Genomic DNA, 57785 nt, shown 5'->3' on the forward strand with positions numbered 1-57785 from the left:
CAGAAAGGAGAATTCTACTGCCTGAGGGTTATAATCCCTAAGTGCGGCCGAAGGCCGCTTACGTAGAAAGTAATTCTACGCAAAAATACATTTGTTAAAAAGAACATTTTTTTTTATAAAAACTGTTTTTTTTTCTATTTTTAATTAACTTTTTATTCTTTATTCAAAATCCCCCCATATCTAATTTGGCATAATTTCTTTTATTAAAAAATCCCACGGTTTCTGTTAGTTGGGTCATATTCCACATCAAACTGCTCAGTTTGCCTAAGAAAAATCCGTTTTTCCCCCTTTTTCAAACGGTTCCCTAGGTGCCTGTGGGAGGAGTCCAAGGGGGGGGTTCCCCTTTTTAGAAAGCGGCGACTATCTCCTTTCTACTGGGGGGGTTTTGGGGGCCCCGCCCCCCCACCCAAAAAACGGTGTGAGTGGTACTAAACATTTCCCCTTTTCTGCCATTTCGTACGTTATACTAAGGCCAACAACAACTGTGCCAAGTTTGGAAGAAATTGGTCCTGCGGTTACCAAGATATACACATGTAATTATAATATTCTTATTTTACGTTTAAAACTTATTGTAAATGTCAATTTTGAGTGAATAATCTTCAGTAGTTACTAAAATATCGAAGTTTTCGTATATCTGAAAATTACCGTTATATGGGAGGTAGGCGTGGTTATTATCCGATTTTGCCCATTTTCAATACCATCCGTTCTACGCCAGAAGAAGTGTACGTCCCTGCAAAAATTGTTGGACCATGTCCCTGCAAAAATCGTTGGACCATGTAGTCTATTTGTGGTATATTGGAGTACTTACAAAAGTGCTCCTCTGTCATGCTGTAGCGGACCAACTCGTGTCTCTGCACCAGCTTATTGTTACCCGATCACTGCTCGTGTTTTAACGAAATGTGATTGAAGTTAAGCATTTGAAAGTACATTTGCATGTCTGGCTGTAGCTAAACGTGTAGAGATGCTAGCTATTATTTCTTAGCTCCCAGCATGTTCGGGTTCGAATGTCGTCAGAGGCAACATGTAATTTTTAATTTTTGTTTTTGGTTTTTATTCGCTTCAAAAAAAGCATCTGCGAAGTGAAGAACAAAAGCGTGTACAAACGAAAAAATATAACAACAATGCCATTGTTAATATGTTGGAGTAGTTTTGTGCTACTCTGATGTAATGCAGGGATGGAGTATATGGTCCTGCCCTAGGACATCGCAATGTTAATTGGACCATATTTTTTATATGAATTGTGGTTAATTTTGGAGTACTCTTGGCGAAACCTCACATTTTCAATTCAGAGATTCTTCCAAATAATTATCATATCTATAGACAAGATAGGGGGGACAGAATCGGCGGTGGCGTACTCTTTGCTGTAGACTCTTCAATATCATCTGAAGAAGTTAGTCTTCCACACATTGATTCAGTAGAGTTCAAATGCATTCGTGTACAGGCTTTATAAGGGTATATTTACTTAGCTCAATGCTATATCCCTCCCCGATCTACCACATTGGTGTATTCACGACTCATCTCTTTACTGAAATCAGTTAATTTACTGACTAAACCTTCTGACTCAATGATTGTGTTGGGTGATTTTAATTTACCAAGCATATCATGGAACATCATTGACAATGATATCGTACCTTTCGCGTCTAGTGCGTGCAACAACGTATTTTTAGAGGAGATGGCTGAACTCTGCCTAACTCAGGTTAATGTACTTCACAATAAGTTTGGTAAAGTATTAGATCTTGTTTATGTTGATGATGCATCTAAGTCCGTTGTAAATAAGTGTGATCCACTAGTTTTGCCCGAAGATGTCTACCACCCTGCTATGGAGGTATCTTACGAAGTTATAAGTGATGGTCAAAATTGCAGTACCCAAGCATACGAACCAAATATTCGCTTTGATTTTTCGAAAGCCAACTTTAAAATGCTTAACAAAGAACTGTCTAAATTGTCGTGGCCTGCATTTAAAGAAAATATTGAACAAAGCGTTGCACTTTTTAACTTTACTTTACATAAATTATTTGAAAAGCATGTGCCTAAACGCATGTATGTTCCTGAAGAGCAAACACAGTTATGGTTCACTAAAGAACTGAGAAATTTGAAAAACAGAAAGTCGCGTTATTTTAGATTACAGAAAAAACCCGGTTTACACTCATACTATGTAAAATACTCACTTTTGCGTCATAAGTTTTTTGAATTAAACAAAAAGTGTTATAAAGCTTACTTGTGTAAAATCAAACGGCGTATAATATATAACCCCAAATCATTTTATGACTTCGTAAACCCCAAGCGAAATGTACGCGCACCCTCTCGGTACGCTTCAATGACATTGCCATGTTAATTTGGTTAGGCAAAGGAATTTAGCTTTCTCTAATGTATTTAGAACAAACCATTTCCCAATATTTTTTGCAGACTTTAATTACTTCACCATCCACTTCAAGATGATAAGCATGGTACACGCCCTTTTGACCGTTTCGCCCCTTCTACGCTTAACTGGAACAACATGAACTAGTGCATTAATCCATGATTTTCTTTGATCACATGCAGGGTTGCCGTTTTGGGCTTTTCCTACCAAAATTGGTAGGTTTTTTTCTCGCTGGTAGGATGGTAGGACGCTTAAAATTTTGGTAGGTTTCTTTGCTCATAAAACAGAAAACATCTCTGGCTTGTTGTAATGTGTCACTTTGTCATCGCTGTAAGTAGGCTTGCCAAATTTTCACAATATCAATTTTACCCTCGTTCATTATAAAGCCTCGTTGCTTTATGGTATAGGCAGAATTTTACCAATCACCTTCGGCAATTTTCTGAACTCTATATTCGTATAGAATCCTCCGGCTGAACCCTCCACGAGGGTGCTGACTGGTAATGGGCACTACAGAGGATTCTGTGCGATGTCAGAATGGTGCTCAGCTAAGATCAGGAATCAGTGCTATGTGCTAAACTCCTTAATAGCGTAGTCATATGGAAATGGTTTCTGATCGTGGCTTGGAGGTCTGAAGGGGCTGGATCAAGGCGTCACGCGCACCGTACCGAGGATCGGCCAGGCTGGGGGCCCCTAAATAGCCCAGTCGCGAACGGAGCCCTCTGGGAGGCGGCCACACCCAGGATGTAAGTAGGCCTTACCTGGGCATCGCGGATCTCTGCCCGGGTGGACGAACCCCCTTTCTCCGCAGCCCGTGGGATCAATTATGGACAAAAAACAAATAACAACAACAACAACAAAAACAGCAACAACAACATCAAAAACAATTTATAAAGGGACCGGCCCCCTTAAAGCGTCGGAAGGGTCTCGGCCCACTAAACAAGGAGCTCAAGCGATGCAGAGTACCTCCACCAGCCGTAGTGCGGTGACAAATAGCGGGAAACCAAGGCCAATGGTGAAACCGGGCCAAGCTCTCGCAAAAACGAAGGAAAGTGGCGGTGGGGTTGCTCAAAGGAGTCCACCCCGGGAAACTCCTGGCACCAGTGGACGCCAACCTGGCATGCAGATTGCAGCCGGGGATAAGGCTGAATCTGGGGCGCAGGCCCCGGGCGGTCCTCCCGCGACACCCACGGCCTTCACGAGGCCTGACCAGAGGCCAGAACCAGCTGCAGCGGGCTATCGGCAGAGGAAGCTGGCTGCTCGAATCCTGCAAAGGTTCACCGCAACGCCTGACCTGTGTAGCAAGGCGAAAGAAGAGCATGTGAAGGAGATCCTCACAGAAATCGACTGGGCAAAGGCAGTCCTGCCCGACTACCGCAAGCCGGAGGAGAAGCAGCCGCAGGCGCCCTCCAGTAAGCGCAATAGATCGGGGGAAAATACGCCCAACCAATACGCAAAGAGGGTCAGAACGCAGGGGCCTTCTTTTGCTGAAGTAGCCAAGGAGCAGATCCTGCTCGGCGTCATCGATGAGAGCAATGAAGACAGCCTCACCCTGAGGCAGCAATGGAAGTGGGTTAAGGCCGCGATGGCCGACATTGCTATCAACATTATGTTGGAGAATCCGGGACCTCCGCCAACCTGCAAGGGAGCGGGGTGGTTCCAAAATAACATCCGCGTTATAGCATGCGAGGATGCTAGATCAGCGGAGATCTACAAGAAAACAGTCGCAGGTATTGGAGAAGTCTACCCTGGTGCGAAGCTCAGGGCGGTCGACTTCAAGGACCTACCGGTGCGACCGAGAGCGAGAGCATGGTTGCCTTGCAGGCCAGCGGAGCCAGAAAGGATCCTCCAAACCATAAGGCTCTATAACCCGGAGCTACCTACCGATAATTGGAAGGTGGTCAAAATCAACGAAAGCGGTAAAGCGACGATGCAGGTTGTCCTGCTTCTAAATAAGGACTCCATAGAGTTGTTGGAGCAAAAGAGCGGGGTCATACGTTACGGCTGTGACATGGCCAAAATTAAGGTCTACAGCAACGACGTAAACGCAGCGAAGAACCTGATCGCGGAGGTAGAGCCGGAAGAGGCCAACAGCGACGTGGAGATGGAGGAAGAATCCGAGCAGGTTGATCCGATGGACGACCTGACCGGGGGTTATGCCTCATCGACGTCTTCGCTGGGGGTCGGACGCATGCTTCGGCTTTATACGGAGGAGGAGTTGATCGAGATGTCGGAAGACGCGGTCAACTCCACCCTAATAGGCGACGTGGGCGATAACGGCCAAGATGGTGAAGGTACTGCAGATTAACCTTCACCACTGTAAAGCAGCTTCAGCTGCACTGCTGCTCCATCTAACAGCTAAAGGGGCAGCCGACATCGTCCTAATCCAAGAACCTTGGGTGGTGGGACAAAACATTTGTGGGCTGAAAGCGCCGGGCTACAGACTGGTAAGTGGAGCCTCAACGGGGAAACCAAGGACGTGCATATTGATAAGTATCACACTAAAGTGTCTCTTTCTTCCACAATTTAGCGACGAGGACACAACAGCGGTCAGTCTAAGTGCAAACGGACGACCAATTAGGATGGCATCCATGTACCTAGCGCATGACAAGGAGGTGCCAACTACCTGCATTAAAGACCTAGTGGCCAGCACGAGAGAGGCGCTAATTTTGGGAGGTGACGCGAATGCCCACCATCACACCTGGGGCAGCTCCGATGATAACGAACGGGGTGAGTCACTTTTTAATTTCATACTTAGTTCTAAGCTTGTTATTGCGAATAGGGGGAATGATCCCACTTTTATTACAAAATCCCGAAGGGAAGTTCTGGACGTTACCCTTATCTCTGAGAATGCGGAATGTCTGGTCGGGAAGTGGAAGGTGCTTGAGGAGCACTCCTTTTCCGACCACCGATATATCCAATTCGAGGTATTAGGGGAAACGCCCAAGGCTCCTCTAACTAGAAACTTGCGAAATGCCAACTGGCATAGGTATCGGAAAGAGCTGGATAGGCTTTTGCCACAAGATAGAGAGCCGGCTACTCCAGCAAACCTAGAGGAGCTGGAATATCTTGTCGACCATTTTACGGGGGCCTGCAGTAAGGCAATAGACATTGCATGCCCCAAAAAGCAGCACCGGGGTAGGAAAAAGCCACCCTGGTGGAATGAAGAAATCAGGATTTCACGCAAGAACTGCAGGAAAACCTTCAATCAGGCTACTGCGTCTGGTAGTGAGGGACATTGGGAGACCTACAAGACAACGTTACGGGAGTACAAGAAGCTCCTAAGAAGGTCGAAAAGAACCTCATGGAAAGACTTCTGCAATGGGGTGGAGTCTATCTCAGAGGCAGGCAGGCTCAGAAAGATACTCTCAGGTACTGCCCAGAAAGCCCCAGGATGCTTGCAAAGACCTGACGGCTCCTGGACAGAGACCGAGGAGGAATCACTGGATCTGCTTCTTTGCACACACTTCCCGGGTGCCACGGATAGCATGCCGGTACAGCCACATCTAACTGGAGATCTTTCGGTCACTGGAGATTTCCTCACTAGGGAAAAGGTCATCTGGTCTATTGGGACATTTAAGCCCTATAAATCAGCAGGTCCGGATGGCATTGCCCCCATACAGCTGCAGCAAACACTTCAGCTAAGCTCAGCGTGGCTACACGCTATAATTAAGGGAGTATTAGCTCATAACCATATCCCTAGAAAGTGGAGGGAATCAAGAGTGGTGTTCATCCCCAAGGCAGGGAAGGTGTCTCACAATAACCCAAAGGATTTCAGGCCCATCACCTTGTCGTCATTTCAACTGAAGGTTATGGAGAGACTGGTGGAGGTCCGTATCAGAGAGTCGGTTGGTGACAGACTCTCTACCACACAACATGCTTATACGAAAGGTAGATCTACAGAAACGGCGCTACATGAAATAGTGTCGTATATAGAGAGATCACTAGACATCAAAGAATATACGCTAGCAGCCTTCCTGGATATAGAGGGCGCCTTTAACAACATCATGCCGGGCGCGATAACGGCAGCACTGGCGGGCCTGGGCATCGACTCGCGCTTAGTTGCGCTCGTAAACCAAATGCTGAGATGCAGGGTGGTCCGGGCGGAGCTGGCGGGGGTATCGTTGACCAGGTTCGTAGAGAGGGGCACCCCGCAAGGGGGAGTCCTATCCCCTCTATTATGGGTCGCAGCGGTAAACTCACTGCTGTGTGGCATGGGGGGGGGTGGCTGTAAGGTTATTGCGTATGCGGATGATCTTGCACTAACAGTAAGTGGGAAATTTCCACAGACTCTATGTGACATTATGCAGGTAAAACTGAAGGAAGTCGAGAGTTGGACAAAAAATAACGGGTTAGGGGTAAACCCAAGCAAGACAGAACTTGTACTGTTCACAAGAAGGTACAAAATCCCCCCATTGATAACACCAAGGCTGGCACAGACCACACTAAAATTAAGCGAATCCGCTAAATACCTGGGGATAGTCCTAGATAAAAAATTAAGCTGGATTCAAAACACCGAAGAGCGGGTGCGGAAGGCCACGGTTGCCCTATACAGCTGCAGGAGAGCAATCGGCCAAAAATGGGGTTTAACCCCGAAGCTAGTGCACTGGATATACACCGTCGTGGTGAGGCCCATACTTCTGTACGGGGTAGTGGTATGGTGGCCAGTGCTGGAGAAGAAAGTAAACATTATTAAATTACAAAAAGTGGAGAGAACGGCTCTGATCTGCATTAGTGGTGCTCTCCGCACAACACCTACTATGGCAATGAACACGATCCTCAACATCATACCCATAGATATTATGGGACGACAATACGCTGCGTTTGCAGCCCTAAGACTACAGGGGCTTAAAAGCTGGAAAGCGGCTCGCTGTGGTCACACTACAATTCTGAGAAACCGACAACTACCGAGTACAAAGGACTACTGTGTACCAAGGCTCACTTTCACTAAAGGTTATAGCGTAACGCTACCTAGCAGGGAATCATGGCTCGAAGGAGTTCCGGGGTCTAGAGATGCCATAAGATTCTACACGGACGGCTCCAAACTAGAAAATAGGGTAGGAGGAGGCGTCTACTCGGAGAAATTGGGAATAAAAAGATCATTCCGACTACCTGACCACTGTAGTGTCTTTCAAGCCGAATTGGCAGCCATACAAGAAGCCGTTGACAGCCTAAAACTAGCTGTTATCGCCACTACGGAAATATATATATACTCAGACAGTCAGGCGGCCCTTATGGCGCTTGACTCTGTCACTATAAATTCGGAAACAGTTGCCAACTGCCGCAAATCACTTAACGTGATGGCAGAGCAGTTCGCTTTGCACCTGGTATGGGTACCGGGGCACAGTGACATACCAGGAAATGAGAAGGCAGACGAGCTTGCAAGGGCGGGTACTTCCTCTCCACTTTCACCAGCCTGGAAGAGGGTGGGTATGCCACTCGCTTCCTGCAAGCTCTTACTAAGGGAGAACTTCCTTGAAGAAGCGGCCTCCAGATGGGAGCGCACTGAAAACTGTAATACAACGAAGCTTACATGGCCAAAATGGGATGTACGGAGATCGAGAGAAATTCTCACTCTCAACAAAGGCGATATGTCACTGGCCATTGGTCTGCTCACAGGACATATTTTGATAGGAAGGCACGCAGAACGCCTCGGGGTTAGTCACAACGACTACTGCAGGAGCTGCCATGACGAAGAAGAGCCTGAATCAATAAGGCACTTACTCTGCGATTGCCCAGCACTGGGCAGGAAAAGACAGAAATTCCTAGGTATAGGTCTTCTAGACGATCTAAGCGCGACTGCTAAGTTTGGAATACGGCAGTTGCTAAGGTTTGCAGACTCCACAAACTGGTTTAAGGAATAGGGGTTTTCTTTGGATCCATGTGGTATCACAATGGGCCCTGATCGGGCCTAAGTGTGCTGGCGCCCTCTGGGCCTAGCAGCCACTTCAACCTAACCTAACCTAACCTATTCGTATAAAAAGCTTTATTCACTGCGTATCTAAATATCGAGATATTGAATTGATGGATGTTAAGGCAGGTTTATAAATGAGATATTTTTCTTTGAAATGCGGTTGCGAAGCGATAATAGTTTCAACAATGACAAGGTTCTTAAAATATTTAAAATGATTCTAGAGCGATTCAAAAAAGAAAACTTCTTATTGTTAGTCATATTTCCAGTAAATCGGAGAATCTCAAAGTTTTTAACCGCAACTCGCAGGAATTAATGTCAAACCGGTCGCGCTCAGATGTTGTCCCAAGCCCGGAGGCTCCGAGGCCCGGACATTTGGCAAGCCTAAGCGTAAGGTTTATTTTTACCTTACTAATGTATATATCGTTGCCTTAAGCTGACAAGGTGCCAAGTTCATTTTTTGAAATTGCTCCGAAGGCTTTATTAATACTACAAACTGCGAATTTGTTGCCACTTTTTCGGTCTTTCGCAATTTACTCGAAATTTTGAGGGTTTAGAGGTGAAACGGGCCTCATATTCGGATTCAGTGGATCGAAATACATGTCGATAAGTGGGTTTGGTTAAAAGTACACACCACTTTTTTGTGTGTGCTATGTATATAATAGCTATTATTCTGATCTTTTTGTTTACTGGATATCTTATTCTAAGTATAAAAACCAGAAAAAATACATGTATTTAATGCTGTCCAACACCGCTTCCTTGATTAAAAGAAATGGGAGGAAAGAAGCCATTTTGGTAGGTTTGTGAACCAGCTCTTGGTAGGAAAGAAAGTTTTTCAGTGGGAACCCTGCTCAGATGACACTGGTTTCCAGAATGACTTAAAGAGCTCAGCTCTCTGAGAATCAGATACCGTTCCACACTTGTTGTTACCGTAAGAATTCGTACACCGACATCGCTGCTTCAAGTTTCGTTTTTTTCAAACCCACTTTCTCTCCGCTGATTCTTTCCAAACCAAAGTAACGTTTTCCTTGTTACCTTGCTTTTTTAATTTTTTCCCTTTTCCACTGTCTTCGATCGAGTACTTGAATTTTCAAGGGAATTAAGCTCAAAGAAACTTGATGAATCAGTTGAATAGTTATCGCCCGAATTAGTTTAAAAAGTCCTGTTCTTTCATCTAACTTCTTGGTACTAAAATTGTTATGGCATTCGAACTTTTCAACGAACATGAAACATGTACCCTCTCTAAGTTTAATCTATTATCTNATTGGTACTAAAATTGTTATGGCATTCGAAGTTTTCAACGAACATGAAACATGTACCCTCTCTAAGTTTAATCTATTATCTTAATTATCAAATTCGGCGGATTTTCTCAATACAATTGGTGCCTAAAATGCAAGGAAGTATGAATTTATACTATCTTCATTATACATACTATATTCGCGTTTGGCCATTAAGTCGGGTTTGTAGGCCATTTTGGAGTTTAACGCTGAACTCTGCTCCTAAATTCGAAGTTTACCATACAAAGAAATTTTCGTTAAACTCTCCATAAACACCACTTTTATTTGGAGTTTATGGGAATGCAACCCTTTTTTACCGAGTTTGGATTGTGTCTTTGATAACACTAGTTTACACGAAAAATTAACCATTGTAAAAAAGTATTTTGTAGGCCAACTATGGGTCGCTGAATATGAAAACAAAACCCTTTTTTTGTTCAAAGAAGCGTTTTCGAGATTTTTCCCAAAAACGTGTTTTTGGTACTTTTCGCACCTATTCGTAAATATCTCTTGAANTAACTATGGGTCGCTGAATATGAAAACAAAACCCTTTTTTTGTTCAAAGAAGCGTTTTCGAGATTTTTCCGAAAAACGTGTTTTTGGTACTTTTCGCACCTATTCGTAAATATCTCTTGAAAAGATCATAAAATCAACGCAATCAACCTACCGTTCGAAAGGTAGTGATGTGTTCTTTACTAAAAGATATAACTTGTGCAAATTTATATAGAAATTATTTGTGTTACTAGCGACCAAAGTCAAAAAAATTAAATTTTTAATCAATTTTTAAAAGTGCACATTTTTAGTTTCTTATTTTTCATTAAAAAAATTGTTTATTAATTTTTATTTTTTAACTTTACTAAAAGCTTAGTCATTACAGCAAATTTTGAGTCTGTCATCCAAATCGGATAAGGAATGTAGATGTTATGGAGCACTAAGTAAAAATTCTAACTTTGCACTTTTCACACAATCACGCTCTTGGTCGAAAATAAGCTTTTCCCCTTGAAATTTTTCGTTTGTGTTGGGTAGAATCTTCTTGAATTTACATCCAGCAGTAGTCACCCATCATGCCTTCGTCCCAAAAGCGTTCATATCGTTTTCCGAATGCTGCGATGTCCTAATGGAATCTTTCGCCTTGCTCATCGCTCTCTGCCCCCAAATTCAAAGGAAAAGCGTTTTCAGTGACATGCGGGCTCCTGGAAAAGAAATAATTTTTAACTTCTAAAGAAGACGTATAAAACGAATCTACGATATAGATTATGCCAATAGCCTGAAATGTTTGCAACATGCTATCCATCAATTGACGCGCTTTAGAACTTCGCTTGTTACTATTTATGTACAACGTCACGAAAAGCAATCCATGCTCCTGCTTCAGCACTGTTCAAACGTTTCAACGTTTCCGGGGTCAATTTAGGGAACTTCTTCATCAAATATTTTAGCCCTTTGTTCTCGGGATCTTTGGCCAACGCTCCGACAAATTCTTCATTAGTCCAAGTTCCTTACGCAACGGTGGTATGATGACATTTTATCAACAAGTGCTCTTTCAACCACGTTATTCTCTCCTCTGACATACGTCTCGTCCAGTCACGTTGGGTGTAGTGTTTTTTATCCCCTCTACTATCCCAAAGATACAAGAAGCAGCTGTGTTTTGTATAACCTCGTTGTAAACCAGTGCCTTTCAAGGCATAACAAATCTTCCACTTATATGAGTTATAGTATAAGAGTCCAAAAAGTTTCTTCATCGTCTGATAGGTTTTATTCACACCCGTTGAATGCTCGGCTGAAATTGATGGTTTTGTGTTAAATTTATGAAGTACTTGCTTCCATTGATAAACAGGCGCCATTCGTTCAAGGGGAAAAGCTTATTTTTGACCAAAAGTGTGATTGAGTGAAAAATACAATGTTAGAATTTTTATCCGATTTGGACGATCTTAGATTCAAAATTTACTGCAATGATTTATTTTTTACACAAATTAAAAAAAAATAAACAAAATTTTTGTAATAAAAAATAACCATCTAAAAATGTGTACTTTTCAAAAATGATAAAAAATTTCACTTTTTTCGATTTTGGTCGCTAGTGACAATAATAATTTTTATTGAAATACGCACAAGTTATATATCACATCAGTACGGTTGCCAGACGTACTGATTATATCAGTACAGTACTGATTTTTCAACTCTCGTACTGATTTTATTAATTTCTTTAATCAGTACGCTATTGTCCTGATTTTTCAAAATTTGTACTGAATTTTCAATTCTGAGCAAACAAATTTGTAACGGGTCTTCTCACCGAGCTTGGAACTCGGTAACTCGGTGTTCGGTAGCATTTACATATGCAAATACATATCGTGTAAGAGCGCTGTTACTAATGAACATATTTCACACATAAGCTACACTTTTTCAAGTAAATATTCGAAAAAGCAACACGGTGCCACCGCTAAGGGAGCGGTGCGAGAGAGGCAACTGTCTGTTTATCGAGCCCCTAATTATTGAATCATGAATGCTGCCTACATTTTGGTCGTTTAAAATTATATACTTTTGCAATTTTACACAACTAAAGCGCGATCGAAAAATTTAGTATGTCTTAAAAAATTGACTGCTTTGACGGTTTATTTTATCATCCTATTCGGCTTTGTTTGCTTTTACTTGAGAAATGTCATCGTCGACAGGACGGCGCAATCTTGTATTCCATCATTCTTGACTTTTCAATGAGTAAATATGTATAAAAAAACACTCATTTTAATGGACTAGTGGGCAAGTAAGAAAGTTAAATTAATTTGAAGTGCAATAAACTTCTGGTTTGTGAACACATTTGATCACGTTCATAATTTATTAGGCTACGAAACTGCAAACTCGAAAAAATAAAAAAAAATCTTATTAAAAAATTGGAATTTTTCATAAAAATTTATTGAATTTTCCTGAGTTTTTAACAGAGTTTAGAAATTACATCTTTATGTTTTTAGCTATAGTATAAAATAGAGAAAAATAACTTTTAATAAAAAATATTGTATACCGACATTGTGAAATATTTGGTGCGAAAAAATATTTTTTAATCCAGTTAAATTGAAAAATAATAAATTAGAAAAAAAACATTTCTCTTTTATTACTGCAAAAAATTTTTTTGGTACGCTCAAAACCGTTTTGGTACGTTTTTTGGTAGGGGGAAAAATATGTGAGTAGCAACACTGCACTCAAACGAAGCACTCTTTTAAGTAAGTACAGAGTTTACTTCCTAGCGTAAAGACCCTAACTTCTTATTAAAACTTTTGAAAGCGGACTCCAAATTAAAAGTAATTTTAAAATGAAATGCAAAGAATTCTTTGAATTGCTATCCAAATATGTCTTTAATATTAAATAATTTATTAGCTCCTGTGTACAATGATTCTATGTATAAGGTTATTCTATACTACATGTTAATGTGTACACTCATGCTAAAATGAATAATATTTTTAATGTTTATGAACTACATTTTATTTTTATACCAAAATAAAAAATAAATAAAAACAAGTACTCTGGAGTTTTACAGTATTAACTGTTAATTACATTCATTCATAATTTTGCTTTGAATAAAAGTGTACTGAAAAGTACTGATTTTTATAGCAATAAAAAAGCTAAGGTACTGATTTCGCACCAAAAAAATCTGGCAACCCTACACATCAGTACCTTTCGAACGGTAGGTCGCTTGCGTCGATTAGATGATTTTTTCAAAAGATACGTACAAATAACTGCGAAAGGTACAAAAAAACACGTTTTTCGAATCTCGAAAACGCTTCTTTCAAAAAAAGAATGGGTGTTGTTTTCGTGTTCGGCAACCCAAAATTAGCTAAGAAAACATATTTTTTCTTAGTCTTAGTTTCTTAGACTAGTGTAATCCAAACCTGCAACCAACTTGCCGGCAGTTAGCCTATTCCCGTACTGCAGGATTTAATCAAAAATAGAACGATATCGTTCCGCGCACATAAGTCAAAATCAAATCAACAATCTATCTATGCTAAAACTGAAAATGTGGCTCCATAGAACTTTTTGTGCTGATTTCAACCCTACCAAATTTATCTGTCGGAAGTAAAAAATAAAGAATATATCAATGATTAAAGTTATTTTTTTGGGTTTTTTTTAAATATTACATCTTCTGAAGAATGACGTCAAATAAAGGTAATTAGGGAGTATTTCACTTTTTTTTAAATGTCGTTTATTTAAAATTTGTTTTAAAGGCGGTCATACTATATACGTCGCGTAAAAGATATTTAAATTATCTTTAAATTAGCATCAATACTTTTGTGATCGGTCAAATGGTTTCCGATATATTATAAATATAAAAAATACAAAAATTTGAGCGAATTGCATCTGTACGTGTGATCAGAATGAGAGAATAAATATGTGTGAGTACTCACGACTGTGAGAGCCCATGGCTGCCAGCTTTCCTAAAAGCACCAAAACTTGGGAAAAATCAACACATCACTATTTTTTTCAGTAAAATTAAATATGATCTATACGACATTTGTGATCCGCCTAAAATGTAAGTATTGTTGTATTTACCAAAACCAATATAAAAAGTGACCCACTAATTACGATTTTTTTATAGAACTAATTGAATTTTCACTTTAATTCAACCAATACTTTTATATACATAGTATGTACGCATGTGTATATAAACATTTTTGTATCGAGAATAAACTGCACTAAATAGGCACTGAACATCGCGGGAAAAGTACTCGAATAGTATTATACATTTCTCGAATGTTGTTATGGATCGACGGCTCAGTTAACATGAAAAAATCAGTATGTATCAGTAGCGTAGCCAGGGGGGGAGGGGGCATTTGGGGGGATAGGCCTCCCCCCCTTCGTCAGTGAAATTTAACTTTTTATTTTGGAATTAATAACACAATACTATTTCACCCTTCCGATTTATAATTTTTTTATTTCAGACTGATGACAAATTATCTTTTAATGAATATATAAAATTATCGGTTGGTAGATTATGTATTTGAATATTTGCGAAATACACTTTGCTTAGTTTCCCACAGTGTTTGGAAATAATCTATAATCTATACAAAAACTGTACTTTTCGACTGTAAATTGTATCGACTTTTTAATTTGCTCATATGCATGCATGTATACATAGATTCCCTTCAAGACCAACGATTTGATGGTACATCCTATGCGTATGTATATTTATACAGATTCCTGTTGAAAAATAGATACTTTTCAGTAGTAGTTTTACACACACTTTTTATAGTGTACAGGTACAAATGTAACATATTAATTACTATATATGATACTTTGCAAAATACTTATGCATAAAAAATGTAATTTATAAATTGAAATTACAAATGATTACAAATTTATGAAATATAAAAATATATATACACGTATTCCAAGTAAGGACTTGGATGGGTTAAATTATGTATTTTTCTTGAAAATGTTTTCTTACAAATTATGAGATGGATACGTTAAAAAAGAAAATTGGATACATTTGGATACATTTTTGGCTTGGTCGCTGATACATTTCCTTGGGACGGCGCGGCAACACTGCCCACAAATGTATCGGAGAGAAGTACTCGATGCTTACTCATATCGAACTCATTGTAAATACTTATGTCATGTGAAGAAAAACAGAATCGCTTCGAGTACTCTCCGACCGAAACTTACCGAAAAAGTAGCCACAAGTTTGTATCTTGCAAAATTTTAAGAATTGACTAGTACGGGAAAGCAGGAATTGACACTTTCTTTATTAGCCAACTTAACGTGGTGCAAAAACCACAACAGCATGATTCATATATTGTCAGAACCGAAATTCAGAATTTTTGGAAAAGCAAGTAATACTTTAATCGCGTACTCAATGCCCACCTAAGTACTTGCGGGAAGGATTCGAGTACAAAAAGTACTCAGTACTTGAAGAAAGCATCGAGTAATTGCTTGTAGCTACTCATATCGGAACAACAATAGTTATTCGGCAAAAGATGAATCCGAGGGAGCTATCTGACTGCCAACACGCCTACTCGAGAGGCAAGTCTGTAGAAACCGCACTCCACAATCTCGTTTCCGATACATTGAAAAATCCTTGTCATGCAAGGACCTAACATTGGGTTTCCTTCTAGACTTAGAAGGAGCCTTTAATAACGTCCTCCCAGAGGCGATGACAGCCTCTATGCTGCAGATCGGACTGGATCGATCCCTGGTGGACTTTGTCCATATTCTCCTCAATCGGAGAACTGTCTATTCGGAGATGGGTGGCGCTCACATCACACGATATGCGACAAGAGGCACTCCTCAAGGAGGAGTACTCTCACCACCCCTCTGGAATCTTACGGTAATCATCCTTCTCATGCGCTTACAGGGCACTGGTTGCAACGCTATTGCATGTGCCGATGACCTTACCCTAACTGCAACCGGTAAACACCCACAAATCTTGGGAGAACTATTGCAGACCGCTCTGAGTATCGTGGAAACCTGGTCTTCTGGTTCTCTTTACACGTAAAACAAAAATCGTCCCATTTCAACTTCCTACTCTAAACGGCGTAGAGCTATCGCCCTCTAATGAAGTGAAATACTTGGGCGTCATCTTGGACTAGAAACTAACCTGGCAACGCAACGTAGAGGAGCGGGCCAAAAAGGCATTACCACCCTCTATGCTTGCAAAACGGCTATAAGCAAGAAATGGGGTCTCAAACCCCAAATAGTTCACTGGATTTACACAGCAGTGGTACGTCCTATATTATTCTACGGTGTTACAGTCTGGTGGACATCACTCGATAAATCGCTCGCAAATTCTAAGCTTACCAAGGTTCAAAGGGCGGCATGCATGCTAGTCACAGGGGCGCTGCCATCCGCACCCACCAAAGCTATGGAAACACTTCTAAACTTTCTGCCCGTAGACCTTTGTGGGAAGCTACAGCCAAGCTTCAATGCAGTAAAAATAAATGCACTGTCAAAATGGAAAGACACCAGATTCGATCACACCAACATCCTAACCAGCCCTTAACGATCTAGCTTCAAAATCTATTGCTCACATCGTGTGGGTAACAGGCCACAGAGACATTCAAGGTACCAGTGTTGCGGACGAGCTTGCGAGGAAGGGAGCCACCCTGTCTGATGTCAACTCCTCTCATGCAGCGAGCATTCCCCTATGTACCTGTAAGACATGGCTCAGGTGGTCGGAAGAACCCACGTGTGAGACGACTCGACTAATCTGGCCCAGCTTCGACAAAAAACGATCCGACGCACTCATTCGGTAAGAACGCCCTCTACTAGGGCTGGTGACCGGGATCATTACAGGCCACTGCCTTCCCATTAAAGGCATGCTAGCAGAATGGGTTTGCCGGCTAATGACTTCTGCCGTGGTTGCCGCGACGAGGACGAAATCGAGAGCGTCGAGCACTAGCTCTGTCACTGTTCCGGCCTCATGTGGGCGAAAAGCCGCTCATTTCCCCACCACTGTCTGTCTCACCGATCTAAGGGAAGTAGGAATTTACGAATTTTCTCGCTTTCTGAACCTAACCAACTGGTTCAACTTTTAGGTGAACGGACGGGTTTCGAATTCGAGCTCATAATTGGTATCACAAGGGACCCATTGGATCTAAGTTTGTATGCAGCCGCGTCAACCTAACCCGTGTTGCAGAAACACCTTTTGCTGATTCCAAATATATTTTTCGTCGACAAATTAATATTTTTTCAAAAATTTTAGTAATTTAAGTGGTGGTAAGAAATGCCTTTTAGTCTCCAAAAACAGACAAGTACAGAAATAACCTTTAAACTAAATCCTAGTAGATTTGAAAAAACAGCAGTAGAACGTTCAATCTCGCTAAAAAGAGTAGATATACTGCAATTACAGTGAAGTCCGAATGCTGGTTCCGACTTGCATGTGCGCAGATCAGATGTGGACACTACCACAAACAAGCGTGAGCTAAAAGTGAGAATGGGTTAGTGTGCCTAATTCATCTTTCTCATCGCTGCGCTCTCGCTTGTATACGTACACGCGACTCTTACGCTCTTTTAGCACCTGCTAACTCTCTGCCCATGCCTGTAGCAGATTATCTGTTTTGTAATTCACGGTTGCATTGTCAGCGTTCAGCAAATTATCACAGGTAAGGGTTGTTCTTGAGCAGATAATTTTTCGTTGGAAAAAAGTCAATCATGCACAGAAAAACCTTTTTATATGACGGTGTGTTACCGACTGAGCCTAGTAGCAGCTTTCTGCTTCAAGGTTTATATATAAGAGGTTGCGCAATGCGCAGGTCCGTTATTCTTCTCGCAAAGTTTGGGCGACAACAACAGCGAGAACAACAAGCAGCGAAAAGTTAATTTTAACTAAGTTTTTACCCATGCCTTTACGTCGAAAAGACCACAAAACTTGATTTTTCACAGCGACCAATTTTTTCGAAATTTTCACTTAAACTCACTATATCGCAGACGTTTGTGTTTCGATTGTTTTGAAATTTTTACACAATAAACTAGATTATATTCTAAAGAGGATGCGTTTAACTACACTTCCCAATACTTATTAAAAACAAAATTTTGGGAAAGCTTCATGTTTAGAGAAGAAGTGGTTCTAAAGTTATTACAATATTATGGTGATACCCACGAGCGTGTGCTCGCCTCTTGATGACAAATATTTTTACATAGCACTTGTACAAGTAATTTTGGAAGCAATATTAAGTGAAATGTTGAAATTCATAAATTTATCAGTGTAAGATAACTTGTTAAAGCTCTTTGTTATAAATTTAATATGCATACTTACATACCTACATATGTATGTATGCATATAACTACACACATAGTGAAAATAGTTATTAGTACAGTGATCGTTTTACAATATTCGCAATGTTTTCAATAATAAATTTTTCGTTAATTTTACGAAAATGCTTTTCTTATTTAAAAAAAAAACCATATGCATAAAATTTTTAAACTTTTTGCAAAACTTAAAAAAGTTATACAAACTTTCATCAAAATTTTGAATAACAGTTTTTAAAAAAAAAAATAGTATGCAGTGTTGTAGCTCATTCAATTTCAGTGAATAAAACGCAAGCTTCAAGTCGCTTCAAATTACCTTTGATTTTTTAGAATTTGCTTCTCAAGGGTGTTACATATTTTCTTCCATGAACAAAATATGGTTTTGCATGGAAGAAAACCCTCAACACAATTGAGAAAAAAATATCAAACATCAACGCAATTTTTAGCGGCTTGAAACTTGCATTTTGTAGCACTGAATTTGAATGAGCTTCAAAATCGCGTACTCAATTTTTTTCCAAAAAATGTGAATCAAAAGTTTGAAATATACATAGAAGAAAGTTTGTAGAATTTTTTAAGTTTTGCAAAAAGTTTGAAAATTTAATTCGTTTGGTTTTTGTTAAAATAAGAACTATATTTTCGTGAAAACTTAACGAAAAACAATCACTGTACGAATAACTATTTTGACTATGTATCTAGTTCTTATCAGTGATCGGACTTTTAAAAAATTCTCTGTGGTAGAATCTGGAAAAAAATGTGCAAGATTTCAAAAAAATGTGGTAGATCTCTGGGTTTGGATTAGGGTTGCCAGATTTTGAAACGGAGAAAGGAGTACATTTATATTTTCGATAGGAAAAAAGCAGTACATGACATAAGAAATGAGTACAATTTTTTTTTTTTTTTTTTGTGCAATTTATTGTTACAAATTACCATTAATTAGGTACGAACAAACAACGATATCTTAGAAATTTTTTTTTTCAAAGCAACAATAAATGTGAAAAATAAATAACTATATGGGTTGGCTTTCCAATAGGGCTGGTTGTTAAAGAGATGGAGATCGAAGGGGGAGTGGACGTGGCACCTTTTCCGACCTTTTTGGAGAGGGCATGAACCGCCATTGACAAAACTGTTACTCCCGACCACCTAGGCCCCCTATGGTTCCCTAGGGACCCCTTAGAAAAATGACCAAAAGTCACAATTTTCACTTGCGTTTTTTCGTTTGAAAAAGTTTGAATATTCATTTGCACGGGACATTTTATATACCCTTGATAACAAAAGAGGTGCCTGCCCCTCTTCCCCGGCAACATGGAAAGGAGAATTCTACTCAGTAAGGGTTATAATCCCTAAGCGCGGCCGAAGGCCGCCTACGCAGAAAGGGGTTAAGTGCAAAAATACTTTGGACACCGAAGCCGGAATTATATCCACAAGAAATGTTATACACTTTTGACGAAGAGAGGGGTTCCTCCTCTTTTCTTCGGCAACACCGAAAGGAGGATTTTACGTGGTACGGGTTATAATCCCTAACCGAATTCTGCGCAAAAATACTGTGGACGCAAGTGAAAATTGTGATTTTTGGAGATTNTTTCTTCGGCAACACGGAAAGGAGGATTTTACGTGGTACGGGTTATAATCCCTAACCGAATTCTGCGCAAAAATACTGTGGACGCAAGTGAAAATTGTGATTTTTGGAGATTTTTCTAAGGGGTACCTGGGATCCATAGGGCGCTTAGGTGGGGGTTGGAGGTGCCACGCCCACTCCCCCTTCGCTCACCGCCTCTTCAATGACCGCCCTTATTGGAAATAATTCCAGACTTTTCCTGAATGTATGGCCATTTTTTTAAATTAAGCCTTATAAATAATATAATATTTTTCTGATTTTTATATCTGAGCGCCCTGCACCTACCTTGCTACGGCCATGCTTACACTTTTTCACTATCACATACTACGTTTATACGCACGTATTATTTGCAAATAACAATTTGCAAAATGGTAAACTTTGCCGTATAAATGCTGAGTTATTTTTTTAATTGCAAGTAACTAAATCACGCAAATAAGTATTGATTAGTGGTACTATTTGCAAATAAGCGCAAGACGCCGCCATTCTTAGGTTTATTTTCTTTTTTGATGGTCATCTTAATGCCTTTTTATAATCAAGACGTTGCCATTTTTATACCCGAGCGCACTTGTGCACAAGGGTATATTAATTTTGTTCACATAACGGTTGTTTGTAACAGCCAAAACGAATCGAGATAGATATAGACAAATGTATACATAAATGATCAGGATGAAAAAAGAAATCGATTAAGCCATGTCTGTCTGTCCGTCCGTCTGTCCGTCTGNGCGTGGCACCGCCCACTTATGATCACATATAAGTATATGGGTAACCGTTCTACCAATTTGTACCAAACTCGGTGTGGTTATTGTGCTTGCCACATATAAGCAAAACGTTGAAAATTATTGAAATCGGACTAAAATAACGGCCGCTTCTCATATAACGGTAAATTTCAGAAATGCTTGAAACTTCAATATTTCGAAATTGAAGGACGCTAATTTACTCAAAATTGATACACCCCGGCTTACCATCTAGCGGTAGCTTTCGGAAAGGTGAAAAAACATATATTTAATACTTGCGCCGGGTATTTAATGTTCGGCTCCGTCCGAACTTAGACTTTCTTACTTGTTAACTTTATTTTTTTTTTTTGATGGTCATATTATTGCCTTTTTATAATCAGGCAATATTAAAAAAGAATTTTTCACCATCGAATAAACAGTGAGTTAAGTATTTGCAAATTATTTTTATTTGCAAATAGCTTACGTATAAACATAGTAACACTTAACTTTGCTTACTAAGGGCCGGTTGTTCAATGTCTGATTAGCACAAATCGGAGGTAGAAGCTCCGGTTAGATACAACGACTGCTTTATCGCTCACATGTTATATGCATGATGTCGAAATCGTCGATAATGGTGTTTAACCGGCAAGTAGTGATAACCAGATATTGAACAACCGGCCCTAAGTAGTGTTTGCCACAATTTGAATGGGAAAGTACAGGGCCTAAAATAATAACTGTCGCACAGGTTTTTTGAGAAATAAAAGGGTTCTTTATAGATTTTGTTAAACAAAGTTTTTTTTTTGTTAACTTTGTAAATATTTTACTTTAATTTTATTAATTGGTTTTAAAATTTTAATCCTTATTTGCATTTGCAAGCTTTGGGAGATGAGTACATGTGGCACACACCTCTTTTTCAGGTGTATTTTTTCTTAGATTTTGTATAAAGAAAAAAAACTGTATAGGGTTGGTCAATGAATTCCCTCCTAGTGGGAGGAAATTAGCCTATGGTTACAGAAGATATGTAATGAAGTAACCGACGAAGACTTGCGTGCCGCTTGCGCTTTTCTCCCAAACCCCCTGGTAAACCCAAATGAGGGTTAAATTTAAAAACTATACAATAACGACTTTTTTTACTTGCGCTTTTCTCTCAAAGTGTCTATCGCCGGTAAACCCAAATGAAGGTTAAAATTTAAAAACAAATTAAGAGGCAGAAACGGGACGATATCCGGGAATGCGGCGTATTATATCATTCTTGTTACCATATATTGTTAGGTGTTGGACTATTTTTGCTCTTAAGATAAGAAAATTATGTCAAGCAAAAATAAAACTACTGAGAAACGAGAATATGTGGTAGATTTCAGACCTTGAGTGGTAGATGTGGTAGATGCTCAAAAAAGTGGCAGATATACCACAATGTGGTAGAAGTCCGATCACTGCTTCTTATGTATAGATCTTGCTCATTTATAGTGGCGAACAAAAATGAGTTAACGATCTTGCTTGCGCATGTGTTCGTAAATAAGAGAGCAGAACCAAAATCTATACATAGAAGGTCGCGCAATGCACGAAATAAAAATTGCCTCTCTCTGCGCATATGGTCCCAGGGCGAGTTTTTGCTTTCACGCCTTCATGTCGTAAAAGCCACAAAAAACTTTGTTTCACAGCGGCAAATTTTTGCGAAATTTTCACGTAAACTCGCTATACATATCTGAGACGTTTATGTATCGATTGATTTGATTTGGTACACAATAAACTAGATACTATTCTAAAGAAGATGAGTCTAACCACACTTCTTAGTACTTATTAAAAACAAAATGGCGGATATTTTAACTTTTTTATAAAAACTTAGGAGGTGGTTTTTACAAATGCAAAAGTTGTGTTATGAAATTTAAAGTTTTTGTTTTGTTTTAATGCAGCAATATAGACAAATAAAAATACGGAAATTTTTGGGAAAGTTTCATGTATGATCGAGCTTAGGCTCAACCGCCCTACGGCGAAATACTTTACGGGGGTACCAGGGGGATACGGTACAACGAACATACATAGAGTTTTAGTTCGGATTAAGGTTACACCACTACTTTCACACAGGCTTTTGATGCTTTCTCCTTGTATAAAAAAAAAGTAAGTGCGCCTGGGCCACACTGGAGAAGTGAAACTTGCGTTACATATCTATTTTGTCTCATAACCAATATACATACATACATCTGATTTTGCTTAAGGTTATATTTTTTGTCTTTTTTCTATTTATGTACATCTCTACCTCTACCCCTGTTCCTTCTAATTACATTTATGTATGTTATTCTGTTATCCTTTATCTTCATTTTTATCTTTATACTCTGTCGATAACAAAATCGATAGTTACAACCAACAAAATATCGACAAACAAAATATGGACAACAAAACCAATAAAAATATCGATAACAAAATCGATGACAAATTCGATAAAAATTTCGATAGCAAAATCGATAATAATATTGGTAGAAAAACCGATTAGAAAATCGATAAAAATATCGATAAAAAAATCGATATCAAAATATCGATAACGAAATCGATAACAAAATCGATCAAAATATCGATAACAAAATCGATAACAAAAATCGTTTAGAAAAGCGATAACAAAATCGACAAAAATATCGATTAAAAATCTATAAATATATCGAAAATAAAATCGATCAATAATCGATAACAACTTCGGTAATAATATCTACAACAATATCGATAATAAAACGAATAACAATATGGATAAAAAATATCGAAAACAAAATCGTTAAAAATATCGATTATTATATCGATAGGTTCCGAAGCTATCGATAGTAAAATCGATAACAATATCGATAAAAATTTTGATAACAAAAGCGATAAAAATATCGATTCTTATATCGATAAGTCCCGAGAATTCCGAAAATCTCTAAAATCCCAAAATATTCACAGAATGAGTCTCTGTGTCTCCGTGTATATCCTTTTCTCTATAATTACCATTATTTTAATCTTTCTTCCTGTATCTTCGTCTTTACTTTTATCGGTATCCTCAGCCTTATCTTTTTCTTTATATTTATATTTGTTTTCACTTTTGTGTTTATACTTTTCTCCATCTACGTATTCCCCTTCACCTTTGCCCTTATATAAGTAAAGTGTTTAAATTTACATTGATCTTCATTTTTGCCTTTATCTTTACGCATCTTTGTTTTTGTTTTTATTTTCCTTTGCCTTTATCCTTTTCTATATCTATCTACGTACTTCCATTTACTTTCATTCTTGTATTGGTCTTTTTCTAAGTGTTATTCTTTAACCTTTTATTAGCAAGTTTTTGTTAAATGAATGCCATGTGCATATACCTAAGAAGCACTTGTTTCAGCCCCAACCATTTCCGTTGTACCATTTCTGTGTGCAATTTCCGTTGAATTTTCCAATTTACTCCCAACCAACCAACCGCCGCTAAAGAAGTTTCACTTCAAAAAAACCTACATATGTATGCATGTAACTACATACATAGTCAAAATAGTTATTCGTACGGTGATTGTTTTTCGTTAATTTTTCACGAAAATATAGTACTTATTTTAACAAAAACCATACGTATTAAATTTTCAAACTCTTTGCAAAACTTAAAAAATTCTACAAATTTTCATCTATGTATACATATTTCAAACTTTTGATTCAGATTTTTTGGAAAAAAATTTGGTACGCAGTTTTGAAGCTCATTCAATTTCAGTGCTACAAGGTGCAAGTTTCAAGTCGCTAAAAATTGCGTTGATTTTTGATATTTCTTTGTCAATTGTGTTGAGGATTTTCTTCCATCCAAAACCACATTTTGTTCATGGAAGAAAATTTGTAACACCCTTGAGAAACAAATTCTAAACAAGTAAGAAAGTCTAAGTTCGGGCGGAGCCGAACATTAAATACCCGGCGCAAGTATTAAATATATGTTTTCCACCTTTTCGAAAGCTACCGCTACATGCTAAGCCGGGGTGTATAAATTTTAAGTAAATTAGCGTCCTTAAATTTCGAAATATTGAAATTTCAAGCATTTCTGAAATTGACCGTTATATGAAAAGCGGCCGTAATTTTAGTCCGATTTCAACAATTTTCACGAGTTTGCCTTTGTGTGGCAAGCACAATAACCATACCGAGTTTGGTACAAATTGCTATAAAGGTTAGCGAGATATATGTGATATATGTGATCATAAGTGGGCGGTGCCACGCCCATTTTCCAAAATTTTATCATAAACGTACTTCTTGGTAAAGAATTGTTGCAAGCATCAATTTTGAATAAATTAGCTTCAATATTTACTGATTTATCGAAGATTTCGTATTTCTCTAAATTACCGTTATATGGGATGTGGGCGTGGTTATTGTCCGATTTTTTAAATTTTCGGCCATTTAGTATGCTGTACCAAGGCCAACAACTGTGCCAAGTTTGGAAGAAATTGGTGCAGCGGTTACCAAGATATACACATGTAACCATAAGTGGGCGTGGCTACGCCCATTTTCCAAAAATTTATAATATTCTTATTTTTCGTCTAAAAATTATTGTAAATATCAATTTTGAGTGAATTATCTTCAGTAGTTACTAAAATATCGCAGTTTTCGTTTTTCTGAAAATTACCGTTATATGGGAGGTAGGCGTGGTTATTGTCCGATTTTTAAAATTTTCGGTAATTTCGTAGGCGATGTCAAAGCCAACAACTGTGCAAAGTTTGGAAGAAATTGGTGCAGCGGTTACGAAGATATACACATGTAACTATAAGTGGGCGTGGCTACGCCCATTTTCCAAAAATTTTTAATTTTCTTATTTTTCGTCTAAAAGTTATTCTAAATGTCAATTTTGAGTCAATTATCTTTAGTAGTTACTAAAATATCGCAGTTTTCGTATTTCTGAAAATTACCGTTATATGGGAGGTAGGCGTGGTTATTGTCCGATTTTGCCCATTTTCAATACCATCCGTCCTACGCCCAAAAGAAGTGCATGTACCAAGGTTCGTTAAGATATCTCAATTTTTACTCGAGTTATCGTGTGCACAGACGGACGGACGGACGGACAGACAGTCACCGCTTAATCGATTTCTCTTTTCATTCTGATCATTTATGTATACATTTGTCTATATCTATCTCGATTCGTTTTGCCTGTTACAAACAACCGTTATGTGAACAAAGTTATAATACCCTTGTGCACAAGTGCGCTCGGGTATAAAAATCAAAAGTAATTTGAAGCGACTTGAACCTTGCGTTTTATTCACTGAACTTGAATGAGCTACAACACTGAATACTAAGTTTTTTCTAAAAACTGTTATTCAAAATTTTGATGAAAGTTTGTATAATTTTTTTTTAAGTTTTGCAAAAAGTTTGAAAATTTGATGCATATTTCGTGAAAAATTAATGAAAAATTTATTATTTAAAACATTGCGAATATTGTAAAACAATCACTGTAATAACTAATAACTATTTTCACTAAGTGTGTAGTTATATGCATACATACATATGTAGGTATGTAAGTATGTCTATTAAATTTATAACAAAGAGCTTTTTTAACAAGTTATCTTACACTGATAAATTTATGAATTTCAACATTTCACTTAATATTACTTCCAAAATTACTTGTACAAGTGCTATGTAAAAATATTTGTCATCAAGAGGCGAGCACCCGCTCGTGGGTATCACCTAATATTTGTTATAACTTTAGAAGTACTTGTTCTCTAAACATGAAACTCCCAAAAATTTCCGTATATATTTGTCTACAATGCTGCATTAAAACAAGACAAAAATTTTAAACTTCTTAACACAACTTTTGCATTTGTAAAAACCACCTCCTTAATTTATATAAAAAAGTTAAATAACTGTTTTTGATAAGTATTGGGAAGTATAGTTAAACGCATCCTCTTTAGAATATAATCTAGTTTATTGTATACAAATTTCAAAACAATCGATACACAAACGTTTGAGATATAGTGAGTTTAAGTGAAAATTTCGCAAAAATTGGTCGCTGTGTAAAATCAGGTTTTGTGGCCTTTTCGACGGAAAGGCATGGGTAAAAACTTGGTTAAAATTAACTTTAAATGTATTTTTGAATAAGCTATCGATTACAATTCGTTTGAAATCGCTTCTCTTCACTTCAATTTAATGTTTTTCATCCTGTCTATTGTTTTCGCTGCTTGTTGTTCTCGCTGTTGTTGTCGCCCAAACTTCGGCATGAGAAAACGTCCCTCTTGGTCTGAATAAGATTATAGTTTAAAAAACTAAAACCTCCCTATTATAATTGCCATTCGTACTGTCATCAGGTATGTAACTTGAGAATAGAAATCGCTGCATCTTTTAGGCGCATCAATATTACATAGTTACATCCCGAGCTAATAAAAGGAAGGTAATAAAAAACGTAATTTCCTACCCAAAAACGTCTTTTTCAATTGGATGTACAAAAAATTGTTCTTATTAAACTTTTATTGTATACAAAGGTACATAACGAGCCCTAACCGCCAAAATAAAGTAAGCGACATTTCTTTCAAAATTTTCGTTTGATGCAGAAATTTTCCTAGAGCATTTAGGTGCATTTCTGTATCAAAAAGAAAATTTGTCGCTTACGTTATTTTGGCGGTTAGGGCTCGATATGTACGTAATGCACATATATTAAAATGCCATTTCGACAGAGCACATTCAAAATTCATTGTCAACTGGTCGTTAATATAAAAATAATTTTATACATACACTTGTGATCCGCTGATTAAGTCATCAATATTTTGATCGATTTGGCTGTTTCTCTTTCGTTTATTTAATGTTTATTATTTTTCCATAGAAGCCAAGCTCATTAACAAACAAAATATAAATCCACAAAAATTGTGCAAAAATTATAAACAATCTGCAAATTTTCAGCTAGATTTTCAACTTTTTATTCAGAGTTTTTAGAATTTTTTTTTGATTATGCAGTTTGATAGCCCATTAAATTTCAGGGCAATAATGTGAAAGTTTAAAGGGTCTAAATAATTTTGTTGATTTTTAATTTTTTTTTTTTCTTGTAGAAATTTGGTTAGGGGTCGGTTGTCGAAAATGCTAAATTACGTTCTGCTAAGAAGGAGCATAGTAATAGGTCCATTCAATACTACTACAATACTGCTAGTACTTGCAAGTTTTTACTGGGAATCCATTCAATAATCCAAAATATTTGCAAGAGGGAGCGAATTCGAGAGCGTAACAAACCGAGAGAGCTGCAAATTCTTGCATGTAAAAATTTTACTAGCAGGAATTTGCAGGAGTCAAAAAGTAAGGTTATATTTCAAATTCAAATATAAACAAACTGGTTAAGAGGATGATTTGATGAAACACATTAGTGAAATGAAAATATGGATGAAAAATTTAAATCTATTGTATAATTTTTTTTATTTTTATGACGATGGGAACTATTCCCAATTAAAAAGAAAATTGCGCGCCAAAACTTAACCGTCAGAAAGTGTCAAAATGGCTTAAGTTGCAAGTTTTTACTAGTTTTGCGTTCAATAACTTTTTTTGAAAATTTTCTCATGCTCTCAATTTTACTCTCTATTTTTCTTTTACGCTCTCGCTGCAAGTACTTACGGGAAAAGTTATTCAATGGACCTAATATTTCAGTCTTTTTTGTGTTCATTACATTTTCAATGAAGTCTTAAAAAAGTCGCGTACTTTTTTCGGACTTATTATGCTGCACAGCTTTTTTGATGCTTTTGCGAGCGTGCCTGCTGCAATAGATCGGCTCTTCCTGAATTGGCTTTTAATGTGCAATTGCAAACAATACAGCAAGCCTCGTAAGCTCAAATGTTTACATAACCAGCCTTTGAACTCGGGATCCTTAGTCCAAGAATCCAGAAAAAATTCTTTTGGAGCAGCTGCAGCAAAACACAAAGATTGTAAAGATTTATTAAGAAAATAATTCAAAATCAGTTCCACTTATAAGATTTAGTAACAAAAAAAATTACTGGGAAGTTAAATAACGTCATTTTTTACACAAAAAACGTCCAAACGTCAACAGGGTACAAAAAACGTCCAAATGACGTTAAAAACATCAACCTGGCAACGCTGCCTGCGCATTGCGCAATCTCTTATATATAAACCTTATTAATGAGCACATACTGTTTCTTACCTATATTTAGTTTAAACTTTATTGATTTATATTCAACAATTTTTATGAGCTTGAGGCCGTTTAAAGTGAAAACTTCATTTATTAATACAAAAAATTGAATTGGGAGGCCTTTTATGATTTTGGACTATTTTTAAATAAATAGACTACAAGTCTAGTTAGAAATTTTTTCTCTACAAATAAAAAAGTGAACGATATAGCCCTTGACAATATAAGTTGCGATCCCGTACGAGTCCGGACTAGTCAGAAATAGTCAGAATCATTCAGATTTTACTGGAAATCGATCCCGTACTCGGTTCTCTGACTATTGAGAAGAAAAAAAAGAGAGTAAATACGGTTCTCTCTCTGTCAGAAGTTAGCAGTTTTAGTCCGAGAATTTTTTGCTGGTAAATTCTGGTTAATGTGTCAAACGATCAGCTGTAGTGTGTTTGGCAACCAAATTGTAAACAAAAGAAAAGTGCACTCTGCTAATTCATGTTGAAAAGTATTTAATTACTTGTTTAAGTGGATTCTAAGAAATTTGAAAGTATTTTTGGTTATTTACATGTGTGAGCTGGGTGTGTTTACATACAAAATAAGCAAAAATTTGCAACCAAAATTAGGAGGTTATATTGAAGTTGACAGAACTTTTCAATGTTACTCTCTCGCTCTGACCGAATTTTTATTTTTTGACAGNGAAATTTGAAAGTATTTTTGGTTATTTACATGTGTGAGCTGGGTGTGTTTACATACAAAATAAGCAAAAATTTGCAACCAAAATTAGGAGGTTATATTGAAGTTGACAGAACTTTTCAATGTTACTCTCTCGCTCTGACCGAATTTTTATTTTTTGACAGTTTTACTAGTCCGAGTCCGAGGAATACGGGATTGCACCTATAAATTGCATAAAGTGGATTAATACGCGTACACGGCTATTGCTTTCCCTTTCGTACAATTTTGGCATAAAAATTTTAAAAAGGTAGCATTTATACCATGAACGAAGTAAATACGACTACCGTGAATAAATAAAACACAATGGAAAAAATGAACTTGTCAAAGAGGAACAATTTCATTAAAATTACAGAACATGTTTTTGNGCATAAAGTGGATTAATACGCGTACACGGCTATTGCTTTCCCTTTCGTACAATTTTGGCATAAAAATTTTAAAAAGGTAGCATTTATACCATGAACGAAGTAAATACGACTACCGTGAATAAATAAAACACAATGGAAAAAATGAACTTGTCAAAGAGGAACAATTTCATTAAAATTACAGAACATGTTTTTGTAGTTTTAGTTTGTCCATACAAAAGAGTTGGTACTATGGCTGTGCCGCCAAATGCCTACGGGTAAACTAATGTTACTGCCATCAACGGTATTTTTTTATTTTTATTCATAAAGGCACGTAGCTGAGATGGCGCCCGATTGCCGCGCTCCTGGCTTTGTGAACACATATGATGGAAGGAAGCTACATATAAAGTTTCCTCTTTGGTACCATGATAAAAATATAGTAAGGTAGAACCGCTGAGAGTCACTTTTAAAATTCTTGACGTTTCCAAACAATTTAATTTTTAAATTTCCTCACAAACTCACACACACATTTTCATTTTCAATCTCAAGCAACAACAATTTCGAACAATTTCAATTTTTTATCTTCACTTTTATATGATTTTAAAATGTTGGCAAACTTCAAAAAAAAATCATGGCCGACAAATTGAGAGAACGGTTCTACCTTGCTATGTTTTTATCATGTTTGGTACAGTAAGAAGTAAACTATTTAATTGTCATTCTGATAAAAATCGTTTTGAAAATTCAGACCAATATGCAAGGTCTTCTTATTTAAAGGCGTAGAAAAGTGTTAGCCCCTTTTCTCACACACATTATAATTTGTGTTCTGTCATGTGTTCCCTAACATTGTGCATATGAATATTAATATTTGAAAATTTATTAAAATTTATTCGTATCTACGACTTTAAACATATCCCCGGAAGCAAAGATGCGAAGTTATGAAAGCAAGCACGAACAAACCAAATTGCAATGCTTGTCTTATAAGCGAACTGAAAACATGAATTACCAAATAAATAAGACGAAGTATATACATATGGGCAAGGCCACCGTCAGTAACGTCACGCTCGTATACATATTTTGGTCAATATCTGTACAAAATACAATTATTTCTCCCAACTTGAGAGCGGCATATGAAAGTTCTCGTCATAACTGTTGTTTCATACGCAGACAATTTTGCTATATCTCGTTTTGTTGTGAAGTTATGACCATTTTAAGCCGTCAGTAACGTCACCGGATTTTGGAAGTGTGTTTTGAGGTTACTGAACGTTTGTGTAAAAATGAGCGAATTGAAAAAAGATCATGTTTATTATTGCCTAGTATTTTAAAAAAGGAAGGATGAAAGATGAATTTTATCCAAAAGGTGGGCTTAATATTTTATGTTTTAATCACGTAAATGACATAAAAGCAGTGTCAGTAACGTGACGCAAAATGTCAGTAACGTCACACTTACGAATTTCGTTGGGATTTTCGGTTTTTTTTTTCTTGGGTTAATAGAGGGACCCTAAACGGCCAAAAAATCATAGTAGAGGAGTTTTAAGATGCAACCCTGGGGAGATATTAAGACGAAACCACTTTTCGCACTAATCTCATAAAAAAATTTTAGTAAATCGGGCTTGCCCTTTAGAGCTGATTTTTGTATGATAGATGTTAGTTAATTAAATTATCTCTTCAATGATGTGTATAGCTTGAGGGTTGAAATTGGTTTTTGACCTGTTTTGCATCATTAAAATGAAAATCTGTAATTTTTCCCTACTTTTCAGTTTTATGGGGTAGCTCGTTAATGGGCTTCACGTGCTCTGGGCGATGTTTTTTAAAAAAAGATAGTGAGCAGCAGCCTATAATTGAAAAATTTGATATTATTTCCATTTTTTTAAATAAAATGCTCTACGGAAGCTTGACTTACTTAGCTGTTTTTTATTTCTTTCTTCGGTGAATAATGCAAACGCTTCCCTAATAGAAAGGGTCATGTGTCTAGTTGGAATCAAAATTGTTTCCCCTGTTTCAGCGCATTTATATTTCTTTACATGTCGAGCTATTGGCGAAACTTGGGAGATATCGTCACGTTCGAAAAAATTTCCAATTTCCTTTGGAAGCTGACTGGTGACTGGGTGGTTGTTGGGCTTAGCTTTTGTTACAACACTGACTAAATTTTGTTTTTCAACTTCGTCCAAATTCGCAACAATGTGCGTCAATACCGCTGTTTTCTTGCGTGGTGAAGCCGGAAAAGCACGCGATACCTTTTTCACAGCTTTTCCTAATGTTTGTGAGCACCTGTAGATTTTCTGAATGATTTCGCTAAGGCTGCAGCTTGGATTCGTCTCAATTTGGGTGTCTTTAGCTGATTGTTTTAAGTTCTGTCGATATTTTTTGCTTCTTTCGCGACCAGCAGCACGGCACATAGAAATCGTCTTTCCCAATTCACTTATTGGCATTAGTTTTTCTTCCTCTTTTCTGTTAGCCCTCAATTTTTTCATTGCTTCGGCCTTTTTCTTTTTGTACTCGTCGTATTTGTTGCTTTCTTTTAGCTTTTCAACATAACGCTTGTCTCTTTGTGCACCAGGAATCGAAGTCTAGCAATTAAATACCAAATTATTAAGCAAAAAAGTAAAAAAAAAATAATAAAAAACCGTCAGTAACGTCACGCAATCTTTTTTTGCAAAAATACCCTGCTATATGCAAATAATGCTTCATTTAAGCATTGACTATGAAAGTACTTCAAAAATACTAAAAAAAAAAATCAGCTCATCCAACCTCTTTTCTAATTAGTTAATGCATAGAAAAACATTTTATAAATATTTGTCAGTAACGTCACCATTTATTTGCGGCTGATTACTTTAAGCCCTAATTGGTCCAAAAGCCAAGCTTTGTACACAAATTTCCTTGCTAAAAAATAGTTTGATTTATATACTATACAAAAAAAAGTCATCATCTGCCTAAAGTACAAAAAAATAACAACAAAATTTACCTTTTTCGCCGACATTGGTATATTTTCCAACTACGCCTTGCACGTGCCACTTATGAAAAGAATGTAAAATGTCAAAGCAGACACAAATTTTGCACTGGCATACAGTGCTGCCATATTCTATACATATTTGACATTTGAAATGTAAAAAAAATTTTGGCCTTTGTGACAGAAAAAAAAAATCTATGTGGTTTCATTTTTCGTGGCCTTGCCAATATGTATATATGTATATGCAAATGTGTGCAAATATACCCAAAAATTAATGTGCTCAATTGAAATTTACACATAATAAATTCTGGCATCGCCGATAGTGAAGTGTCTACAACACAGGGATGGAATTTCAAAATTTCCAAATGTGCCAAATGGTCTGCAAAAATAGTGCCGAAAACAAGATGAAAGTGCCACAAAATTAAACTTGTTTAAGGCGTTTTAAGAACAATATATTTTTAGAAATAATATTTTTAAATACACTGAAGTAATATAATGATTATTGATTAGATCACAGCGAACGGCAGGGCGCGCTTGTGACGAAAGCAGCAACAGTAGCATGCTGAAATGACTCGCTTATACAGCGTGACGACGAATAACTGTTACCCAGGTTTTGTGAGAAATAAAAAGGTCCTTTACAGATTTTGCGAAAAAAGTATTTTATTGTTAATTTTCCACAGATTTTACTTTAGTTGTATTAATAAGTTTTTAAATTTTAATCCTTATTTACATTTGCCAGCAGTGTAATTTTGAGAGAAAAGTTCATTTGGCACGCAGGTCTTCGTCAGTTAATTTATTCCATATCTTCTGTAACCATAGGCAAATTTTCTCCATTTTGAGTCCCTTATACTCCCCTTTTGTCAAGCATAAGGCCTCATACTCAAAAATCGAATAGACTCGGAACTGGTGACTAGGACGGCCATTCATTCGACCGACCTTCTACAGTTTTTTTTTCTTTTTTGTATTTTTTTATACAAAGCCTAAGAAAAATTACACCTGAAAAAGACTTGCGTGCCAAATGAACTTTTCTCTCAAAGTTTGAACTGCTGGCAAATGTAAATAGGGATTAAAATTTAATAACTAACTAATACAACTAAAGTAAAATCTGTGGAAAATTAAAAATAAAATACCTTTTTCGCAAAATCTATAAAGGCCCCTTTTATTTATCAAAAAAAACCAGGGTAACAGTCATTCGTCGCCACGCTGTATATACATGAGATTTGGAAGTTTTTATCCAGACGTCCAATCGACATGTTTGAGATATCATTGGAAAGGTCATGCAGAGTGTGTCCAGAAAATGTATTCAAGCTTCATAACGAATAGCCGGATTCTTAAAAATTAGGCTAAAGTGTTGCGAAACAAAAAACTTTTTTTTGCTTTTGGCGGTTTAAGGGGGCATGTGTTATTCTAAAGGCCAATACCTTTCAAACGACACCTTATATATTAAGTTCCGACTACTAGTTGGAAAGATATAGAGGTATATGTGTTTTGGTACGTGTCTCCACTACGAAATGCTTTGGTATGTATGTGGCGTCTGTACGTACCATCATTTAATTGTTTTCAAACTTTCAGGAATTAAAGTACACAAAAGCCTAAGAAGGTTTTGTTCCAGGATGTTTTGATTCGTATGCCTGTGTGGGCGTGGCTGCTGCCTGAAATTCGAAAAAAGGCAATTTTTTAAACTACCACTGAGGCCGCACTACTCAGTCCATCTCATGGATGTGGATATCAGTAGAAGGGTCTTAAAACTATCTAACTCTATCTTCTTTGTTTATAAAATATAAATATGTCATAACGTTATCGCCCGAAAACTAAAAATCGGGCTGCTGAAAATATACAATTCGGGCATTTTCTCAAAAACTGGTCAGTCGATTTTATTCTAGGTTTCTACAAATCGAGCCCAAAACCTTAGCTTCCATCTGGTATATAGTTTATATCTGGGAAAACTCTTGTTGTGGAGATATTGCGATTCAAATTGAAAAAATGTCGCTCCAAAAAGGGTCGAATGGTTAAAAATTAACACATTCGTTTAATTTGGTTACTTTAAGACATAAAAATATCATACCCAGTTCCCCAAAAAAATTGCCCATTCCCCGATTGCCACTTAAACCGAAATTCCCTGAAAATCGGAGAATTTTCCGCGAGTTGACAAGTTGAATGATGCAGCTGTGCTAATCACTTCCTAAATGTCTTGGAAACCATAATTTGTGTGTATTTTAGAGCACTTAACCTACCTGGGAAGACGCGTACAATATTTAGTCTGTTCCAATAGCAGTCCGGTTTACAGGATTTAGTCAGAACTTACAGGAAGTCGTTCCTATTGACATAAAACCTGTAAGTGGGAACACATTTGAGAGAGTAACTGAGCAACTGTTCCTAGTCAGAAGTTACAGGATTTAGTCCGGAGTATTTTTTCCTGTAAGTTCATGAAAAGTGTCAAACGATCAGCTGATTTACATGTGCAAACAAAAACTGAAAGCGGTGAAAGCTAAGAACCTTTAATTGTTAAAAAATGGAAGTAAACAACGAAATATTTGAATATGTATAGATTTTAATAATTATTCAGTGATATTTCAGCTAAATCAGTGTTGTACAAATGACATGTAAACAAACGGACTGACGTTTTTACAGGAAATAGTGCTTTTTGCGTTCCTATGCAATTCTGCATCTGTTCTCCTTTTACTCTCATTTGAGAGCGTAAAATTGTAGTTTGACAGTTCCACAGGTTTTAGTCCGAAGTTCAAAGGAACAGACTAATTACCCAAGAATGATAGAATACAAGATTGCGCCGTCCTGGGCGTTGACATTTGTGTACCACAAGTAAACAAAGAATAGAGCGAAAAGAAGAACGAGTTGAAACTGCCAAAGCAGTTCACTTTACAGCGAAAAACGTGTTTTAATTTTGCTAAATGTGAAAATATTGCATTTTTCACCTAATCTATTAGAGAATAGTGAACATTTTAGGGCACCCCATTTCTTTACAATTGAGGCTGCTTCAGCAAACGTTTTAGTGCACTCCATTGCTTTGCAATTAAGGCTGCTGCAGAAAACTGCAGCAGCATCTCTGCGGGATTGATTAGTTAACTTGCTAATGGAAGCTGCGTGGAGCAGAAACAAAATCCTTGTGAGGAAATGCTGTTAATATAATAATAGAGAAACATTTCGGGAACGACTTTGCCGTGCCCTATGTACACAAAATGCAGCGATTCGTCTCAGCGCTACACTTGCATCTTGACGGCTGTCGCAATATAACACACAGCACTTCATTGAACTAGTTTTTAAGCAGTCTTCCACTAAAAAATCAATCGCAAATTGCAAACTAACACAATTTAAACTGATTTTTCACTTATAATTCAAATTTCTCTTTAGCTGATTTGTAAACAAAGGTTTATTTACAAGTTACCACAACTGTCAAAATCGGCAAAATCAAAGTAGCGGTACCACTGACGGCGCCACCTTTGTTCGCTGCACCGTGCTAATTACCTATAGTTGTACATAAATATGTATGTATGAATGCATTTAGTTCACCCAACGTGCCGCTACTACTTACATACATATGTATAAATTGCCTCTGAGAAAAACTACTTGAGAAAAAAGCATTAGTTTAGTAGCACGAGTGTAATACCGTACACGTGATAGAAGTAAAACTTCTTAAAAATAGCACATGTGTGCGCCCCACACCCGGTAGAAATCTTAACAAAAATAAACTACGAGACTATCAGACGAATATAGTTGTTTATTGTATCCAAAGTTGGTACCAAGTTGATAAGTTTTTATCATTTCTTATATATTTAATTTTTATTTTTTTCGAATACAAAGGATATGATCATTCTTTTTCGCTTTATTTCGTATTCAAAAAATTATGTGTTTCAATGGACACATCGATTTGAATACATAATTTAGATTTAGATAATATTTTTAGCAATTTTTTTGAGTAAAATAAAGCATTTAGATTATTGTTTGTATTTTGGTCGATTTTAAATTTGCTACCCCAAAATAATTGATATCAAATAAAACACCTCTTTGAGGTAAAAGTTTCGAGTGACGAAAGCTGAACTAGAAACACAAATCTTATGATATCAATTTCGTGACGAAAATCATACGCATTTTTTAACTGCCTTTGAAACGTACGGAAAATCTTTTTTTATTTATTCGGAACGTTGCGAAATTCCGTCTACTGCTAGAAACACAAAATAAAAAACAGAACTTTTGCAACGATTCGTATGAATAAAAAAGATTTTCCCTTTGCAGAATTTTGAGTATTAGATTTGCATACCTACTAGCACAATATTTGAAAAGTATGAAGAAGATGGGATTTCCCGGTAGTTAAGGATGATTAAGATTTTTCTTTGTACCTAACCACAGCAGATTCGTCCAAACCCTTTCTCAATAGGTATGCATACCTGCTCGCGCAACCTATAAGTAGCTATAATAAATCAGCTATAGTTTATGAAGGCAGTGTATGGTCATTCTGAAGACCACTTTTTTAGAAACAGCGTTAAAATAAAGACTGTGTTATTTACATAATTAATATTTTCAAGGGCTATGGCTCATAAAAAGGCTAAGGTTGATAAAGAAATTGTTGCTTCTTTTTGCTTTAATCCCTTCAACAAAAACAACCACGTATCTTCAGATACACGACGGCTTAATATAAAAATTCCTTATGCTATCAAAACGGAAGCGAATTTGTGGATCGTGCAGGAAAGAGCTCAGCAAATTGAAGGAATTACCGACTTCAAAAAGTAATGAGCCTTGTGAAGACGTTATTCTAGATAGAGACCATATTGATTCTGAGAATGATGACCGAATTTCCGATTTCGATGGTTCCAACTTTACTGAAGAAAATATTACTTCAAGGGATGAGTGCCAAAACCAATACCACAAGGATGCAGTAAAAGTCCTTGAGCAAATGAAAGAAAAGTACAAAACTTCAACTAGTAGAGCAGACAAAATTCAACTTCTCACGCTTGCTCCACCGACATGGAGTCGCGCAAAAACAATGGGCCTTATGCATAAAAAGTGAGCTTAAGCTCAGACTCAATTTTTGCACTGAAAGGGTGAGCTCAAGCTCAAGAATTTGTACTGAAAAACGAGTCGGAGCTTAAGCTCACTTTTTATGCATGAGGCCTAATGGCTGCATGCCCGCGTTGCTGCGAGCTGTTCTGCCGCCCAACCCTAACCTAACCCTCCGATGAGTGACAGTGCCGATGACGTTAGATTCGTGAGAAGGTCCTTAGGGACCTACAAAGAGTTGCTCGATGTTTCGACTGTACATGTGCAACTTCTTTGGTATTTATGTTGTCTTTTGATTAAATTAACGTCCTGCATATATATTAGGAATGAAATAATTTGAAGAACAAGTGAAAAAAAATCAAAACATGAAGACAAGTAACTTGTTATTTCTTCTAAAATTGTACAAGGTCCCTAGGGACCTTGTCACTAATCCCCGTACTATATATGTTGAAATCTCAATAACACTCGAACGTGATCCCGTATCCCTTCGAAACTTATTTTAAACGATTCAGCTTAATTTATTCTTGGAATACATGTATAAATTCTTTTCAAAAATGCAAGTAACTTGTTATTTCTTCTAAAATTGTACAAGGTCCCTAGGGACCTTGTCACTAATCCCCGTACTATATATGTTGAAATCTCAATAACACTCGAACGTGATCCCGTATCCCTTCGAAACTTATTTTAAATGATTCAGCTTCATTTATTCTTGGAATACATGTATAAATTCTTTTCAAAAGTGCATTGAACAAAAAGATATAGGCACATGAAATACGAAAAGGTCCCTAGGGACCTTCTCATAAATCGAAGGGTTAAGGGGTTGCAGTGTTTAACATATTTACGTTCTGTCTTCTACATTTCAACCCAAACTTCATAATAGATATAACCTTTTAGGATAATTTAAGACGCATTCTAAAGCTTGACTACACGCCCAGATAAAGAAAATTAATTTAATTTTTATAGTACAATTTTGGCGTAAAAATTTTAAAAAGGCAGCATTTATACCATGAACGAAGTAAATACGACTACCGTGAATAAATAAAACACAATGGAAACAAGTAAGAGCAGCGCTGTCTTCGGCTATGCCGAAGGCTTCATACCTTTCATGAACATCTGCAAATTTTACTTTGACATATTACTGCTTTTGAATACATCTGCATACATCGATAGAGGAGTTACATACTTATATAAAAAATCGCATCTAAACAATCAGAGGTATGGAAGATATACTTTATATGGCACCAATCTAAGTGATTTTCACTGCTATGTGATCGGTATGTAAACCGGTAACACAATTTATTGGGTTTAGTTTCCTACATAAAGGAGATATATCGCAAAAACTGGTATCTGAACAATCAGTGCTATAGGAGATAAAGCTTATACAGCATAGATTTTGACGATTTTCTCAGTAGACTTTGTATTATTATTTATAAAATATCTTACGAAATTTATCGGTTTTAGCTGTTCAAATAAAGAAGTTTTACAGTAAAATCCCATATCTGAACAATCAGATGTATGGAAGATATATGTTGTAGTCATCCGATCCTTGTTATTTTCACTGTAAGTATTCTGTTAATAATGAGTGAAAATGGTGCGAAATTTCATGTTCCTAGCTGCATAAATGGAGGAGTTATGATAAAAGACCTCATATCTGAACAATCAGTTGTATGGGGGCTGCAGGTTATAGTGACCCGATCTTTGTTATTTTCACTGTAAGTCTTCTGTTGATAATGAGTGAAAACAGCGCGAAATTTCATGGTCCTAGCTACATAAATGGATGAATTATAACGAAAAATCTCATATCTGAACAATCAGTTGTATGGGAGCTATATGTTATAGTGGTCCGATTCTTCCGGTTCCGACAAATGATTAATACATTATAAAAATACACCCACCTACCAAATTTGATCCGGATATCTCGAAAACTGAGAGACTAGATTGCAGACAGACAGACAGACAGACGGACAGACGGACAGACGGACAGACGGACAGACGGACATGGCTAAATCAACTCAGCTCGACGTTCTGATCATATAAGTATACATTTTCATGGGTCTATCTCTTTTTGTTCTGGTACTTACAAACATCGGACCAAAGTTATAATACCATTTCATGCTCATGAAAGGTATAAAAACGAACTTGTCAAAGAGGAACAATTTCATTAAAATTACAGAACATGTTTTTGTTGTTTTAGTTTGTCCATACAAAAGAGTTGGTGCTATGGCTGTGCCGCCAAATGCCTGCGGGGAAACTAATGTTACTGCCATCAACGGTATTTTTTTATTTTATTCATAAACGCACGTAGCTGAGATGGCGCCCGATTGCCGCGCTCCTGGCTTTGTGAACACATATGATGGAAGGAAGCTACATATAAAGTTGCCTCTTTGGTACAGTAAGAAGTAAACTATTTTAATTGTTATGCTGATAAAAATCGTTTAGAAAATTCAGACCAATATGCAAGGTCTTCTTATTTAAAGGCGTAGAAAAGTGTTAGCCCCTTTTCTCACACACATTATAATTTGTGTGCTGTCATGTGTTCCCTAACATTGTACATATGAATATTAATATTTGAAAATTTATTAAAATTTATTCGTATCTACGACTTTAAACATATCCCCGGAAGCAAAGATGCGAAGTTATGAAAGCAAGCACGAACAAACCAAATTGCAATGCTTGTCTTATAAGCGAACTGAAAACATGAATTACCAAATAAATAAATCGAAGTATATACATATGTATATATGTATATGCAAATGTGTGCAAATATACCCAAAAATTAATGTGCTCAATTGATATTTACACATAATAAATTCTGGCATCGTCGATAGTGAAGTGTCTACGACACAGGGATGGAATTTCAAAATGTGCCAAATGGTCTGCAAAAATAGTGCCGAAAACAAGATGAAAGTGCCACAAAATTAAATTTGTTTAAGGCGTTTTAAGAACAATATATTTTTAGAAATAATATTTTTAAATACACTGAAGTAATATAATGATTATTGATTAGATCACAGCGAACGGCAGTGCGCGCTTGTGACGAAAGCAGCAACAGTAGCATGCTGAAATGACTCGCTTATATATATATGAGATTTGGAAGTTTTTATCCAGACGTCCAATCGACATGTTTGAGATATCGTTGGAAAGGTCATGCAGAGTGTGTCCAGAAAATGTATTCAAGCTTCATAAACGAATAGCCGGATTCTTAAAAATTAGGCTAAAGTGTTGCGAAACAAAAAACTTTTTTTTTTGCTTTTGGCGGTTTATGGGAGCATGTGGGTACACCCAACATATTTAGTGTTATTCTTAGGCCAATACCTTTCAAACGACACCTTATATATTAAGTTCCGACTACTANCATTTACCCAGCTCAGGCCAAAACATTACGTCTTGGCAGGAAGCAGCGGAACTCATACAGTATGCGTTTGCATTTATCATGAAAATGTGAAGCTGATGTTGAAGGAAATAAACTTGAATTATTTAACAAATGATTCGCCGGAAGATTTAAACAGTTACCGTGGTTGCCTTAAATTGACAATGTGTCCTAATGTATCAACTTCTTGCCACTTGGGTGAATGCTCAAAAGGCCCGGGAACTACGTTCATCAAAGAGAATTTGATCAAGTCTTTTGACCGAGAATTTGTGGAGGAGGTCAAATTTGAATCTTGGCTGCAGTCTGAAAGGTGCACATTGAAAACAGTTATCTTAAGTGTGGACGATTTTGTGGAAGAAATTTTTACCGGATTGGTAAACTTGAGAACCCATAACTTTCTAGTCAAGGAGCAGCGGTCATTCTTCGAAAATTTGAAGATACATTTGCAGGCAGGTGAATTCGTTATTTCATACGATTTCGCCGAAAACTATAAATATGTTATGCAGGATGCCTAACGTGACCAACTATTTCGCAGCTCAAAGAAGTACAGCTTAGGTTGGGTTAAGTTAACACCGCGAGCCTATTACGGAATTTCGAATGCGGCTAATTTCGATCCCTGCGAGCTCAGTGTTTGTTCAGAAGTGCGAGCCAAAATGCTTCCAACTTAGCCTCGCGAAGGTTGGACAATGTAAAAGAAAGTGTGGAGATGATCCCACTTCATCTTCCTCTTGACGACTGATACAAAAGGATCAGTTGAAATTCCTACTCTCAGCGCATGAATACCAATCGCACAATGGCCTGTCAGAACCCCCATTAGCCCTTGAGAGGTAACGTGTTTTAAAGGCCCTTATTAAAGTTCCCTTATCCCAACAGCAGTTCGAGCTGCGATAATTCTGTCTGCAATATCCGCAGGCGCCGTGTTCAATATATGTATTTTAAGCGTCAGTGTAGTTGTGGTTAATAATGCTCCATTATTTCCTGTTTTACAATTGAAGCCTTCTCTAGTGAGTTCCACCAGACAAGGGCTCCTTGAAATAATATAGGCTTAAATCTGGTTTCCCAGAGCTTATGGATTAATAGGACGAGAAACCCCACCTTTTACTTATAGCTCCCCTGCAGCAGTACAAGGCAACCGACACCTTTCCTACCCTTTCCTCCCGGCATCCACGATAGCCGCCGGTAATCACAAACCTAGTTACTTGGTTCAGGTAACCGGGGCCTGATCGAAAAGGGTGTATAGAAATCGTCCCTTAACCAAAAGTTCCACATCATCTACATAGGCGATCACCCGACAGCCCACTTTTTCCAGTTCCTCTAGAAAGTCGTTTACAACCGCAATCCAGAGCAAGGGAGAGAGAAAACCACCTTGCGGAGTGCTCCTATTGACTCTGTACTGAGTGCAGACGCTCCCCCACTCCGCTGGGACAGTTATGTCACCAAGTAAGCAGTATATAAGCCTTATTAGGTTGGTTTCGATCCCAGGATTATGAATATACTTGACTATTGCCGCTGGAATGACATTTTTGAAGGTCCCCTCGATATCGAAGAAGGCCTCTACTGCATAATCTTTATGCGTGAAGGCTTCCTCTGACCATTTTACCAATGTGTGCTGGGTGGTATTTACGGAAATTTCATGCAATAAGCATATTGAGCTCTTGAAAGACAGTCACGAGGAATCGCGTTTCTTATGTACAAGTCTATTAGTCTCTCTAGCGTTTTTAGTAAAAGCGTGTTAAGCAAAAACGAAGAGACTAAAATCCCTAGGGGAAACATGAGAGCCTTTTCCGGCCTTCGGGATACACGCAACACTGACTACCTTCCAAGCTTTGGAATGTACCCGGTCATCACGCTGTTCGCATAAATAGGATCCAACCAATCGCACGACACCTTCAGACCCCTGCGCAGGTATGATGCCATTAGTCCCCGGCGACTTTAATGGTTTGAACGAATTTATAGCCCAGGCCAAGCGATTATCGTCCAGAAGATCAGAAAAGGACAGGACCTGGGGTGATACACTTTTCGAATCGCTATCGCACTGTTTGACGCAAACACATTTATATCATGGTTACAGAGTCTCCCTCCTGAAGTACAAAATATCGCAAAGAAGTACATTTGATTGTACTTCGAAGTACGAAGTACAAGAGCGAAAAAGGAAGTACTGTACTTCCGAAAGAAGTACGGTTGGTCACAGTAAGGATGCCATACAAGCATTCCATTTCAATAACGACCAAGCAACTATATTTACAATAGTTATTTACTAGATGAAAGATGGAAAACTGGAACATAAAAGTATGGCAATCATATCCCACGATTTGAAGCATGGTAAAGGAGCATGTGATGGTATAGGAGCAAATATCAAAAGAAATGCAGCGAAGTATAGCCTCCAATGCTCTCATCAAGCTCGTATCATAGATGCGATAGCTTTATTCAAAGAATTATTGTAAAGAAACTGAAATAATGTTTAGTAGCAAAGATGATCATGAGGAAACTGCGATATCACTGAAGAGCAGATTCGATGCTGCAGTAACAATCGATGGTACCGCTCAATATCATGCTTTCATACCGATTGGCGATGGAAGGCTCAAGTTAAAGAAGTTTTCTTCCTCTACCCAATGTGATTTCTTTCCAAAAGTGAAACCCGGAGTGAAATCAACAGCAGAACCCAGTAACTCTAAGAAAGGATTGACGAAAAAAGCCACAAAGAAAGATGGAAAATAAGGTGGATGGAAGGCTGGCTATTAGAAAATTAACGGTCTTGTATACTTTTTATGTATCCATTTATTAAATTATATATTAAAAACTATTCTAAATAAATAAAAAAATTCAAAGTTTTCACCAATTCTATAGAAAAACAGTTATTTCATTCCAGAGGTGTACATATTGTGGGTATTATAGTGTAGAGGGTATGAAAGTTTAGTTGCTTGTTATATAGCGTTGGAAAGATAATTGTATCTAATGTTTTATATAAGTGTTATTTTCAGGTTTCAGAAACACTTAGGTCATATATTAAAAATTAAAAAAACGCTGTTTCGAGTTACTAAATGCACATTTTAATAGATAAACAAGTCGCATCCCACTAAGCGACCTCAAAATTCTAAAAGAAAAATACCTAAGCTTTCTTTTGAGCAAAAAGAAACAATCTTAATCATCCTTAACTACCGGAAAATCCCATATTCTTCATACTTTTTAAATATTGTGCTGGTAGGTATGCAAATCTAATACTCAAAATTCTGCAAAGCTATTAATAAAGAGTTTGGATGCACAAAATCGAGTACCGGCTGTGTTAAACTACGAAAAATCTTAATCATCCTTAACTACGGGAATTGCAGTATCGAGGGTATGAAACTTTGGTTAGGCATATTATATACCGTTGGAAAGGTAAATATATACTTTCTTATATAAGTTTTATTTTCAGGTTTAAGAAACACTTACACAATAATACGAAAATATAAGGTCATATATTAAAAATTAAAACAACCGCTTTTTCGAGTTACTAAACGCTAATTTTGATTGATAAACAAGTCGCATCCCACTAAGCCACCACAAAGCTCTTAAAGAAAAATACATAAGTTTTTTGAGCAAAATAAAATTAAATAAATACCCCTTTTTGAAAAAAAACATAAAAATTATTTTTTATTTAAAAAAAATTCAAAAAAATGTATTTTAATTAAAAAATAATAATATTTGTAAAGACTGAAGAGAAATCTATCGAAAACATTCCTGAAAAATTTTTCTAAATACAATAGGTAATTAGTTATATGGATCCGAAAAAATGGCCGTTTGACCAAAATGTCAAAATTCTAGACCCTCCAACTCGGAGTGTGTTTGACCGATCCCATTGAAATTTTGTGTCATAACTACTATTTTTTAGGACTAACCTTGGTGCAAATTTCATNCTTGGTGCAAATTTCATTCCGATCGGAAGACATCGATTTCAATGTTGGGTCACTTGAGGTGAAATGCCCCATATAAATATATTCATAGTAAAATTACACAGAATTCCAATAACGGAGGGGAAATACACCGAAATATAGGTATTGCACACATATATGTACATATGGACCTATATCCGAAATAATGGCAGTGAGACATTTTGACCAGTTTTGCTTATTCTGTTCATTGATTATTTTTCGAATGATTTTATATAAAAGTCTAATTCATAATTTAATAAACACAATATATGTACAAAAATCGGCATTTCAAAACTTGTACAAAAATTATAAAAATTCAGCGGTTTTTCCCAACAATAAACTTTGAATTCAGAATTTTTAAGGAGATTCCAAGTTTTCAATTGCATAAATATTTTTTTCATATAAATGTGTTCGAACATTTTTTTAATGGATGAAAATGTAGGACACCGTCAGAAAAAAAAAATCAAAAATTATCGGCATATTGCAGAAACTTGCACTTTTATTTAATGGACTGTAAAACTGCAAACTTAGAATCTTTCTTAAAATTCTGAATTAAAAGCTTGCTGTTGTGAAAACTTACTTTTCGTACTGCGTATTCACAATATCGAGCCCTAACCGCCAAAATAACGTAAGCGACACTTTTTTCAAAATTTTCTTTTTGATGCAGAAATATTCCTAGAGCATCTAGATGCATTTCTGCATCAAAAAGAAAATTTTGAAAAAAATGTCGCTTACGTTATTTTGGCGGTTAGGGCTCGATATAATTAAGCGGTTTGTAAATATTTCTCACGGCCCTTAATTTAATTTTTTAGTGCTTTTAATTTCAACTTTTTGTATTTTTTAATTTATAATTTGGTATGTGAGTTTTTGTTATATAGTGGCCTTTTATTTTAAATTTCTGTATTTTATGATAGTACCAAAACAGGACGAATTGTGCCAAAGTGCCTCTGTGAATGAAAGTTCCAATAATGGCAGTATTGTGCCTACTTTTCCATCACTGCTACGACTTCAACTCCATTACGTATATGCAGTGGATGTCTGCCAATAATGACTTCTTATCAAGAATCAACAGATAGAAGCTGCGAATAAGAGAATTTTCTGACTGTAAAAGAGACTATTTTTCATCTGCAATAATGTTTTTGAAATCAAGAACAATTAAAGGTACGAAGATATGAAAATCAAAGTGATATCGTTTTCTACATGCATACTAATATATTAATACAATAAAGTTAAAGGACATACATACATACGAGGGCGTTCGATTATTGGACTTTTTCCGAAACCGGGTTTCGAGCTATTTGAAAAAGGCAATTTAAACATACATAATTGCTTCTTAATTTTAAAATTCAGAAAAAAAACGGTTAGACCGTATAACTTCATTTAATTTGTCGCGTTTAAATATTAAATGGAATATGCTCAAAGTTATTTGGATTAGTAGTAAAGCAAACACTTGATGTATTAAATATTTAAAAGTTTTGGGAGCTTCTGATTTTTTCCTCAGTTGTTAAAAACCTTAACCTTGCCTTTTTATAACTATTTTTTTTTAATAAATGCAATCCTTTACTAAAAAGTTAATTACATCTACGTGATGCTGCATATTATAGTAAAAGAAAAATAAAAGGGCGTGCCTCGGGCTATTGCCGTTTCGGTTCTAGTAATGCATTTTTCGGTGCACCTCAATTTTTTTTTTAAATGTCAGTTCGGCTACTATGGCCCTCAAGGCCTCATATATAGGGTAATCTATCTGGACCTTGGCTTTTTAATTTTCAATAAAAGACTTTAAACATAACTGGATGTCTGAGTCTTTATTATCACCCGAAAGAAGAATCTTTGACACTTATTTTTTAAAATAATTAAATTCAAATTTCGGCCGCAGATACAACACAACCGTTAATAACGAGCGCTACCGCACCATGATAACTGCCTTTGTGTAGTCTGCAATTGAAGCAAGTAATGTCGGCGACATTTGGTCTCACAAGTTATCGTGTGATATCGCACCTCTAGATTGTTTCTTTGGGGTTGTGTGAGGTCAGAAGTCTTCGTCGACAAGCCAACTATAAATCAAAACTTTGAAGCCAACATTACTCCCGCAATACCCGAATGGAACACCTACATCGCAGTCTCGGCCAACATTTGAATGAAATTATTTTTGAAAAGTTAATGTCAGATATTCTTCTTTTGGGTGATATAGACACCCAGACAGAAACATCCAGTTCTTTCTTAAGTGTTTTATTTAAAATTAAATTCTATATGAATCAGCTGTGTGCTGAAATATCTTCGGGTTTCTGTTACTTTTTATTAAATCATTTCGTGAATCAAATCCCTACTGAAATCAAATGTGGTGGAATATAAATATATTTTTTTATAGCTTCCTATTCGCTATAGTACCTCACAAAATGTGCTTTTACGAAAAATGACTTTAAGCTCCTTTTGACAGAGCAATGTTGATGCATTTAAACAAAAATAAAATTAATAAAAAACTCGTATGGCAATTCAAAGCTTCTCATCCTCCACGTACATATGTAGCTGCATTTATTAAAGGGCATGTTTTAAAAGCGAATGCAGCCAAACAAAATGTTAATAAGCCACAATAAAATTAACAAACGAAATGATCTGTATTTGAAAAAAGTACGCATATCAGAAAAAGTTTCTTAGAAGGGAACTTGATTATATTTAAGATGAAGATTGGTAAAAAAGTTCTATTTGCGGTTTCAACCAAATAAAACGAATAATGAAGTTACAGTGAATTTAAAGATGCAGTTATATAAATATTCCAGAAGAAAAACCTGGTTTACTCAATGACAAAACTCCGGTTTATATTGGATTTCAAAAAAACCACCCAAAAATTTTGTGAAACCCCGGCTTAGCCCGGACTGGAAAAACTAGTCAATCACCCTAATATATAATAAATGTATGTACAAACATTGATTCAAATAGTAACTTCTAAGAGAAAGATATTTCAACCTCGGTTATATGTACTGCTTTATCGGCACCATAAAGGATTGCAGAGAGCGCATGACCAATGAGCGACAATTAACTACGATAAAACTAGGAAGCCATCAGCCACGATGCTCGACAGCATCGCCATCATTAATCGCTTTGGCTTTGACGCGGATAGACCGGCTTGCCTTACAAAAGGTTAAAGCGCTGCTTCAACTTTACGCCTTATCAGTAACAAGTGCTGAAGTGCAGTGAACGTGGAACAGCTTGACTGTGCGAACAAATCGGCTCTTGCCGAATGTGACGGTTGGTTAACTGCTTATAAAGCGTTTGTCTGTGGAAAATGAGTGAATGGTTCTGATTAATGCCGCTAAGTAATAGTAATTGCGTGGGCTCTTAACATCATGTTTTTTCTCCCGAAGTAAATGCATTGTACAATGAACACAATACTGAGGTTCCTTTTGTGAAACCATAATAAAAAAATCGCAACAGATATTCAATAAAATAAGCCGAAACAAGCTGCAGTTTTTCAGAAACGGGAAATGTATACATATGTATGTGTGTGTTAACTTAGTATCGGAAATTTCTCGTTTCCATTGGTGTGGCCAATGGTGTTGGAGCAGTCAGCAATAATGAAATGAGTGCTGTGTGTGGTGATGGTTTATTGACATTACTGTTATGTATGTAGAAGCCATAGCAGAGTGGTTAGGTCAAATTACCGAACTGATTACGCAGGGGAGAAAAAACTAATCGTCGGATAAATAACCATTCGAGATTTCAGCGAAACTATAAGGAATTTCGTCATGAAACTTGGTGAGGATGTTGGGGAGGCTTTCTTTATCTGAATTGATCACTTTCACAATGTAGTTACTAATAGTATTTAAGCAATTTGTTGTTAAATTATCTCTACTTCTACCCCCAAATTTTTATAGAAAATTCCTCTTATCACGTATATTTTTTTAATTACTTAATTCCAACGGTTTTTTACCTTCCATTCCCGCCCAACCGACATGAGGCGCGCAGTCCGCACGACGTACGGAACTTCTTTTAAGGTTTTTTTGGTGCCAAGTAGTGGAAACAGGAGTTGGTTAAGTGCCGAGATCTAAAATTATTCAGCTACAGAATCAAATTCATCAGCTGATTGGATAAAGATAGTATTTCAATTACTGAGAGTGGAAATGATAGTTTTCTTTATAGTAAAAATCGAGTCCGAGATGTCAAACGTGCTGGAATCAAAGTTAAAATATTTGCATAAACAACGAAATGATTCGTTTGGTTCAAAATTAGTTTTGCATGGCTTCAAAAACAGAGGTCGAAAGTGTCTTAACAGTCGAGAGGGAACATTAAAATTTACCTCAGCCAGGAGGCGGGCCATTAAGCAAGCCTGTCATTAATTTTACGATAAATATAATACCTAGTATTTCTCTACGACTTGTGAGTGTAGGCAAATGTATGAGCTTTAGACGACTTGGCTAAGGGGGAGATTGTAATCTAGCTCCCAGTTAAAATCACACAATGCAAAAAGAAAGAATTGTTTTTGAAGAGATTCAATCCTTTCTGAATGAACTTGGTAGCGGGGATTCCAAACAATAGATCCGTATTCTAATATAGATCTAACTAAAACGGTAAAACGAGTTTTTGTTACATAAGGATCTTTGACCTCTTTTGACCATCGCTTTAAAAATGCAAATACGCCTTTGGCTTTATTGACTGTAACATTAATATGATGGTTGAAATTGGGTTTGGAATCCATTAGTCGATATGTATGACTTTATATCATCCAAAGAAGTATCTATAGTAAATCTAGAGACAAAGATTGATCTTCTCAGAGGAATTACAACTAACTTTCGTAATGATTTCTAAAATTCACGATTCCGAGTCATTCGGAGGAACTAAGTTAGACAGTGCAGCTTCAGATGTTGATGGCAACACTGTTAAATCAATGGTTTGATTGACGTTATTATTTTTAGATGTAGACCTAGTGAATATGGCTTTAGATAGCGGAGGCTCCAATGCTTGAGAGCATGGAGAAGAAAGATTAATAACTTCCAAGGACTGGGGTGGAGGATTTTTCTAAGTAGATTCAGTGGCAATCTTTTTGAGGGGATTACTTACACGCCTACATTTACTTTCTCGGCTATCCTCAGAGTGTGGAGGGTTGTCGAGACATGTGAAAGACTTAATCATTTTTCGTAGTGCTTAAATTTCTCAACAAGCACCGACAGAGAATTTCCGATCTCAGAAAAACCATTTCTGAACTCAAACCAGCACATTTTATATGGGCAATCCCATTGCAGAGCCAGCATGACACATGGGAGTCGCTTTTAACGTGGCAATTGGTGCAAATATACGACATGTTTAAAATGATATTTATTTATAGGTTTTAGAAGCAAAAAAAGCAAAACAGTTTTGAAACCCGTGTATCAATCAGGAACCAATCAGCTGGTAAATATAAGTTTGAACCCTATGTAGCGAATAGTTTTAAATACACTGTATTTTGACACCTAATAAACACAAAGCTGTGACAAAGATGAAACAGCAGAAATGACAAAAAGACAAAAAGAGCAAAATCAATGTGCACAAACAAAAACCATTGTACAACAAAACAACATATTATATGAAACAAAATACTCGGCACATGCAATTAAGAACAACAAGTTAGATTAATCAAATTTACAGGAAATTTTGAAATTTGCTTATATTTAAATTGTGCACCAGACATTTATTCAAACTTTTTTTAATTCTTTACTTTATTAAGCGTAAACAGCTTTATAAAACACAAAATTGAAACAGAGCACAAAAAACGCACAGCTTCCCATCTTTGACGTTTGCGTATACTATAATGCGTAGTTTTTCGTGATATAATATATTTGCAATGTTCACTGGCGTATATAGTACTTTTAATTTATATCTACAGCCGAAAGCCTCCGTTGCTAGCGCTGCGTTTCTTTTAAGTTTATTTAATAATTTTATTATTATTTAAGCTTTTATAAAATATAAAATAAAATAAATAAATTTATATCTATTAATCAATTACTTAAGTAAAACGCTTTTATAAATGTGTTTACAACTTGTAACAGTTTTCACAAACAAACAGCAATAACAATGGCCGACAGTAAGAACAAATGTGTGGTGCTATCCGTTTTAAAAGTAAATACACCACAATTAAGGGTTTTTATTAAAGTGCGGAATAGGCAAAAAACCGTTATGAGTAAAATTGTAATATTTATATCTACGTACATATATCCAAAATTTGTAATAAAAAATCGCGCAATATTTTATCGCGCGATTTGTTTTAAATCCATGCTTCGAAAAATATTTAAAATGTGTAATAAAAGATCGCGCGATTTATAAAAACGGATATTTCGATGAAATCGATACTTCGGTGAATCGATACTTCGCTAAATAATGAAAATTTTTAATACTAAATCACGCGATTTTTTATTACACATTTTCGCCTGCGGCGTTTATAATTTTTTTGTTTGTATACATTGGGGGTGTTTAACCCCATAACCTCCTTTACTACTAGTTTAACGCTGAACACGAAAACGGGTAAGATACAGGGTTGCCGCGAATCATTTTTAGTGGTAGCCAAATTCCTTTTAAAAAGGGCTAAAAAGAGCTAAAAAAATCGTTGTGGCTAAAAATGGTAGCTAAATTTTTTACTTACATACACTATTGGACATATCTATAGCACCCCCATTTCAAAGTGATATTGTTTGCGACTTTTTTTCATTTATTTATTAAGTAGAAAAAAAGTTACAATATTTATGTTATCGCACAATTTACAGAATATGGTATAAACCTTAATTCTACATCATTATATTTATATTTTTATCACAGGTTTTAGTTTTTAAATAACGATTTTTTCGAAGGACAAAACTACTATGAAAAACCTCCGCTTTAAATCTTACAAGCTAGTGTTGATATGTACGCATTTAAGTACCTGTACCAATTTAATACGAAAAAAGTTCAGATATTAACATGTTTTCAGAAAAACTGCAACGAATTTTAAATCTTTCAGTCAAATTTAGTATTTGATCTGATAACATTTTAACTTTTGACTCATCGTGAAGCTTCCTGGTGGAGCAATCCCATGGCAGTCGCAGCATCATTTTTAGAATTTTATTTTGACGGATTTGTAATTTTTTAACATGGGACTTAGCCATGTTGCTCCAGGCTGGACAGGCATATAATATTATTGACTGAAAAATTGACTTGTAAATTACTAATTTATTTTCATCGCTTCAGCTTGAGCGTCTATTGATTAGGGGATACAGCATTTTAGTTGCCACATTTACTTTCTCCTGTATATAGTTTACGTGATCACAGAAAGTTATTTTTTTATCAAGGATAACCCCAAGGTATCGTACAGTATTGGCCCATGGGATATCATAACTATCTAATTTTAAACCTGTACTTGGTAGAAAGCAATGACTTCTTTTTCTAGTGAAAAAGATAGCTTGTGTTTTACCAATGTTTAATTTAATTTTCCAACTACACAAATAGTCAGCGATGCTTTGCAGTGCGCCCTGAAGTTTGGTTACGATTTCATTACCAAGCTCATGAGAATAAAATATGCCAATGTCGTCAGCATACATGGCATATGAACAATCTGCAAACCTTGGAAAATCAGAGCAATAAATGTTGTACAATAAAGGACCAAGTACCGATCCCTGGGGAACTCCAGCGGGCAGTTCGATCATGTCGGAGTATTCTTTATTCAGACATACACAAAAGTATCGATTTTTTAAAAAGCTTTTTATAATTTTAACCAGAGGCAACGGGAATGAAAAGTAACTAATTTGTGAATTAGTCCATTGTGCCAGACTGAGTCAAAAGCCTTCTCGACATCAAGTAACATTAAACCGGTAGATTTTTTGCGATCGAAATTAGATTTGACGTGATTACAGATTCGTTTAATCTGGTGAGTAGTGTTATGGAATTGCCTAAATTGTAAGTTTGGTATGATATTATTTGTAGTTAAGAATAAGGATATTTTGTTTTTCATGATTTTTTCTAAAATCTTGCTTAAACTACTTAGCAGACTAATAGGGCGGTAACTATCGGCTAAGTTAGCCGTCTTTCCCGGCTTGCGTATAGGTACGATTTTGGCTGTTTTCCACGCGTTAGGGAAATATTGTAATTTAAGACATGAGTTGATCAAAAAAGTAAAATATATCACGGCCACTTTAGGTAGGTGTTTGAGCATAATGTTTTTTATATCATCATGACCTGCAGACTTCCTCAGCGGAGCGTCAAGCAAAAGGTTTTGGACATGATCTGAATCAACGTATTCAGATACAGGAGTATCTACTTTTTGTGAATTTAGTTGGTTTACTGTAACCTGAACTGTGTTTGATATAATTGGTGTACCTAAATAATTTGAGGCCTTTTGATTTTCTAAAGATTTATATGCTAACAGGTTTGCTTTTTCGTGCCTTAAGATAAAGGTCTTATTTGACTCACGTAGGGGTAGGATTTCTGAATGTTTTCTTCGCATTATTTTGCAAATGTTCCAAAATGGCTTACTTCTCTTTTCAATTGAACTACGCTTTTTATTCCAGCTGGCATTTCTATACTCAAAGATCTTTTTGCGGATTTCCACAGAGTAGCCGGTTAATGCTTCGTGATCAGAGAGCTGTCTATAACGACTCCATTGCCTACGGTAATGGTTTCTTACTTTTATTAAATCTAAAATGAATTGAGGCAGTTTAAGGAAGTTGGTTTTCGGAGTTCTAAGAGGGACGGAGTATCGAACCGCTGCATTTATTTTGCCAGTGACATTTCAATGTTTTTGTCAATATCCTCTTGTGAACCAATTAAGTCAAGGTTGGTTGGTAAGGTACATAAAGAATTTTTTAAATAAGAACGATATGTTTTCCAGTTTGTCCTATCGTAATCCATTACAAGGTTGTCGATGTGCTTGAAATTTAAATTAAGTAAAAATTTAACCGGTAGATGATCAGAATCAAATTTGTTTATCGTTACTGGTTGAGATATATACATGGGTGTATTCGAGAGTACCAGGTCAATATTTGATGGTGTAAATCTACTAGATGAAGGTATATATGTTGGGTCATTTGAGTACAGAACGTTTATGGGGAAAAATGTGGTAAATTCATTTAGTATATTTCCCCAAGTATTTGCTCTCGAGCAACCCCAGTTGCGATGCTTTCTGTTAAAATCACCACAAAAAATATACGATCCATTCAAATTGAAAAGTTTTCTTAAGTCTTTTTTGTAATTGTTCTGGAGTTCCGAGGTATTTGTGCCGCCCGGAAAGTAAGTACTGAAAAGTTTAAATGATTTATTGTCTGAGGAGGTCACTATAATTCCAATATTTTCAATAATTTTAGTATTAATATTTATGATAATAAAATTAATAGACTTTTTGACTAATATGGCAACACCAGCACCTACTCCAATTTCCCTATCTCTACGCACACATACATAACCAGGATGATACAATTTATCAGAATGCTTTAACCACGTTTCCGAGAGCATACATATATCAACATTAGTTTTAGTCAAATAGTCAAAAAGTTCCATAAACTTATTTCGGATGCTGCGACAGTTCCAGAATATTATTTTAAGCTGAGAGACAGACATTACTTATTACTAGAGTAAAGAAACTTAATTGCTAATTGTGCGATAGCGTTAAATTGCTCATATTTACTTCTACATTCTCTTAGTTTCTGTATTAATTCAAAGTTAGTTCAGTGATTTCTCTCTCAGTGAACAAATTGTTGCTGTCACACATTGGCTCAGCGGTATGATCAACTGGGGAGCGCCACGCCGGCACTTTTCCAGATTCTACCGCTCTTGTATTGTTTACGTGATTCGAATGCTTTGCAGGGAGAGGTGGGAACTGTGAGAGGCCATAGTCCAGGTTCGGTTGAGTACTCATCTTAGACGAAAGCGATGAAAGAGGTGAACGAGAACTTTGCCGAGTGTATTTCTCTTTGATACGTAGATACGCAGCTCGATTGGGACAAGCAATATCGTTTGACTTGTGATTGCTATTGTAGTTTGCACACCTGACTCTGTCAGAGATAATGCAGTCGGAAGTTTTGTGTTTCCCAGCGCAGTTACCACAATTCGGCTTCACAAAGCAGCCGCGCTCGCCATGCCCAAACATTTGGCAATTTCGACATTGCAACAATTTGTTTTTTATTTTTCGCTGGAAGTCCCACCGTATAATAACACGAAAAAGAGATTTTACGTCACGTTTGAGATCGTGTAACTTAACTGAGCCACGTTCAAAGTATACAATGTAAAGAGTGTCTTTGTAGTNGTGATTGCTATTGTAGTTTGCAGACCTGACTCTGTCAGAGATAATGCAGTCGGAAGTTTTGTGTTTCCCAGCGCAGTTACCACAATTCGGCTTCACAAAGCAGCCGCGCTCGCCATGCCCAAACATTTGGCAATTTCGACATTGCAACAATTTGTTTTTTATTTTTCGCTGGAAGTCCCACCGTATAATAACACGAAAAAGAGATTTTACGTCACGTTTGAGATCGTGTAACTTAACTGAGCCACGTTCAAAGTATACAATGTAAAGAGTGTCTTTGTAGTTTTCGAATGTTTTCGTAACGATTTTGACGTCTTTGCACTTCAATCCAAGAGAAATTAATTCACTTTTCACTTCATCCGTGGTTTTGTGTTCAAGGCCATAGAGGACAACTTTAATCGCCCTTTCATTTTTAAGGTCATGCGTATAGAATTGACAAGAGTTTATCTTTAAAAGTCTTTGATTTTATTAAACGAAGTGAATGATTCACTTATTATTTTAACGCCAATGGAGATTTTTTTTAGGAAAAAGTCATTTATATCTTTTTGCGCTAAAAGATTCTTAATGAAATCACTGTCTTGCGCAAGAACCTTGATAGGCGGCAGCACTTCTTTTGTGGTTTTGTTTTTTTGGGAACTTTCATTACATTCCATGTCACTTTCATCGTCTTCAAGAGCCTGCAAAGGCGTCCAGAAGTTTGATCTATTGAGATTTTTAGCACTCACACTTTGATTTTTAGTGTCCAAAAGTTTTCTTTGCTTACGAGAAGACATTTCGTCTTCAGCGTGATCGAGCGTTGCTCGTTTCGCAATTTTCTTATTTTCTTTTATGTCTATATTTGTTTTGATGGTTGTTAGTCACAGATGCATAAACAGGTCTGACTTGGCCAGCGGTAACACAGCGACGTTGTTTGCGACTTATGTTTAATTATTTATTTTTAAGAATGTTCAATTAAAACACAGTTCATTCTCTAACAAAACTCATATAAACTAAAGATTAAAACTTTTTTAAAGACTACAAAAAAAGTCAACAAATTTTCACCCAAATTTCAAACTTTTTTCTCAGAAGCGCTAGAATTTGATTGTTTTCACAGTTTTCTAGCCCATTCAATTTTAGCCTAATAATATGCAAGTTTCAAGCGGCTGAAAATTACCGTTGATTTTTTTAGATTTTTTTTTGTCGCATTTGCTTCTATATAACGAATAAACACAATTTGTTTTTATATGGAAGAAACCCGGAACACCTTTGGCGAATGCGAATGCGAATTTTCGGAAAGCGAATGTTCGAATGCGAATGTTAGGAATAACATTAAAAAGTTATGTAAATTATAATACAACATAAATGTAATATAACATTGAACGAGTGCTTATAAACCTGAAGCTAAAAGCCGGTTATTGTCCGCACCCTGGTTAGACAAACTTACAGCCCGATTAAGTGTATAATTTGTCAAATTTTTATTATATATCAAGAATTCAGGAATTCTAGCACAGAAATCAAAAGCTCTTTCTGTGATAAATTATCAAGATTGAAAACGCTATTGACAAGCCTTTACAAATTGAAATTTCATATGAAAATTATAAATCTTGTATATTAAAAAATTTTTTTCTATCATTCAAATACCTCATGTGCCGGCATTTGAACCTGCGACACACGGAATTTATAGCCGACATTGATACCTACCACTATACTTTTCATATGTGACAATGAAATCAGTTCCACTCTTATTGAAATCGGTTCCCCTCATGAAAATCGTAGAGCTTTTTATTTTATAAATATTGACACAGAATGCGATGGGAGCTCTTACTTGATAAAATTTCTTTACAAATAATTTATCAACCGGTAAATCTGCCTAACCAGCGAAAGCGAAGGCTCGAATGTAGAATCTGGAGACATTAAAAAATGTGAAAATAAAGCTCAATTGAAGGCCTATCTTAAAGAAAGACGACCTCATCTCGGTGAAAATCGTCTCTATTGGTGGACAACTAAACTAAAATACAACCAATTGACAGATCTGGACCGCAAATATTTGAGCGCTCCATCCGCCAGCGTTCCAAGTGAGCAATTGTTCAGTGCAGCCGGCCTTATATACAAGCCTCTAAGAAATCGCCTCATGGGAGAAAAGACAGCAAAATTACTTTTTTTGAAATATAATCTGCCCCTTTTGAAATTTGACTACTAGATTAGAACANGTGAGCAATTGTTCAGTGCAGCCGGCCTTATATACAAGCCTCTAAGAAATCGCCTCATGGGAGAAAAGACAGCAAAATTACTTTTTTTGAAATATAATCTGCCCCTTTTGAAATTTGACTACTAGATTAGAACATTGTATAGGTTAAGCCAGGGGTGTGCAATGCCGAGGCCGAAACGAGCCATATGTAAATTCTAAATGCTACAAAGAGCCACAAAAAAACAAAAAAAAGATATAGATATAGATATAGATATAGATATAGATATAGATATAGATATAGATATAGATATAGATATAGATATAGATATAGATATAGATATAGATATAGATATAGATATAGATATAGATAGATGAGATAGAATAGAAGATAACATTTTTG

The 57785-nt window shown here is 36.5% G+C and overlaps 1 protein-coding gene across 1 annotated transcript; it reads left to right on the top strand.

Moving 5' to 3' along the window:
- Nucleotides 1–2829: 2829 nt before the first annotated feature.
- Nucleotides 2830–6034, top strand: LOC108367283 (uncharacterized). Its single transcript, XM_017621871.1, has 2 exons — nucleotides 2830–4803; nucleotides 4887–6034. Exon 1 carries the CDS (start codon nucleotides 3183–3185, stop codon nucleotides 4662–4664), a length of 1482 nt encoding a protein of 493 aa, XP_017477360.1. The 5' UTR covers nucleotides 2830–3182; the 3' UTR covers nucleotides 4665–4803; nucleotides 4887–6034.
- Nucleotides 6035–57785: the final 51751 nt, after the last annotated feature.

This window comes from Rhagoletis zephyria, unplaced genomic scaffold (genome assembly GCF_001687245.7).
Source record: "Rhagoletis zephyria isolate East Lansing unplaced genomic scaffold, Rhagoletis_zephyria_1.1 Rzeph_scaffold_02618, whole genome shotgun sequence".
Taxonomy (NCBI): Eukaryota; Metazoa; Arthropoda; class Insecta; order Diptera; family Tephritidae; genus Rhagoletis; species Rhagoletis zephyria.

Excerpts from the sequence above, each read along its gene's own strand:
- LOC108367283 (XM_017621871.1), top strand. The coding sequence starts at position 3,183 with ATGGACAAAAAACAAATAACAACAACAACAACAAAAACAGCAACAACA.